The sequence below is a fragment of the Prionailurus viverrinus genome, chromosome A2 (assembly GCF_022837055.1).
Source record: "Prionailurus viverrinus isolate Anna chromosome A2, UM_Priviv_1.0, whole genome shotgun sequence".
Lineage (NCBI taxonomy): Eukaryota > Metazoa > Chordata > Mammalia > Carnivora > Felidae > Prionailurus > Prionailurus viverrinus.
In genome coordinates this window covers 122,493,973-122,564,709 of record NC_062562.1, presented here as the reverse complement: position 1 = coordinate 122,564,709, position 70,737 = coordinate 122,493,973, and the positions used below count along the sequence as shown (strand labels likewise).

The following is a 70,737-nucleotide window of genomic DNA, read 5'->3' as shown; positions in this document are numbered from 1 at the left end:
AACCATGCCCCTTACTCTTCTCCTCCTTTAGCAGTACCTTTACGAAGCACCTAATTCATTCAATGAGCATTTCCTCTACAAATGGTCCATAACCATATGAAAATATACTCAGCCTCATGAATAATCAGGGAAATGCAAATTAAAGCAAGAATGAGATTCACCCTCCTGTTTATCAGTTTGGCAAAATCAAGATTGATCATAGCTGCTACAGACAGGAGTGGGGCATATCAGGGGTCTCGGGTGCTGACAAGCAAGCAATCTCCAAGGCAGTTTAGTGGCATATATTAAAATACAAAGTGTCCGAATCTTCCGATTTGGTAATCCCACTTCTGAGTTTGTACCCCAGGGAAATACTTGCACATGTTAGACAAACAAGCATGTGCAAAAGTGTTCTCTGCAGCATGGTCAGTAACCGTGGAATTCTGGAAACGTACCGCACCTCCATTGACAAGAGCAGTGTATCCTTGCTCTGGTACACGAGGCAGCCATTGCCGTAAGTGGTATTCCAGGCCACATTCATGCCATAACATGGATGATACACATAGATGACACACATGTGTGACACATAGCACAGAAGGGCTGGTGCTGAAAGGTCTCTAAGACATATTGTCAAGTAAAAGGGCGTCTTTCCAGTAGGGCATCTGTGTAAACAAGCTCATGAAAAATAGAAATACAAAAACTTAACTGGAAAAGCAAAAGTTTAAGGCATGGAAAGGAACTCTGCAAGCATAAAAAGTATTTGGGGAGACTGATGGTATTGGGAGCATCAGAGGAAATGTTTGTCTTGTTTTTATTTTTTTAACAATGATAACGTATTTGTGCATATTATGTTTTTAAACATAACTTTTTTTAAGTTTATTTATTTTGAGAGAGAGAGAGAGAGAGAAAGAGAGAGAGGGAGAATCCCAAGCAGACTCCTGGCTGTCAGCACAGAGCCAGATGTGGGGTTCAATCTCACAAACTGTGAGATCAGGATCTGAACTAAAATCAAGAGTCAGATGCTTAATAGGCTGAGGCACCCAGATGCCTCTGAACACAATTCTCAAAGTAAGCATTTATGAATACTTATGGGTGATTCTAGGTTATTGGGGGCAGTTGCTGGGATCCAGGCTGAAGAAAGAACTGGAGTATGAGGGAGGAGGAGCCAAGATGGCAGAACAGCATGGAAGTTTTGTGTGTGTCTCGCGCCCATGAAATACAGCCAGACCAACATTAAACCATCCTGCACACCTAGAAAACTGATCTCAGGATTTACACAACAATCTGCACAACCTGAAACACAGAATTCGGCAGGTACGCGGTGCATAGAGGTGAACTGGGGGAGAGAGAAGCCGCGGAGGACAGGGAGCTGATTTTGCTTGCAGAGAGAGGACAGAGATGGGGGGGGGGGATGTTTGGGAAAAGCATCCTCCCCACCCAAAAGCATCTGGAGAGAAAGTGGAAAAGTGGAAACAGCCGCCAGGACCGAACTAAAAAGGGAGAAAGGAGAAAGGAGAGGGTTTAACTTCCATTAAGACTGTAAACAGGGGAGGGCAGAGTCTGAAACGCCGCAGCTCCTTACCTGGCGGTGCTCTGGTGGGAAGGGCGAATCCCCAGGAGCAGAGTGGGGTCCGGGCGGTCCTCGGGCCACATGGGACAGGCGGTTCCCTTGCTGGGAGGACATCTGGCAGAGACTGTGGCCGCCGGGTCCCAGCAGACCCCAGAGAACAACCACATTCGCTGGTACTGGAACAGGGTCGTTGTGGGTGAAGCCTGGTGCCAGACGTGTGTTGTGATTTTCCATAATCCCCAAAATACTGCTGCTACACTGTTTCGCGAACTTTTTCTGGGGCGGGCTGGCACCCAGCCGCAGTCTCTGGACATCAGCAGCAGCACAGACCCGCAAACATTCCTGGGTGCGGCCAGGGCATAACAGGTCAAAGCCACAGTCCCTCGAAGTAAGAGGTCGGGAAAAACAGCCACATCGGAGACAAAACTCAGGAGGGAGGTGCTGCCTGGGGCTTGGTCACGGACTGTGTAAAAGTGGGGAGTGGATGAAGCCAGAGACAAAGGACGGGTGCGCAATTGCTGATCCGGGAGAACACAGTTCCGACACTAGAGACTGGGTAGCTGGGTGACGCCATTTTCACCGCTCCCACACATGCGCATATGCACCAACAAGCGCCACAATGATCTACCCCAGTAGGCTAGCAGCGCCATCTAGTGGAGAACAGAGCCATTACGCTGAGCCATTACACAAACAGAGCCTTACCCAGCTGGGCTAACCTCACTCTTCAGAAACACAAGTCTCTCCGCCTGCTTAGTTTATGGACTATAAAGTGCTTCATAGTTTGACTTATAGGGGAAAACGAAGTAATTTCAGTCATTTATCAGTCTATTTGCCAGTCCATCTATTCAATTTTATTTCTTTTTTTTCTTTTTTCTTTTTCATGTCTTTTCTTTTTCTTGAATATAAAAAGAAAAAATTCATTGTTATTTTCAAATTTTATTAAAAATATTTTTCTTTAATTTTTTTCTACTATATTTTTTACTTTTGTGTAAATTTTTTCAAGTTCTATTTTACTTCCATCATTTCATTTTAGTCTATTTCAGTGTATTCATTTTTTTCAAATTTTCAAACGATTTCTTTTTTTTATCTTTTTTCTTTCCCCTTTTTTCTCTAATCCATCAAGCCCCTTTCAACACCCAGACCAAAGCACACCTAGAACCTAACATCATTTATTCAATTTGTGTGTATGTGTTTTTAATTTTTTAATTTTAATATTTTTAAATTTTAATGTTTTTAATTTTAATATTTTTTAATTTTAATTTTTCTACCTCATTAATTCCTTTTCTCCCTTCAAAATGACAAAGCGAAGGAATTCACCCCAAAACAAAGAGCGTGAAGAAATGACAGTCAGGGATTTAACCAACACAGATACAAGCAAGATGTCTGAACCAGAATTTAGAATCACAATAATAAGAATACTAGCTGGAGTCGAAAATAGATTAGAATCCCTTTCTGCAGAGATAAAAGAAGTAAAAGCTAGTCAACGTGAAATAAAAAATGTTATAACTGAGCTGCAATCTCAAATAGATGCCACGGGAGTAAGGATGGATGAGGCAGAGCAGCAACTCGACGATATAGAGGACAAACTTATGGAGAATAATGAAGCAGGAAAAAAGAGGGAGATTAAGGCAAAAGAGCATGATGTAAGAATTAGAGAAATCAGTGACTCATTAAAAAGGAACAACACCAGAATCATAGGGGTCCCAGAAGAGGAACAGAGAGAAATAGGGGTAGAAGGGTTATGTGAGCAAATCTTAGCAGAAAATATTCCTAATCTGGGGAAAGACACAGATATCAAAATCCAGGAAGCACAGAGGACTCCCATTAGATTCAACAAAAACCAACCATCAACAGGCATATCATAGTCAAATTCACAAAATACTCAGACAAAGAGAGAATCATGAAAGCAGCAAGAGAAAAAAAGTCCTTAACCTACAAGGGAAGACAGATCAGGTTTGCAGCAGACCTATCCACAGAAATTTGGCAGGCCAGAAAGGAGTGGCAGGATATATTCAATGTACTGAATGAGAAAAATATGCAGCTAAGAAGTCTTTATCCAGCAAGACTGTCATTCAAAATAGGAGAGATAAAAAGTTTTCCAGACAAAAATTAAAGGAGTTTCTGACCACTAAACCAGCCCTGCAAGAAATTTTAAGGGGGACTCTCTGATGGGAGAAAAGATGAAAAGTAAATAAATAAATAAACACCAAAAGCAACAAAGACTAGAAAAGACTGAGAACACCTACAGAAACTCCAACTCTACAAGCAACATATGGCAAAAAATAGAGTGAGTATCTTTCAGTACTCACTCTAAACGTCAATGGACTAAGTGCTCCAGTCAAAAGACATAGGGTAAAAGAATGGATAATAAAACAAGATCCATCTATATGCTGTTTACAAGAGACCCACTTTAGACCTAAGGACACCTTCAGATTGAAAGGGTCTGGAGACCCTGGAGATTGAAAGGGATGGAGAACCATCATGCTAATGGTCAACAAAAGAAAGACAGAGTAGCCATAGTTATATCAGACAATCTACACTTTAAAATAAAGACTGTATCAAAAGATGAAGAAGGACATTATATCATAATTAAGGGGTCTATCCACCAAGAAGACCTAACAATAGTAAACATTTATGCGCCAAATGTGGGAGTGCCCAAATATATAAATCAATTAATCACAAACATAAAGAAACTCATTGATAGTAATACCATAATAATAGGGGACTTCAACACCCCACTCACAGCAATGGACAGATCATCTAATCAAAAAATCAACAAGGTAAAACAAAAAATCAACAAGCACACAATGGCTTTGAATGACACACTGGATCAGATGGACTTACCAGATATATTCAGATTTAACATATATTATATGGACTTAACATATAATATAACATATATGGACTTAACATATATTTCATCCTAAAGCAGTGGAATATACATTCTTCTCCAGTGCACATGGAACATTCTCCAGAATAGACCACATGCTGGGACACAAATCAGCCCTCAGCAAGTACAAAAAGATCGAGATCATATCGTGCATATTTTCAGACCACAACACTATGAAACTCGAAATCAACCACAAGAAAAAATTTGGAAAGGTAACAAATACTCAGAGACTAAAGAACATCCTACTAGGGGCGCCTGGGTGGCGCAGTCGGTTAAACGTCCGACTTCAGCCAGGTCACGATCTCGCAGTCCGTGAGTTTGAGCCCCGCGTCAGGCTCTGAGCCATCAGCCTGTTTCCGATTCTGTGTCTCCCTCTCTCTCTGCCCCTCCCCCGTTCATGCTCTGTCTCTCTCTGTCCCAAAAATAAATAAACGTTGAAAAAAAAATTTTTTTAAAAAAAGAACATCCTACTAAAGAATGAATGGGAGAACCAAGAAGTTAAAGAGGAAATTAAAAAGCTCGTGGAAGCCAATGAAAATGATAACACCACAACCCAAACCTCTGGGACACAGGAAAGGCAGTCATACGAGGAAAGTATATAGCAATCCAAGCCTTCCTAAAGAAGGAAGAAAGATCTCAGATACACAACTTAACCTTACTCCTTAAAGAGCTGGGAAAAGAACAGCAAATAAAACCCCAAAGCAGCAGAAGACAGGTAATAATAAAGATTAGAGCAGAAATTAGTGCTATTGAAACCAAAAAAACAGTAGAACAGATCAATGAAACCAGAAGCTCATTTGAAAGAATTAACAAAATTGATAAACCACTAACCAGGTTGATAAAAAAAAAAAAAAAAAGGAAAGGACCTAAGTAAATAAAATCAAGAATGAAAGGGAGAGATCACAACCAACACAGCAGAAATACAAACAATAATAAGAGAATATTATGATCAATTATATGCCAATAAAATGGGCAATCTGAAAGAAATGGACAAATTCCTAGAAACATATACACTACCAAAACTGGAACAGGAAGAAATAGAAACAGACCCATAACCAGTAAATAAATCGAATTAGTAATCAAAAGTCTCCCGAAAAACAAGAGTCCAGGGCCAGATGGCTTTCCAGGGGAATTCTACCAAACATTTAAAAAAGAGTTAACACCTATTCTCTTGCAGCTGTTCCAAAAAATAGAAATGGAAGGAAAACCTCCAAACTCTTTCTCTGAAGCCAGCATTACCTTGATTCCAAAACCAGACAGAGACCCCACTAAAAAGAACTATAGACCAATTTCCCTGATGAACATGGATGCAAAAATCCTCAACAAGATATTAGCCAACCAGATCCAACAATACATTAAAAAAATTATTCACCACGACCAAGTGGGATTTATAATTGGGACGCGGGGCTGGTTCAATATCCACAAAGCAATCAGTGTGATTCATCACATCAATAAAAGAAAGGACAAGAACCATATGATCCTCTCAACAGATGAAGAGAAAGCATTTGACAAAATAGAGCAACCTTTCTCGATAAAAACCCTCAAGAAAGTAGGGATAAAAGGAGCATACCTCAAGATCATAAAAGCCATATATGAACGACCCAACGCTAATATCATCCTCAATGGGGGAAAACTGAGAGCTTTCCCCCTAAGGTCGGGAACAAGATAGGGATGTCCACTATCACTACTGTTATTCAACATAGTATTGGAAGTCTTAACCTCTGCAGTCACACAACACAAAGAAATAAAAGGCATCCAAATCGGCCAGGAGGAAGTCAAATTTTCACTCTTCACAGATGACATGATACTCTGTACGGAAAACCCAAAAGATGCCACCAAAAAACTGCTAGAACTGATTCATGAATTCAGCAAAGTTGCAGGATATAAAATCAATGCACAGAAATCAGTTGCATTCCTATACACCAACAATGAAGCAACAGAAAGAGAAATCAAGGAATCGATCCCATTTACAGTTGCACCAAAAACCATAAAATACCTAGGAATAAATCTAACCAAAGAGGTGAAAAATCTATACAATGAAAACTATAGAAAGCTTATGAAAGAAATGGAAGAAGACACAAAAAAAAAAAATGGAAAAAGATTCCATGCTCCTGATAGGAAGAACAATATTGTTAAAATGTTGATACTACCCAAAGCAATCTACATATTCAATACAATCCCTATCAAACTAACATCAGCATTCTTCACAGAGCTAGAACAAATAATCCTACAATTTGTATGGAACCAGAAAAGACCCCGAATAGCCAAAGCAATCTTGAAAAAGAAAACCAAAGCAGGAGGCATCACAATCCTGGACTTCAAGCTGTACCACAAAGCTGTAATCCTCAAGACAGTATGGTCCTGGCACAAAAACAGGCACTCAGACCAGTGGAATAGAATAGAGAACCCAGAAATGGACCCACAAACATATGGCCAACTAATCTCTGACAGTGCAGGAAAGAATATCCAATGGAATAAAGACGGTCTCTTCAGCAAGTGGTGCTGGGAAAACTGGACAGCGACATGCAGAAGAATGAACCTGGGCCACTTTCTTACACCATACACAAAAATAAACTGAAAATGGATGAAAGACCTAAGTGTAAGACAGGAAGCCATCAAAATCTCGAGGAGAAAGCAGGCAAAAACCCCTTTGACCTTGGCCGCAACAACTTACTCAACACATCTCTGGAGGCAAGGGAAACAAAAGCAAAAATGAACTATTGGGACGTCATCAGAATAAAAAACTTCTGCACAGCAAAGGAAACAATCAGCAAAACTAAGGACAACCGACAGAATGGGAGAAGATATTTGCAAACAACATGTCAGATAAAGGGTTCGTATCTAAAATCTATAAAGAACTTATCAAACTCAACACCCAAAAAACAAATAATCCAGTGAATAAATGGGCAAAAGACATGAATAGACATTTCTCCAAAGAAGACATCCAGATGGCCAACTGACACATGAAAAAATGCTCCACGCCACTCATCATCAGGGAAATACAAATCAAAACCACAATGAGATACCACCTTATACCTGTCAGAATGGCTAACATGAACAACTCAGGCAACTACAGATGTTGGCAAGGATGTGGAGAAAGAGGATCTCTTTTGCATTGCTGGTGGGACTGCAAGCTGGTGCAGCCACTCTGGAAAACAGTATGGAGGTGCCTCAAAAAAGTAAAGATAGGACTACCCTACGACCCAGCAAATGCACTACTAGGTATTTATCCAAGGGATACAGGTGTGCTGTTTCAAAAGAACACATGCACCCCAATGTTTATAGCAGCACTATCAACAATAGCCAAAGTATGGAAAGAGCCCAAATGTGCACCGATGCATGAATGGATAAAGGAGAAGTGGTATATATATATATATATATATATATATATATACACACATATGTATACATATATATATGTATACATATACATATATATGTATATATATATACATATATATATATATACACAATGGAGTATTTCTCACCAATCAAAAAGAATGAAATCTTGCCATTTGCAACTACGTGGATGGAACTGGAGGGTATTATGCTAAGCGAAATTAGTCATTCAGAGAAAGACAAATATCATATGACTTCACTCGTATGAGGACTTTAAGACACAGAACAGATGAACACAAAGGAAGGGAAGCAAAAATAATATAAAAACAGGGAGGGCAACAAAACAGAAGAGACTCTTAAATATGGAGAACAAACAGAGGGTTCCTGGAGGGGTTGTGGGAGGGGTGTATGGGCTAAATGGGTAAGGGACACTAAGGAATCTACTGAAATCATTGTTGCACTATATGCTAACTACTTTGGATGTAAATTTAAAAAATAAAACAAATAAACAAATAAATAAATAAAATTTAAAAATAAAATATAAAAATTTTAAAAGATAAAAAATAAATAGAGGGGCGCCTGGGTGGCTCAGTCGGTTAAGCGGCCGACTTCGGCCCAGGTCACGATCTCGCGGTCCATGAGTTCGAGCCCCGCGTCGGGCTCTGTGCTGACAGCTCAGAGCCTGGAGCCTGTTTCAGATTCTGTGTCTCCCTCTCTCTGGCCCTCCCCCGTTCATGCTTTGTCTCTCAGTCTCAAAAATAAATAAACGCTAAAAAAAAAAAATTTTTTTAAAAAATAAATAAATAGAAAATATAAATAAATAAACAAACAAATAAATAAAATGGAGTATGAGGCTCAGACTTGGGACTGGGGGAGCACAGGAGTGGGAGGTCACTGTGGGCTGGAACGGTCAAGGAAAGCAGCCTGGAGGAGGGATCCCCCAAAGGCTGGTGAGATCTGAGTGGCTGAGGAGGACGAGTTGCCCCAGCAGAAGCTGGGTGCCCAGCCCCTGCGAAGCTGCATAGGGAGCTTCCAGCCCAGACAGGAAATAGGGCTAGGAAACCTCATAGAGTTGATCCTGGCCCAGCCTCTCCTGTGCTCTGATTTCTCGGGCTGCTGGGAAGTCCTGGTCACTCTGCCCATGATGCTGGGGACCAGGGTGCAGGACAGCAGAGATGCAGGGCTTGACATGTCCCCATTGCTTAAGCCACAGGACCACTCACACGCACGCACACACACGCCACCTCTCCTGCCCCTTCACATTCATCCACGTGTCTCTTTGTTGGCTCATCTGTTCATTTGCATATTCTTTATTAAATCATACATTCATTTCCCACCTGTGCGCCTATGGACCCAGTACTCTGTGTCAGCCATCTGCCATCCTTTAGCGGCCAAAGTCACTAGAGCTGGAAGGGCCCTCAGAGTTCATCTAGTCCGAACTTCACCCATTTTATAGATATCAGCAGGAGCATGACTTGCCCGGGGTGCACAGAGAGGCGGGCCAGAACCAGGATGAGGAAGGTGCCCTGCCCCATCCACCCCACCCCACCCCACCCCACCCCACCCCACCTGCCAATCTCTCATTCATCTGCATCTTCCCTGCAACTCTCCCAGCCCCCACGTTGCACTTACGTATAGAAAGAGATCAAAACCCTTGGTTCAACAAATGATGGAATAAATGAATAGATGAGTAATGATTAAGTAAAAAATAGGCAATGCTGGCTTTCTCATCAGAGAAAAAGGAGAAGAGAGAGACAGAGGCTTTCTTCTCTACAGGTGTAAAGAGAAGATTTCTGATCTCCTCGTGTGCCTGCAGGAGTGGGGCTGGGGAGGGGAAAGGCTCCAGGCCTTGGAGGGTATGTTTGGGCTTCAGGTCTAGCTGTTCACCAGATGAGTACACGTGTGCCTGTGCCTACGGGGCTAGGCTCTGAGCAATGTTGGGAGATGACCAGACCTTGACCTTAAGGAACTCAGTCAAAGGCAGTAGTCGACTACATCAGAACAGCCTGGAGGATTGTTGCGCCCCATCCAGAGAATTGCTGATCCAGTAGGTGTGGGGTGAAGCAGAGACTCTGCATTTCTAACAAGTGCCCAGGTAATGCTGATGCTGCTGATCCGGAACAGCAGTGGTTCGAAGTCCTACTCCCGGTCAGAATTCCCTGGGGGGAGGCTTTGAAACCACCCGGTGCCTGGATTGCTTCCTTGACCAATTACATCAGAATCTCTGGAGAAGAGACTCAGGCAGCAGAGCCTATCAGACTTCATCTAAGGTGAAGGACCGCTACTTGTCCATTCTTGTCAATCAGTTGTAGAGCAGCACTTTCGAGAAATGCACACACACACAAGAGACACCTAGAAAAAATGAAATAAACCATAAAGTTGCACAAACGTACGGTCACATTTTAATTCTTAGATTCGGCAAGCATAAAACTGCTCTGTCAATTGCCATTAAAGTTTCCATATGCTTCTCCTCAATTTCTGTACTTACTGCAGACTCGTAGCCAAAAGTTTACAAACTGACAGCATCTGTGGACACCTGCTTTGAGCAGCGCTAGGCTAGACCTCTTACTCTCAGGGTCGGTCAAAGCCAGACAAAGATGACCAAAGCCTAACTTGCTCCTGGAGTCATGTCTACCATTCTCAAATCTGGATGAGCATCCGATCCTCTTTCCCATATCCATAGGGTCCATCCTTATAAGGGCCAGAATTGGGGTATTTTCTGAAATACCTCTCAAAAACATCACTCCTAGGAAAATCAGTAAGAGGAGATTTGCGGCAAGAACTGTTTTCTTGCAGTTAGATTCCTGGTTGTGAAGTCAGCAATTCTGGGTTCTGGTTTTAAGTCTATCACTCACTAGCTAAGAGGCAAATAATATTTCCCTGGGTGTCATTTTTCCTTCCCTATGAACTGGGCAGAAAGGTGTCTCTGGATCCTGCAATGTCATTACCGTGGTTCCGGTGATCTGGAAAATGCCTATCACCCCATAGATTCAGTCATCAATGGTGGGATGGAAATCATGGTGAGATCCTCTCAGAAAGAATTCCCTGGCTAACTAGTCACAGATCTAAGAGGTCTGATTATTTTTTAATCTATCTATCTATCTATCTATTTATTTATTTATTTTGAGAGAGAGAGCATGCACACAAGTTGGGGAGTGGCAGAAAGACAGGCAGAGAGAGAAGAGAGAATCCCAAGCAGGCTCTGCACTTTCAGCATGAGCCTGACACAGGGCTCGATCTCATGAACCACAAGATCATGACCTGAGCTGAAATCAAAACTCAGTCACTTAACCGACTGAGCCTAAGAGGTCTGATGATTAAACTGATGGCTGCTGTCCCTCCGTAGGTAGATCCTGGCACCACCTCAGTGCCAACTTGCTACCATGAGTTGTGTTTGCCTTTTCCTAAAGGCGAGTTCTTGATTCTTTGACATTCAGACCTATGATCAGATCAAAGTCATGGATAGAGAAACAAATCTGGAAAGCAATGCACCCTAGAGGGACTTAAGTCCCAACTCTAGAACTTCCCTTCTCTGGGCCTCTATTTCCACATCTACAATGAGGGTAATTAAGTTAGATGCTCTCTAAAGTCACTTGAAAACTCTATATTAATTTGCCAATTATTGCTAGACTTCCATCACAACAGAAACATCCGTAAAAGATCAATATCACTTCTGGCCTAGACCATCGGGAACAGGGTAGCCAGGGTGATCTCCTCCATCTTGGCCACATTCTCCACTCACTTTCCCATATAAAACCTGTCACAGCAGCAGCTAGACCGGTTGAGAGTGTGTGATGGGCCTATCATTGAACTAACCCCTCTGCTATGATTACCCCATTATCCTCAGAGGAGGTAGGGATTATAAAAGGTACCCTGCTGAGCTCCACTTTACATGGGGAATTATGACCCAAAAAACTGAAGGAACTCCCCCAACGTCATGCCACTAGAATGCAACAGACGCAATTCTAACCAGGCAGTCTGGCTTCAATCAATTGCTGTTGAGCCCCTACTATGTGCATATGATCTAAGCCCCTGCACAGAATCAATATTCAGGGACATCTCTGATGCTATTTTTGCTTTGTTAAACACCAATTGCCCCTTCTTCCCGAGCAGCCAGGGGAAATGCAGGACAATTGGGATTTCTCCTGTCAATATTCTATCTACATGCCAAAGAGAACATTAGCAGATTGTGCAGGGAGATGCAGTTCTCCACACAAATACATCTTTACTGTCACTGAATCAATGGCTTCAGTGCTACGTTGGAGAGCACTATCTTTCTTAGGGGAAGAAAAAGTTTTTGAGTGAAATTCCAATTCTTCCTTCACAAACAGCCTCCTGGTAAGACTGGCTAGGGGGGCAGCTAGGGGAGCAGATGGGTGATGACCCCCTTGGCTCTGAACTTTGTCACAAGAACTGGGTGGGAGATTTCATAGCAAACTCTGAGAAAACAAGAGTGGCTTTTCTAAGGATCTGCAGACCCTAGGGAACCCTTCCTGCAGAAAGATACCCTAGCATAGTGGTTAAGAGCATGGCCTCCTAACCCAAACTGCCTGGGTTCAACTCCTGGGCCTACCACTTATTGGATCTGTGACCTTGGGCCCATTATCTAATCTCTCTTGTGTTTCAGTTTCTTCATCCCCAAAATGGACTCCAGTAAGGTTTCTGAATATAGAATTCCATTCAGTATATGCATCAGTGTTATTATTTCAGTTCCGGGTAACTCACAAAGTCCACTATTTGCAAGTGCGAGAGTTTAAGTGTGGGATTCCACTCTCTCGTTAAATATGCTTCCTTCTAAGAACAGTGTGACGGCCTTCCCTGAATGCAAAGCAACAAGAATGTCCATCTTTCCCTTCTTCCTTCCACTGTCCAACTGTACCCATCCTTGGGTTCCCACGGCCTCTCCTTGGCTGCCTTGTACACCCCAGCCTGGGTTCTTCTCCAGTGGTGGGGGAGTCAGGCTGAGAAGGGGGCCTGGGTTTTCCCTCTGCTTCTCTTCCCCTGCTTCTTGTCCTCTGGATCAGCCTGGGCCACCTCTTCTCATCCTCCCTGAGGAGAGCTGAGACAGGGCTAGGCCCACAGAAAGGATCAGGAGAAGGGCTAATCATACCAACTGACCACAGGCAACAAGGTTGCTCTGAAGACATTCTAGGGTGACTCTGGCCACAACTAATCCGCAAAGCCATCTACAGAGTGTGGCTTCCACCAGCCTAAAAGGGCTGGCCTACTCTCTGATGCCTTCTAGGATTTTCAAAAGCCTGGCCGGGGTTTAATTTTTGCACTTTGCCCCAGTCTGACCCAGAAACAGATCCCCCACCACACCCTGCAGGCTTGTATGTGAGGGATCCCCAGATCCCCAGGCTCCAGGCCCTGGATTAACCCAAATGGCCTCACTCTCGCTGCACCCTCTAGCCTCCAAGTCTCCAACTGGAACTGGGAACCGTGAGGCTGTGCAGTGAGGTGGGGGCAGCTCAGGCCCAGGGGTCAGGAGGTCTGTGGTCTACTCCATGGTACCCTTGCTCGAATGCCCCGACTAACCCACCCAAGTAGAGGGCTGAAGGAAACCCTTTCCATCCCACAGAGTAAGCCATAACCTATCTCCCCTGCTGAAGGCCAATCCCTTCCATTTAAATACTTTTTTCTTACTATTAAAAGTAATATATATCCTTGCAAATGTTTGGAAAATACTAAAAAGCACACACACACACACACACACACACACACACACAAAATAAATCATTGATATTCCCATGATCTGGAATTATCTGTCTGACAACATGGTTCTATCCTCTCATAATAGATGATATTAGATGCACAAGCTTCAGCAATATCCAAGGAAAGGAGTTAGGCCTCTACACTCGACTGGCAGCATTGGATGTTGACAGGTGGTCTACGGGGCTCCCAGGAAAAATCAAAGCCGAGCTCACCACGTTCAGGATTCACCCACACAGGACTATAACATAAACAGGTGTAGGGCTGTGCCATGGTTAATGTTATGTGCCAACTTGGCTAGCTACAGCACCCAGTTACTTGGTTAAACTCCTGTCCAGGTGTTGCCAGGGAGGTATTTTTCAGATGTGACTAACAGTTAAGCCAGCAGATCTTTTTTTTTTTTTTTAATGCTTATTTATTTTTGAGAGAGAGAGACAATGCGAGCAGAAGAGGGGTAGAGAGAGGGAGACACAGAATCCGAAGCAGGCTCCAGGCCCTGAGCTGTCCGCATAGAGCCTGATGCGGGGCTGGAACCCACAAACTGTGAGATCATGACCCGAGCCGAAGTCGGACGCTCAACCGACTGAGCCACCCAGGCGCCCCTAAGCCAGCAGATCTTAAGTAAAGCAGATTACCCTCTGTAATGTGGATGGGCTTCAGCCAATCAGCGGAAGTTCTTAAGAACAAGGAGTAAGGTTTTCCCAAAGATGAAGGAACTGAGCCTCAGGTCTGCCCCGTTGGTGTCGTCAACGGGAATGGCGCTGTCCAGGGACAAGGGTCGGTGCCCTTGTGAGGAGCACAGCATGATGTTCAGACTTGCCAAATCACCATGTCGTACACCTGAAACCAATGTACATCATTGGTCAACTATACTTCAGTTAAAAAACAAACAACGGCCACATGAAAGCCCTGCCTGAGTTTCCAGACTGCCTGGCCTGACCTACAGATTTCAGACCCCAGACTGCGACATCAACTCTCACCTCAATTGCCAACCTGCCGGCTTACCTCTGGATTTCAGACTTGCCAGCCCCTACAACCGTATGAGGCAGTTCCTTAAAATAAATCTCACTACAGGGGCTCCTGGGTGGCTCAGTTGGTTAAGCGTCTGACTCTTGATTTCGGCTCAGGTCATGATCTTACGGTGTGTGAGCTCGAGCCCCCACCTCCCCCGTCAGGCTTTGCAGGGACAGCATGGAGCCTGCTTGGGATTCTCTCTCTCCCCCTCACTCTCTGCTCCTCCCCCACTCGCATGCACGCATGCTCTCTCTTTCTCCCTCTTTCTCTCTCTCTCTCTCAAAATAAATAAAATAAACTTACCAAAAAAATCTCTCTGGGGTCGCCTGGGTGGCTGAGTCGGCTGAACATCTGATTTCGGCTCAGGTCATGATTTCACAGTCCGTGAGTTTGAGCCCCGCGTCGGGCTCTGTGCTGACGGCTCAGAGCCTGGAGCCTGCTTCGGATTCTGTGTCTCCCTCTCTCTCTGCCCCTCCCCTGCTTGCGCTTTGTCTCTCTCTGTCTCTCAAAAATGAATAAACGTTAAAAAAAAATTTTTTTTAATCTCTCTGTATACATATCCTACTGGTTTTGTTCTTCTGGAGAACCCTAACATAAGCAAAGGTGAAATGGCAGAGCTGCTCTGAGACCCTCAAGGGGGAGACACGGCAGGCCAGAGGCCAGAGAAAAAGAACGGCCTCAGTGTGTCCCAGTGACTGTCATTTGAACCATCCCCACCACAGCAGCCTGCTGTGGGATCCCAAACAGAGAAACACCAGAGGAGGAGACTATTCTCCCTCCCTATCTCCCAGCAGGCTGCAGGGACGTCAGGGGCCCACACGGTCAGCCATGTGCTGTCCCCAGGCAAGAGCGAGTGGGGCCAACGCGTGGCAGACGCCAGGTTAGAGGCAGCAGATCCCAGCGCAGCTGGTCTGGAGCGGCAGGGTCTCCGGCCCCTCGAGGTGGAAGCCAGTCTTGCAGCAGCATTTCCGTGTGGCAGGAGTGGCTGCACCCTGCTCCACGGTCAGGGGCTCAGGGGACATCCACGCATGAGTCTGTGCAAGCCAGAGAGAAGAGACGAGAGCTAGATCAAGAAACCAGCGGAAAGCGGGACTCTGCCCAGAGGCAACCATGAGAACTTGAGCTCCCTGGAATACATAACCGCCCAGGGAGGTCACGGAGCCTCCCCTGGGATGCAGGATAGCGTGCTTGCACCGACTTGAGTTAAATCTCAAAGGACAGCTGTCATCACATGGAAAGAGATATGGATGGGCACAGCTGAGGAGACAGCAGCTCTCACAGAGTTTGGGACTCGGCTTCTCTCTTCTCCACGGGCCAAAGCATGCTGGCAGGAAGGCAGGGCATAGAAGGGGTCCAGTGTCCTGCTTCAGGCCTTCCTTGGATTTTGATTAGTTAAATGCCTCCTTGTTTCTGGTTTATTTCTAGCCTTCAGCCCTGTTGGTGACTTTTGTGTATCTTGGGAAGGTGGGAGGGGGGTGAATCAGGAGGGCCTACTTTCAGCTGTCCTTCTCAGGGCCTAATCTGTCCTTTTCAGGGCCTCGTCTTGTTGCAGGAACAGCTGAGGACCACGGAGAAGAGATCGGGGTGGAAGGAAGTGGATTTTATCCCACGTTCCTGATGGGCTGGCTGAGACTGAGGGAGCAAAGCGGACTTTCCACCCACCACTAGACCAGGAAGGCTATCACAGCATCTGCCCGAGAGGCCAGCATGGAGAGTGGCCAAACAGAGAACAGGGGCCCCAACAGGGAGCCCACAGCCCCGGGAATCTGAACTTCTCTGGCTTCTTCCATGACCTGAGGGTAATGTAAGGCAGCCCAGCCACACAGATGATCCTTATCCCCACTCAACAGATGAGAAGCCTGAGGCCCCGAGGGGGACGTTTTCTTCCAAGGGTGGACAGCTGGTAAGTGATACAGCAGGACCAGAACCCTCACTCCCAGTCCGGGTGTGGGGCCAAGTGAGCAAGGCAGAGGACAAGACTTCCAGGCCACTGGCCTTGCTACCACACTCTCCCAGCCTGTCCCACTGGCCACCGGGAGAACAGTCTGGAGTAGATGGGGTGTCGAACTCTGGTTTCCTCTGGCTTGCTCCTTTGTCCTCCTGTGGCCCCAGGGAGCTCCATTAGCAAAGGCCACCTCCTCGCCTTGCCAGTCTGGTACCACCAGCCTTGGCCTTCGCCACACATTTGGTCATATTCCGAGGTTCAATCAGATGCCCCCCCAAGCCACCCAGGTACTAGCCCTGACCTCTGACCAGCAAAAGGCTGAATCCAGGCCCCATGAGCCTCACAGACCACTCACCTGTTTTTATCTTATGTCTTAGGCTTCTGCCCACAAGTCACCCCAAAACAGAGGCAACCTGATCCAGAAGAAGAGCAAGGGACATGTGTCCTTGTCTCATCTCACTCTGCAGACAGAGTGGGACAGGGGGGTGAGCCAGCACAGCAGCCGAGGAGAAGCCTTCCGGGATATGGCCTTCCTGCAGGTGCAAGGCCATCAGGCTTCACTGGGCCTCAGTTTCTTATCTATGAAATAGGAATGTGAACTGTGTGACTGTTAAGGTCCCTTCTGGCTCCAAGGTTCTCTGGGGACCTGAATCAGAACCAGAACTCAGGCCCCCACTACTTCTTACCTGCAGAGCCTCCTGATCGGCCTCCTGCCTCTCTCCTATCTCAGCCAAGCCATTCTCCACCCAGTTTTTTCTATAATGCCCATGTGACCATGTCGCCTCCATGATTGATTCCTCCAGTGGCGGCCCTGCCCAGCCCTGACACCCCCTGGCCGGGGCTCTGTCCACTGCTCAGGGTCACCAAGGTAGTCCCCACTACCATCTGCGATGGACTCCACCCCCACAAACCTCCACACGTCCCTGAGCCTGTCTCATCCTCTGGGAGTCCCTCCTTCCACCTTGACCACGACTTCCACTGGCCTCCACACCTTCACCCTCACCCAGTTGAGCTCTGCTCATCCTCCACGATCCTGGTGGCTGGATTGATGACCCCATACTCGCTGGCCCTCATAGCCCTTGCCTATTTACTGGTCTGTGTCCCCCCCCCCTCATGCTGTGACAGCCACTATGTCTTCTCTCCCTGCACCCTGCACTTAGCAGGTGCTCAACAAATGTATGTGGCCCTCATACTGAGGACAGTCTTCTGTCTTCCAGCCCGGTGCTCTTGTAGGAGTCCAGGAAACAGACCTGGGTGGAAACAGCCAGATTCTGCCCACTGTGTCAGGGCTTCTCAAATCCCTCTGTCCCTGACATTCCAAACCTCTTGCCCTGCAACCCCCATGGTCATCCTCATTCATTTGTTCACTTGACAAACATTCGTTCAGAATCTATTCCGTTTTAGGCATCTATAGTAATGCCTTGCACAGGATCTTGTGCCTAGTGGGTCCTCAATGTCTGCTGACTTTTTTTTTTTAATTTTTAAAAAATGTTTTATTTATTTTTTAGAGAGAGACAGAGTGTGAGCAAGGGAGGGGCAGAGAGCAGGAGACACAGAATCCCAAAGCAGGCTCCGGGCTCCGAGCTGTCAGCACAGAGCCCGACACAGGGCTCAAACCTGCAAACCACGAGATCATGACCTGAGCCGAAGTCGGATGCTGAACCGACTGGGCCACCCGGGCGCCCCTCAGTGTCTGGAAGAAACAGTGACAGTAATGGTATGTCCTCACATTCCTAGGGAGTGGTTTTCCCACCCAGTCCTCAAAATGGTATGGCCCTCCGTGGCAGGTGTTATTATTTCATTTTGCAGGGGAGGAATTCAGGAGAAAAGGTGAAGGGAGCAAGATGTACATCACAGGGGTCACAGCAAATGCTGGAGCGGGGGCAGAGGTGGGACCCATAGACTATTCCCAGGGGACAGCATCAGCCTGTTCCTCACTGCCCTTGGGATCCCCTCCATGGGTTGCTGCCCAGCCCAGCCCAGCCCATGGCGCCTGCTCCTGGGAGGAGCCTGCACAGGAGACAGAGGACCCTGAAACCACAGACATGACAAGCAGGAGCCACGCCCCGAGTGCCACTCGACACTGGAACCCAAACTATTCCAGAAAACACTAGCCCCACAGCTGTTCTCCAGGCACAAAGTTCAAGGCTCCTTCATGGGCAGGTAGAAACTCTGCCAGAACAGATTTAATCCCTACTAATCAACACGATAACTTGTTTTTCTTTAGAGTCGAGTGACAACAATAGCAGATCAGAACTCACGCTTGGACCTGGCCTTCCTGAAGCAGGATTAAGGAGGAAAAAAAGAGAGAGAGAGAGAGAGAGAGAGAGAGAGAGAGAGAGAGAGAAATCAAAGTAAAATCCCACAGAACCCACAGAAAAAAATAAAAATAAAAACATGAGCAAAATCAATGCCTGTTCTTCTACCAAGGTTATAAAATTGTATCCTGAAATTGCATTGCAAAAGCAGACTCTTCAGTCTGAGGCTAAATCGGTGTGACCACAGCTAAAATAAAAGGCGTCATGAGCCTGGGGGACAAGATGGGGGAGAGCACCCCCTCATCTGCTATGGTGCCTGGTCTGGCAAGGCTCAGCCCCAGACAAGAGAGAGGGTCAGCGTGGGGCCCCAAAAGGTAGGACAGGGAGTCTGGCTGATGGCCTCTGCGTGGTGCAGGCCCTGCCTCTTCCCCCACAGACCCCGCTCTGGACTGAGATACCATCGTATGTCTTGCCTGGACGGCTGTACCCATTGCCCTGCTCTCTCCTTAGCTCCAGGCTTGCTGTCTCCAACCCAAGACCACCCTGCTGCTCAAGCAAGCCTCCTAGAACGCAGACCCAATCCCGTCCCTCCCCTGCTCAACTCAAGTCCCTCTAAAACTCCAGTCTTCCAAAGTCACCCTTTCCTTGCATCGCCACACACGATGACTCGCCTGCCCCCAGCCCATCAGATTTACAGAAAACTCTGGACCCCCTCCACCTCTTGTCGTTCCCACACATTTTCCTGGTCACCTTTCACTCCGAATGCTACTCCTGTTCATTTTCTGATCCCTTCTGTGTTGGTCAGAATGCCTAGAGTAGTAAGCGGCAGAGACCCCTCAAAGTAGCTCAAGCATCAGGGAAGAATTGTTGGAGAGCTCCCTTACTGGGGGCAGCGGCAAAGCGGGCTTCCCACTGAACTGGAACCAGAGGCTGGAAGGCCACCAGGACCTCCTCGCCCCCTCTCTTCCCTGCTCCCTGTGTGTGGATGCTCATCCTCTTAGTTTGGTCTTCTAACAGCAGCCCACAGCCACGTAGCTGCTGCATGTGGCCGCTCTCACTGTTTCCAAGAGGAATAGTCCCTCTTTGATGCAAAGTTGTTTTTTTTTTTTGTTTTTGTTTTTGTTTTTTTAATTTTTTTTTTCAACGTTTATTTATTTTTGGGACAGAGAGAGACAGAGCATGAACGGGGGAGGGGCAGAGAGAGAGGGAGACACAGAATCGGAAACAGGCTCCAGGCTCTGAGCCATCAGCCCAGAGCCCGACGCGGGGCTCGAACTCACGGACCGCGAGATCGTGACCTGGCTGAAGTCGGACGCTTAACCGACTGCGCCACCCAGGCGCCCCGATGCAAAGTTTTTTAAATCCCGGGGAAAGACTGTGATCGAGTCCGTTCAGATCAGCTGTCCATTCCTGTACCAACCAGCTGTGGTCAGTGCAGGAAGGCCTCCCATGTACCCTGCCTGCTCGAGTGCACTGGGCCAGTCCACAGTGGCCGCTGCCAATCATATCACATGGTGTGCGGGGCCCCTGGGTGGCTCAGTCGGTTAAGCGTCCGACTTCGGCTCGGGTCATGATCTAGCAGTTCGTCAGTTCGAGTCCCATGTCAGGCTCTGTGCTGACAGCCGAGAGCCTGGAACCTGTTTCAGATTCTGTCTCCGTCTCTCTGCCCCTCCCCTGCTTGCGCTCTGTCTCTCTCAAATATAAAATAAAAATAAAAATAAATTAAATCATGTGTGGGATTAGAGCATGCACTCTCAAAGTGGGCAACAGTGCCCCCCCCCCCCCCACAAAAGGCAAAGGCAGTTCTCAGAGGGCAGAACGATCTTGGGTGTGACAAGGTTGGTGGCCCTCCAGAGAACCACAGTACATAACCAGACACACAGTATGTCCATAGTACTGAAATTTCATAGTGGGGAGGGCAATTAAGGAAAATATCTAAAAAGGCTTCTTTTGGGGGCAGGAGGGGTGGTGATCATGAAAAGAAGCAACATTGAGCAACACCGGAGTTGAGGATGGGGCACGTCTCAGAAGGACAGGAGCCTTCCGGACAAAACAAACAAATGTCCAGTCCCCCTCCCGCTTCCTGCAGCACCTCCCCCTCCCCCCAAGCACCGTGACACACGCTGGTGTGCACTTCTCCTGAAGACGGAGACCAGGGAGGCTCATCACAGCCCCATTACTAACGTTCAGTGACCACTCACACCACGGGGAAGGCCTGCCCGCCCATTCCCCCTTGCGCCTGGTCAGCCCCACCAGTCCTGGTGCCCGCTTTTCCCTCTGAGTCCCTGGAAGAATCCCCCGCCCTGATCCTAGGCCTGCTCCCCTTCATCATCTTGGATGCCAAGCTCACTGTAAGAATTTCCACTGTTTGATTTTTACAAAGCAAACCACCCACCTTCCTTCCAGACCACCCTGAGTTGTCTTTCATAGTCAAAAAGAGCCTTGAAGGCATTTCAAAAATAAAAAGGCTTCTCCGCCCTGGAGTCTGCCCTCAGGAACAGAAAGCTCGGGAATGACAATGTTGTATTCATGACAATTTTGTATTCGCTCGCTCAGATCACAGTTGTAAGCTGGGTTTCTTCCACCAGCACAGCCTCTGAAAGTCAAGAAGCGCTATTCAGAGGACACCCCAGAGGCTCAGCTGTTTTTTGTTCGGTGTCTTATTGTTGTTGTAGTTTGTTTTTAACCCATTACATTTAGAGAGGTCCAGTTCAGACTTCCATGACCTTCTAGGCTCCCCTAGGTCCCTAGGGGTGAGATAAGAATTCACAAGCAGTGATGAGGGAAGTGCTCCCAGGTGAGATTGGAAGAGAAGGGGCAAAGCAGGACAGAGAAAGCAAAGAAGTCCCACAGCAGTGAGATGCCATGCCGAGTGCCAGCCTCCCCTGACCCCACAGGAGCCCCACGTGGTAGTTACACCTGGCGTTCACCCACCTCTGGCCAAAGGAGCACCAGGCAGTCAATGGTTACGCATGCCTTTGAGCATGGGGGGATGTAAACTCTGGATGCCTGGGGATCCCCACCTCATACAAAATACAGTTCTAGTTTTCCAACAAAGAATGCCCTGCTAGGGAGGACTGCGGCTGAGCACCTATGTGCCTGCTCTACAGATCCCCCGAGAACCAGAGTGGATCTAGCTTCCTTCCAGCCTGCCCCCCATTCCCTGGCCCTACCCTGTCCCCACCCAGCCAGGCCCCCGGCCCAGCCAGCCTGCACTTGCCCAGCTCCCTGCTTCTGCCCACCCTGACTCCTACATCTGGAGTAAAGATGTGCCCTTCTCCATCTGTTTAAACCAGTCAAGGTGCTTCTGCAGCACCTCCCTCTGACGTCCTGTCTGTCACTCCCTGAGCTGCCCCACACCTTGTACCATCTCTCAGCTCCCATCTCCGTTATTTATGCCCACACCTCATGGGCTCCACATCCCTTCCCTCTTCTGGCATACTCCTCACACTCCCCAGGCTAGGAGATCAGCCTTGAGGTCAGAGCTTCTGCTGTCTGTTGAACAGGGTCATGGTGAGACCAGCCATGGAGATGCTCAGTGACAGGTGCTGAAGAGCACTGGTGCACCTCACGCCGACCCATCAGCTCTCTTTCCGAGTCTGCCCACCCTTCTGAGTCCTGCCAAGCGATCATCTCCTGCCAGGAGCCTGGAAGCCCATCTGACTAAGTCCAGCAAGCCATATCCTGTCCCAAGACTTGGAAGGGGGTTTCTACCCGGTCACCTTCAAATGAATGGAGAGATCTGGTCAACTTTTCCTCAGCGTTTCCATAAAGAGTCCCCCCGCCCCACCCATCACCACTGGGGCTAGGCTCTGTGCAACAGAGGAAGGAGGGGAGAAGAAATAAACAGAGGAGGGGAGACCGGGGGTCTGCCCTCAGGAAGTGATTCCTGCCTCCTCCCCCAAGGTGGCTGGAGGCCAGCCTCAACCACCCCAGGGACAGAGAACAGTCCACATTGAGGAAGAGCCAGGGGCTGACTCTGGCCTGTGAGATTTCAGGGGACGGTCACACTCCACAGCTGGTGCAGTCCAGTAAGGCTGCCTGGAGGAAGCAGGTGGAGGGGAGGAGGAGCGGAGGGACAGAAGAGTGTCCCAGGCAGAGAGACCAGAGTAAACACAGAGTGTCTAAGTTTCTTGAATTCAGGCTGAGTTCTCCAGGGCCTGTCCCCACCTTGACTGCAACCTCCAGGAAAAGCTAAATGCCTCACTAATCACATTCCTCAAATGCTTTTGCCTCACATTTTAAGACGCTGGAACTTCTGTTTAAGCTGTTAAAGTCCCTACACCAGGCCCACCTTTAGAACAATTGCAAGGGCGGCTTCAGTGGCTCCCAGAGAGCAGGCCTCACCTGCTGAACCCTGACCCAGGCCCGTCACCACCCAAGGCCAATACTGCTCAGCCTTGCCTTGACATTAGGATCCTTGAGCAATTCTGAAACATACCAGTGCCTGAGTCCCTGACCATCACCACCTATAATCAAAATCCCCGAGGGTGGGGGGTCTGGCATTGATGCATTTGTTGTCATTGTTATTTGGTTTTTTTGTTGTCATTTTTGTTTTTTTAATGTTTATTTCTCTTTGAGAGAGAGAGAGAGAGAGAGAGAGAGAGAGCTTGAGCAGGGGAGGGGCAGAGAGAGAGGGAGACAGAATCACAAGCAGGCTCCAAGCTATCAGCACACAGCCCCACGTGGGCCTTGAACTCACAAACCTCAAGATCATGACCTGAGCCAAAATCAAGAGTCCAATGCTTACCAGACTGAACCACCCAGGAGCCCCTGGGTTTGTGTGTTTGTTTTTTTAATTTAGGAATATATTTCATATTTACAGAAAAGTTGGAAGAATGATCACATCTATACCATATACCCATTGCCCACATTTACCAATTATCAACATTTTGCTTTGTTGTTCTGTGTGCATGTGTGTGTATATTTCCCAACCATCTGAAAGTAACTTAGAAACATGGTGCCCCTTTATCCCTAAATGGGTACTTTTTAAAGGCAAGAACATTCTCTTACCCACAGTGTCGTTATCAAAACCAGGAAGTTGAACATTGATACAGTACTATTATTTAATTTCGCTGCCACATTCAAATTCAATTATCCCAATAGGCACTGGAGCCTGGTAAAGCTCCCCAGATAATCAGAAGATGCCCTCAGGAAGCCTGGTGGGGATGCGACCCGCCTAAGCCACTCTGTGCTGTGGCGGCCACCACAGCCCAAGGCCCCCTCCTTCCTTTCTCAGTTCCTCTCTCCCCAAGTTGGGAAGCTACAGCCCTAGCAAAAGGGGCGGGCTGATAAAAGGCATTAACCCTTTGTGTGCAGGCTGGACGCAGAGCTTGGCCCCTGGCTGCCGAGGCAGAAGCCGCTGCCCGGCACCGGCTATAAATAACCCGGAGGGGCAGGCTGTGGGGAGGTGTCACGCCGCCTTGGGGTGGGGGTGGGGGTGGGGAGAATGGTCCCTGGGCCCAGGGCCTTACCTGGGCCAACGCATGCGGGTAAGGAGGGAGGTGGCCAACTGGGCTCCGGCTGGGGGAGAGGGGGGAGAGGGGAGGGGCAAGCTGGGCGGGACCGTCGCGCAGGGGAGGTGCGCTCCTTTCCCGAGCCACCGAGAGCATGGGGGGTCCCAAGGGGCCCCCACGCCTAGTCCACGCCGGACACCCCCTCCTCTGCCTGCTCTGCCTCCTCCCGCCGCTGCTCAAAGTAAGTGCAGGGAGATGGGGATCCGGCTCGGGGTGGGAGGCGGGCCTCATTGCTCAGTTAGTTACTGGTCCGGGTTTCACTCAGCCCAGTTAGGAGCTGGGTTGGGGAGATCTCAGGACTTGGTGGCCGGGTTGAGGCTGGGGATGCCTGTATGGGATGAGGGGGTGGAGATAGATCTCCTGCGGGGATGGGGGGGGCAGGTGGAGGGGAGATGAAACTAACATCAACTAGGATGGGACATGGAAACCCTTATGGATGGACAGAGTGTTCCAGGTGACACTCATTTCTAGGACAAAAATTCGTCCTCAGGTCCAGGCATTCCCTATCCCCTGTCCATTTTGTACCCTCCCCCGCGGGTCCCTCTCCATCTTTCCATCACACCCTTCCTCACCCCGCCTCAGTTCTGGCCCTTCCCACCAGAGCTGTGCCCCCCCATCTCCTGCCACCCTTTGCCTACCCTCCTCTCAGTGCCTTAAAGCAGCAACCCCCATTCCCCGTTGAGCAATGAGGCGGAGGCGGCACCGGGAGGACCAATCTAGCCAAGGGTTTCTGAAAACTGTGGGCACACCCCCCACCCCTGCCTGTGGCCAGAGTCAGGGTGTACAGGTGGGTACAGGGGTGGAGGGGGGATGGGACTATACAGAAGGAGCTGAAGAAGTGGAGGTGAGGCTGGGACGGAATGGTTCCCAGAAACAGATGCAGGAGGAGTCCACCTCTAACCCTCTTCCCATTTTACAGATGGGGAAACCAAAGCTCAGAGAAGGAGGGACATCTGTCCTAAGTCACACTTCTCATGAAGAGCCAAGACATTAAAGGGGTTCAGAGAGGCAAGAGGGGCCCCGGGGCCACACAGTGCAGGGGAGAAGAACCAGGCTAGAAGTCAGAAAACCTGGTCTTGTCCCTACTGTACCACGTGCCAGCCTCTGGGACTGCCTGGGTCGCCATGTCCCGTATATACACAGAGGACTCATTTGTTCAACGCTCATTCAACAGAGAGAGAGTGGGCATCCACTGTGGCAAAGTGGCTTTGCCAACACACCTGATTCAAATCCCTGCTTTGCCGCTTAGTGTGTAACCTCGGACAGGTTACTCTAATTTTCCAAGCCTCAGTTTCCTCATGGGTATAATGAAGGTGATATCAGTGCCTACTGGATAGAGTTGTCATGAGGAATAGTTGAGATAATATTAGGTTATATTAGATAATAGAGTAAAGCTCTTAGCACCGTGCCTGGCACAGAGTAAGCCCTCAGTAAATTCAGCTATGGTTTTGTGCCAGGCACTATAGATAAGGCATGATGCCACTAAGGGCCCTGCCCTCCCGGTGGGTCCAGTCAGGTGCAGGAGAGGGGCGGTCAGTGCCCCCCATGGGCAGATGGTCCTGAAATCTGCCAGGTTCTTTTAACGACATAGAAGTCTATACTTGGGATGAGTAGAGGCTGTGGGATGTGTTCACTATCACCTGCTTCCCCCACCCCACATCCCCTGAGTTTTAAGCTCTTTTTTGCCTCCTGCCACGTGTTCTCAAGATACATGCCTTCCAAGAGAGCCGGATGTTAGGCCCAGGGCTGCCCCTTGACCCTCCCCTCTGGGGGCCATGATGCCAATTGCATAAGCTGGTGAGCCAAGGAGAGCTTTCTGGTCCCTGCCCCAGAGCCAGGCCAATGCGGAGGGAGTCTGTGGGAGGGTCCCCTGGGTTCTGGGGGTGTCAGAACTGAGAAGCTCAGAGGCAACAGTCTGTAGCCCCTTAGAGTCAACCAGACCCTCCCAGGGAGACCTCAGCCTGAGGCTGAAGATTAGTCATTTGGCCAAAGTTGCTCAGCACATAACCTCCTGGAGAGGAACTAAACTGTGATCTCTCTGGCCCTAAAGTGCAGGCTTTCTTGTGGTAACAGAATTTATTTCTGGGTCCTCATCCAACTATTCTGAGATTTCTGCTCACTGTGAAAAGAGAACATGGGACCCAGAGCAGGCGGTAGGGAAGGAAGGTGATGCAGGAGGAGCCAGGTCTCCAACCCTCTCGTTTACTGAACTGGCATTTAAGGAGGATGATGCGTGGTAGGGACAAGGAGGTGAAAACACCCGCCCAGGGCTCCTGCCCTCTGGAGTTGATGGCCCAGCCAGAGGCACCGGCAGGAAGAAAATAATGGCTAGGAATAAGTGTGCCTTTATAAACTCTGGTCTTTGGAACTAAGAAAAGTGTGTGGGGGTTATGATAAAGTCTGGTGGAGGTGGATGGGACAGCAGGGGTAGGGATGGGGCAGCCGTGGAAGATGGCCAAGGGGAAAGCAAGTAATGGGTGAGGGCCCCGGACAAGCCCCAACCCTGAGAAGAGATGGCACCAGGCTTTTGGGGTCTGCTGGGCCCTGGTGGGATCAGATTTCTGTCCTAAAAGTTGGGGAGCTCTGGAAGCTTCCTGAATAGGGGAGGGGGGCTGCCCTGATTTGCCATTGTGGAAGTTCCAACTGGCAGTTTAGTGGGGCAGACCCCTGGACCCAGCCCACACTGCAAGAGCCCAGAGGAGCCGAGCCTTGACCTTGGTGTTCCTGGTTGCCCTGCGAGGCCTTTGGGAAGCGGCTCCAGGTGGCAGCATGGAATCATGAAGCCTATCTCGTGCACCAGGCTGGGCTAAGGGCGGAAGGTGGAAACCGAGGTTGAGTGAGGCTAAGTACTATGGCCGCTGGATTCTGAAACTCTTGATTCTAACCTCTTGAGGTAGTTGACGTACCCTCTGTGAAGATCCCAGGAGTCTATCAGTTCCTCTTGGCTGGGTTCAGCCTCTTGGACCTTTGGGTAGCACCCCCAAGGTCTCAGAACAGCGCTTCTGTGGCCTCTTACTCCAGGTCCTGCCTTCTGGTGGGGGGCCCTGGCCCGAGGAGGCTCAGCAACAAGAAAAGTCCCTGGCTCCAGAAGCCTGGACCCTCCCTGAGCTGCACAGCCCTCCCCAAGACTAAGGCCGGGGCCCTGCACACCTCTCCTACACACCCAGGGTCTGCAAGGTGTGGGCAGGGGGCTCAAGGGCCATTTGCCAGGAGCTAAATCGTAATAACCTTTCCCTAAAATTCAACTACTCTCGGAGTAGTTGACTAAGCCAATCATCTAATTTAATCTTTCTGGGTGTTTTTTTTTTTTTTCTTGCCACTTTGTTGATGTTTATGTACTTTTTAAAAAACCAATTTGTCTGAGAGCACTGCTTACTGAATTTTGTATTCCTGGTAAGTCTTAAATTTGCAGCACTTTACGAATTACAGGACTACTCTGTATCCTCTTAGCTGCCATTTTCTACTTTTATCTGATTTTAGCCATTATTAGGAATCCTCAGCCAGTTTGTCTAAAGTCGCTTTCTTCAAAATTCTAATTTTTTTAAAATGTCATTTCAAACCCACCAGAGGGAAGGATAGATTATCCAATAAGCTTATTTTGTTTATTCTATTTAGCATCTACACTGGGCTCAGCACATGCTCAGCACTGTCCTAAGTCCTGGTACCCATTGCCTGTTTTAAGCTTTGTAAAATCCCTAGAGGAGAAGACCATCAATACTCCCATTTTATGGATGAGGGAGCTGAGGTGACGTCACGTGCCCAAGGTCACTCTTCTGGTAGTGGCAGGGTCAGGATTCAAACCGAGCAGCCTGACTCCAGATTATCTTCCCTCTCCAAGAATTTAATTAGGACACTCAGAAACTAAAACAAATCAGAATGGAGTGACTTTTAGGTCAACTGGACATTAGATGAGTTGATAAGTAAGGAGATCATTTGAGGCCTAGTGACCTGTTCTAGGGCCTCCTGCTGGCCAGCTGCCTCCCCCTTTAGTGGGCCTCCCCATCCTACACGTCCCCCCATCCTCAGACATCTGCGTGAGGGCCCAGAGTTTGGCATAGGAAGGGGAGAGGCATGGAGAAGAGAGAGTCACAGGCTGTCAGAGAGCACATGGTAAAAAAAGGCCTAGAAGTTTCTCCAGGGGAGTTGTTGGCTGTTAGAACTGGATGGGAGAGTGGGCATCTTAAGAAGAGTCACCTGCTGGACCCCTCAGGGATGGGAGGACCCACAGGAAGCTGCTGGGTCTTTTGAGGTCCTCACTTGAAGTGTAGCACCTGGTAAGTTAGAACTGAGTATCTAGTCTCCCCTCCCAGGAAGCCTGCCCAGATACTCCAGAAAATAATGGCCTACTTCCTTCTTATGACCTCCGGTCCCTTCCCCTCTGCCTCAACCAGCCTCAGCTCCAGTACTGCCTCCTGTGGGTCTGCTCAGCGCCCAGGGTCTCCCTCCTTCTCACCTTCCTGCCATCCCCCCAGCACCTCCTTTTCCCCTTCCTCCCCCCTTCCCCTATCCCACCTTCTCCCCATCTCCAGCATCCTCCTCTCCTCTTTCTCTCAGGGCTGAGTTTCTTCCTCCTCTAGCCCTAACTCAGGCTCAGTGAAACCAGTGAATGAGAGAAAACAGTGGGGAGGGATCCTCTCCCTCCCAGAGGAGTCCTCCCTGACCTTGGGCAGAGAGGGAGGAGGCAGGAAGGGAGCTCACCCCATTCCTCTCTGGCGACTGGCAGCCTGGCCACAGGACCTGTGGTCCGTAAATCTCCCAGGCTTAGACTAGGGGCTAAATTTAGACGGAGCTTTGTAGCCAGAACAGGAGGCAGCACCAGGCTGGGCCGACACCGTGGCTCCAGGGAGGTGACACCTTTGAGGCCTGCCTGGTCCCTGGAGCATAGGTTCTGCCTGGACAGGGCCCAAGGTGGAAGAAGAGCAGCTGGCATCTTGGCTCTGACCTGCTGCCTCCTCCTGCCGGGGCCTCTCCCCTGCCCTTTGTAACATGAAGGCTTCCAATTCCAGACACGCAGAGGCTGGAACCAGGAACTGGCTGGCCTCAAAGTGAAAAGTGAGAGAGAAGGAATCCGACAAGCAGGAAGAGAGCCCAGAACCTGAGCTTCCCAGAACTGGGGGTAGGAGTGCAGCTCCACCTGGCTGATGGGACTGTGGTCGCATTCGTCCGTCCGTCCAAGCAAACAGTTGTTGAGCACCTGCCATGTGCCAGGCTCTCGACTGAGAACTGGGGACACAGATGCGAACCAGACAGATGTGGGCCACCTATGGTCTCGCTGGGTAGAGGTGAGGGGTGGAGGGTGGCTCTCTGCCCCTAGGACACCCAAGAGCTGGGTACAGAAGCCTCAAGTGTTCTCTGCAGAAGAGAAAATAATGGGTCTTCAGGGAGCTCAGAATAAGTTATAGAGCCCAAACCTCTTCATGTGCAAGGTCCTGCCCAGCTGGCTGGGTCCGCCCACACTCCTCCTGTGACCCAGCTTTCTGCCTATAGGCCCCACCGCACAGGTGACAACAGCTCTTACTTGAGTGGCCTCCTAAGCCCCACAGCCACCCTGTTTGGGACTGTGTGATACTCTCGGCATCTGTGGACCACAGGCCTTCCTTTAATTCCCCACCCAGGACCAACGCCTCTCTGTGTATCTGACCAGGCCACAGCCTACCAGACTGTCCAGTCCTGCCTCCGCCCTTACCTGCTTGCTGCACGGCCTTGGGAGATGACTTTACCTCTCTGGGCCTCAGTTGCCTCATCTGTACAATGGGGTTATCTATAGCTACCTCAGAGGCTGTTGTGAGGCTCAAATGAGCTGTCGTGAAGCCCTGAGAGCTGTGTGAGGCACACTGTGAGTGCTGACTTCAGGTTAAAGAAGGCTCTGCTTTCCCGGGGCCACTGTGTGCTTCCAGAGAGCGGCGGCCTCTTCTCCCTCCTCGCTGCCCACCCACCACCGCCGCCAGCAGCAGGGGATGTCATGGGTTTGAACTGAGTCAGATCCACCCAGCCAGCCCCCTTGAAGAGAAAGAACATCTTTAGCTGTGCCAGCTTATTGCACCGGTGGAGAAGTTACAGAAGATGGAACCCAGATCTGGGAGTCATTCCAAAACCTCTTTTGATCTGCTCGCCCATGCTGCCCACGCCTGAAGGGCACACGTCAATACTGAGCACGGTCACCTGCGCCCCAGTGCTCTGCGTAGCAAGGGGACCCAGCCGCAGCCTGAGACCATAGCGTCTGATGCAGGGACAGCCCCGCATTGCCCGAGTGAGGATGCCCTGACCCCGGCCCTCCGTCTGTGGGCTCAGAGCCAGGGATTCAGACTGCCCGCCCAAAGGTGAACATGAGACAGCTGAGGGATGCGGTCAAAACGTGGCAGTTGGGGGGCTCTGAGAGAAGGAGCTTGCATCTAAGACACAAAATCTGATCAGCCTGGAGGTCCACTAGCAACACCACGCACCTCTGGGTGGAGCACTGCCTCTGCCATGACCTCCAGATGAGGCTGACTCCCTGGAACTTCTGTCCCCCCCGCCCCGGGGAGGGCATTACTAGCTGCTTCTCAAACAAGAAGGGGGCTGGGAAGTGTATGATGGGTCAGGCCTAGAGCCCACAATCTCCCCAGATCCAGCTGAGTGTGGGGCCTCAGAATTCTTCTGGAGATCCCAAGACAAAGAGTGTCCCCTCTCCTTCCTAGCCCACCTCACCGCTGGCAGGGACTCACTGGGCAGCGAGACCTTCCTGATGCCCAAGAAGCTGATGCTGAAAGCTCCCAGTAGCCTCCGGGATATGTGAACAGCAAGGCCGTGGCCCCCAGTGTCTGTCCTGCAAGCCGAGAGACCAGAGCTCCCAGCTCATGGCCCAGAGAGCCCCTTAAACACACACACACACACACACACACACACACACACAATGCACCCTACACATATACTACTCACACAACCACAGGTGCTACACAGACATAATACACACCCACACACATACACCTTACACACACATGTCTCTGCTCCCCAGCACCTCCTTCTGTACCCAGCCTCCTCGGAGAGAGGTGGCTGGTCCCAGGTGCAGTGACTCCCTATGAATGGCGTCCCTGCTGCCCTCGGCTCTCCGAGAAGCAGCAGGCAGTGTAAACCCATCTGGCCAGGTGGGGTCATTTATTAGGAGCTCCAGGCCAGCCTGCTGAGGCTAAACGTGCAGCCTCCAGCCCCGGCACAGGAAATGGATCAAGCCAGATGTGGGGAACGTGATGTTTGAGGGCCGTTGGGCTCTAGCTCTGGGGACATCCCGGGGCAAACATTGACCCAGCTGTCATGGAGAGAACATGTGACTGGCCAGGGAAAGGGGAGGGGCTGCCCACTGGTGGGCAGTGCCTTCTACAATCTTGGAATCAGGAATGTCAGGGTTGGGAGAGGCACAGAAGTCATTTTGCGTATACATGCACATACGTACGGGGACACAAGTGCACGTACACACACACACACACACATACACACACACAGGCCACAGAGTTGGAAAAGTGGTGCCCTTGGGAGAAATAGCGGGCAAGAGTTAGAATTCTAGAGTCCATTACTCTCGTTCAGTCTCACGCCATTTCCCAGCCTCTCTGCCTTTGCACATGCTGTGCTCTCTACCTAGGATGCTCTTCCCGGCACCATCCTTATCAGCTGGGCAAACTCCTACTCAGCCTTCAAAGCCCACATCAGCATGACCTTCTCCGAGATGCTACCCCATTCCACCTCAGCAAGTTATCGATGCTGTAGCAACCTGGTCACCCATCCCTCTTTCCCACCAGAAGATGGGCTCCTCAGGGGCAGAGATAACCACCTTTACTTTATTCCTCCATGCCCAGCACCGATTCTCATGGTGTTTTCAGAAGATGGGATCGTGGATGGTTTTTATCTTTTGGATGGAATTGCCATGGTAGCAACAACCATGTCTATTCCCTGGTGAGTGTTCACATTGGCACAGTGGTCCCTTCCTTTTCCCCTACTCATTCTTCTGCTTGCCCCCAAAGTGCTACCTCTTCCAGGAAGCCTTCCCTGCTTTCCCAAATCCAGGGAAATCTCTTCCATGGGGAAACACTTTTGTTGTAACTGCCTGTTTCCCTGTGTGAGAGGGAAACAAAGTTACACTGTCTACTCTCCTCCCCTCCCGTCTGTACCTTCTAAGTTTAGGGGATCCCTGCCTGGCCTGGGACTACCCCAAGGACAGCCGTTGGGCCTTCCAACTAGGGCCAGACACATAGCAGGCATTCTACAAATATTTGTTAGGTAAAGAAACAGCTGGTGGACTCCCCACCTGGCTTTGCTGACCGAAGGACACAGGGCACATCCCGTCCTGAGGAGGAGAGCTTTGGACGCCAAGGGCTAGAAAGCACAGATCCCTGCCTCCGAGGTCAAGCTGCACTGGAACACTTCTGAGACCTTTCTGGGGTTCCTGGCCTGGCCAGGCTGCCATTCCGCTGCATGCATGAGTGACAGAACCGGGTAAGGGGAGCAGACGGGTGCTACAGGGGCTAGCCAGGGCCTGACCTCTGACCCTCATCCGTCCTATCCCCTAGGCTGCCGGGCCAAGCCAAGCGCCCATAGACCAGCCCCTGTGGGCAATGCTGGAACAATACTGCCGGGCAGTGATGACTCTCACCAACCTCTCAGGTAAGCCCACCGCCGCCACCCTGGGGCAGACCCCAAGAGAGAACCGTGAGCCTCAGGGCCAGGAAGGAGGAGGCCGCTCTCCTGGACCAGCCCAAGCCATGTGGGGTGGCGGATGCCGGCTTCTGTCCTTGAGCAGGCCCCTTCCCCGTTTGGGGCTCCGGCCCTTCACTGATGATGAAGGACTTGGCTGGACATCCTCCTCCAGCCCTCAGCTCCCAGCTCCCGCACATAACGGAAGCTAGCCGGGCTGGCATTCGAGAGCCCAAGGAGGGGGTAACCCTCTGTTTATAAACTTGAGCAAGACCAGCAGAAGATGTCAACCACATTCTCTGGTTGCCGTGGCTACAGGTGTCACCTCCTGGTAAGGACTTGCAAGACAGCAGCTGGGCCTCTGAATTCTGACTCCTCAGAGACCCCCCCCCCACCACCACCACCGACTTGGAGTCAGGGTCAGCCACCTGCGGAGCTCAGAAAAGCCTTGGGCTCTCACGGGCTCTGGAGAGCAGTCCCCAAGCCCTGCCCGGTGTCATGGCGGTCTCAGGTCTGCACCCACGGTAGCAGCAGGGAAGGAGGAGGCCTGGGGAGGGCCCCAGGATCTGAAGTTGCTGGCAAGGCAACAAGGAGGTAAGGGTGCTGCCCAGCAATGGGGCCCAGCCCCGCACGCAGCCTGGGTCAGGTGTCCAGGAGAACGGCCCTGTTACCAGCCTGCCTTTCAGTGCAGGGGTCAGACAGACCCAAGTCTGGGTCCCACCTTCTCCACCTAGAAGCAATGGCTGAGTCACCTAAGCCATCTGTATTAGTTTGCGAGGGCTGATGTAACATACCACAGACCGGGTGGCTTAAACAGGGGAAATGTATTTTCTCACGATTCTGGAGGCTAGAAGTCCAAGATCAAGGTATCAGCAGAGGTGGTTTCCTCTGAGGCCTCTGTCCTTGGCTTGCAGTGGCCGTCTCCTCCCTTTTGTCCTCACGTGCTCTATCTTTTGTGCACATCTGGGTCCTTGGTTCTTCTTCTTGTTTGTTTTTAAAATTTTGTTTATTTTACTCATTTTTAATTTTGTTAAGTTTATTTATTTATTGGGAGAGAGAGAGAGCACAAGCAGGGTAGGGGCAGAGAGAGAGAGAGAGAGAGAGAGAGGAGAAAACGAATCCCAAGCAGGCTCTGCACTCTGCAACGTGAGGCTCAAACTCACGAACTGTGAGATCATGACCTGAGCTGAAACCAAGTCGACGTTTAAGCCACTGAGCCACCCAGGCACCTCTCGATTCCTTTTCTTGCAAGGACCCCAGTCACATTTGGATGAGGTCCGACACTGACGACCTCGTCTTAATTTCATTACCTGTCTCCAAATAAGGTCACATTCTGAGTTATTGGGGGTTAGGACTTTAACATATAGATTTGGGGGGGGACATAATTCAGCCATTCAGCCCATAAGACCGTCTGAGCCTCAGTTTCCTTGTCTGTTAGGAACAGATCTAAGTCAGGCTCAGAGGCTTACTCTGGAGTTTGAACGAGAGGTCACGGAGACACCCAGCATGCTCCATGAGCCAGGCAATGAAAGACCCCTATTTCAGGGGGTCCCCGACCAGAGCTCTCTGCTGTCAGGAAGGAAACACTGGTTTATCAGCAAACCCCCTGCCTTCTCCAGTACATGGCCCAGATCCTCACCTTCCCCTGACCCCTGGTGGATGCGGGTCTGAGTCTAGTGGGGAGGGGCTCAACTTTTCCAAATAGGCCTCCCCTACGTGACTGATAATATCATTCATCCATTTGTAAATGGGGTACATTACATTAATATAAATTGGGGGGGGATGTTTTTACAAATCAAAGAACACCATGAGGACTCATTATCCCACCATCTGGGAAATTTTATTATTATATCCCCCAGGAGTCTATCGGTCTAGAGAGCCTCATGTTTTTTCACCAAACTGGGATGATCCTGTGTCCACAATTCTGTAACCTGCTTTTTTGGTCTTATAACTCAGGGTGAGCGCTTTCCCATGTCATGAAATATGCCTCCACCATATCACTGATGATGCTTCCTAGCAGCAGTGGTGGGACTCACCTTCCTTCACTCACCATGCCCTTAGGTTGGGACTCAGACAGCTAAGATGCCCTTCAACCTGAGGCTCCCACAGGAAAATGATCTCCTTTCATGATTTCAGTGATCTCCACCGATTGAGAAAATGGACCATGACTAACATAAAGTGCGGACACAAGTAAAACCAATCTGTTCTTTAGACATACGTACATATGATAAAACCGAAAAACTAAGAGCAAGGGAATGATCAATGAAATGTCCAAGAGAATGTTCCCTCCGGGGAAGGAGTATTTAGATAAATATGGAAGTGACTGGCAACGATCTAGTTTTGGATTCAGTGATAGATTCCGTGTATTTACCACCGTACCCAAACTTCCATAAAAGAAAAAATTAAAATAAAATAAATTTGGGCCATGTGTGGGCTAACGAAGACAGGTGGTCATAAATCAAAGGCTATGACCAGTTAAATTGTATGCCTCTGAGGTGCAAATAAAGGAAAACCACACATAACCACAAGAGACTTCAGACAGGCTTTAAATGGATTATTTGTTTTGTTCATCACAGAGGCACCTATTAGGGCATAGACTGTATGGCATATTATTTATTCGGTCTTTAGGCAACATAAGGATCCCAATGGATTCATGGATCCCCTGAAATAAAGCAACTCCCCTATCCAACATGCGTGCACACACACACACACACACGCACACACATCAAGGCTGGTCAAATGGGAAAAGAGTCTTGGTCAGGGAGACAAAGCTGCTGCCAAGGCCTAGAGCATTCTGATGGGTGCTGGGGACCAGTCAGTGAACATGGCCAGCCCTGCCCTCAGGGAGCCATGAGTTGATAGAGGAGACAGTAAAAAACTAACAAACTTGGCGTGATATAGATCAGCCCCAAGAGATGGAGGCAATGAGGAGGGCCACCCAACCCAGACAAGACCAAGAAGGGGAGAGCCAAGCTGAACGTTTGAAGGGCAAGCGGGAGTCAGCTAGGCTAACTGGAGTGTAAAGCGGTAAGGGCATGCCGGAAGAGGGAACAGCACATGCAAAGGTGTGGGGGTACACAATGGTTCCAGGGAATGACAAGTTGTTCCAAAAAGCATCTCAAGGTTGGCAGGAGGGAGAGCAGGAAGGATAGACAATCTTGAAGAGTGTTCTTTGCACTGCCAAAGAAGCTGGGCTCCATCCTGAGGGCAATGGGGAGCCACTCTTAGGAGGAATGCCATGACCTTAATTGTAGAAAGATCACTTCATCTGCCCAGTGGAAGAAACAGGGAGCCCAGTCTGGCTGCTGCAGAGTTGAAGATGGCCCAGGAGAGGTCGGAGGGAGAAATTCCCTTTGTCCATCTATAAATGAGAATGTGGGACTGGAAAGTGTCTGAGGGCCCTTCCTGATCCCACAGCCTGGCCCATGGTTGGACTTGAAGATATCATCTCCCCTTGGCCACCCTCCTGTGCCAGGATGGCGTAGGGTGTGTAGGGGAGAAGCGTCTGCCCTGGGGCCACGATCTTCAGTGCCACCAGACAAGCGTAAGGCACCTTCTGGCCTCTCCCAAGACTCCATGCCCTGAGCAGACCCATGAAAACACCCAGAAAACCCCACAGCGTTGACCCGGACCTGCCCACTCCTTGTGTATTCGGTCTGACCAGGCATCGCCCCTCAGAGAGGCAGAGACAGACTATCTCCTCAAACCCTGTTTTCCAGCTGACATGTGATGGATGGTGGGATGAATGGGAGGAAGTGGGTGATTCTGTGGAGGCAATGACCATGAGATGCTGTGCGTGTTTCCAGTGCGCTCTGCCTGCCTATTAGGCTGTGCCCTCTGGAGGACCAGGATGTCTGAAACTGTCCCCTGCCACTGCAGCTGACGTCAGAGGTGAGCCAGGAGCTCCTACCTCACCCCATACTGCTCCTGACACGCAGGTGTCACACTTTCCTGAACTTACCTGCAACCTGTCTCACCAGCCTGGGGGCACACAACCATCCCAGTACCTCTCCCCCAGTGCCCAGCCTGAGAGCCCCTCTCCATCCCAAGGGCCTCCCCTCTGCCTCTGCTTCCTTAGTTAACAAAAAGGCCCAGACTTTATTTGCAGTTGGATGTAACCTAATTGAGGAAATTTTTAGCTCTGTACAATTTCTTCCTCATTCACCTATTTTCAAACACTCAAGTGAGCTATAAAAGCAACTCGTTCCAAAGCTGTTTCCTCTCTGTCACATCTAGGGTAACAAAGAATTGTGCTTGTAAAAAGGTCCACGAAGAGATGCCCCTCATCCTGGAAGCCAGGGTACCTTGGGTCCATGGGTCTGTGCTCGGGCCCTGACTGTCCATCAGGATGCAGAACATCTTTTGGCTCTACTGCTAAAATAGTCACTTCCCAGAGGAATCTCTATTACATGTGCTCTCCCAGTGAAGAGCAATCCAAGTGTCCCAGGCCATTCTGCTCTGCAGAAAGTTGCACGTGGGGCAAGAAGTCTTGGCCTCTTGTCGCTGGGCACTCCCCACACCCCAAGATAGCTAATTCCCCTGCGTGGTGGCTCTGGTGACAAGCACATTCATAAGCTTGATGTCTCCCTTTCCCCCTGTACTGCGATCCACGTGTGGAGCGCCCTCCTTTGTGCATGAATGAGACTATTTCCCAGTGAAGACGTGGGCTGACCCTGCCTGCCACATTCTGGCCTATGTGGGACCCTGTGGGGTAGGGCTTAGCCCGGGACTGGGGACAGTGCTCTGCCTAGGGTTGGGTTTGAGACTCAGATCTTAGGCTGGGGTTGGGACCCAACCTATCCTCCCCTGCTCCTGGCAATGGTTGTTATGAACACCAAGGGATCTTTGCCTCTGCAGATGCCCAGAGCTGAGCCAAGGGCTCTAACTGTCCATTCAAGAGGCAGAGGACAGGCTGGCTGGCTGATCTGCACCTTATACTTGCCAATCAGCAAGCCCTGGAGAGAGTCCAGTGCTCATCCCTGGTCTCAGTGCTCTCTGGCTCTGCCGGGGCAGTGACGGAAGCATTAATACGGAGGCTGCTGAAACCGGAGCACATAAAGGCAGCCCAGCCTGCTTCTTCCCCCTCTCTCTGCTTAGGGCATAGTGCTGGTTCAGGGTGCTATTGACCTTCTCTGGCAGCTTTGTCCCCAGAGGAGACCGGCAAGGGGGAGGACAAGACTAGTTCCTCTGAGACCTCCAGCCCAGCTGGGACTGGGTCCCAGCTCTCCCTGCCGTCTAAAGATAGAAACACTCAACACACACTCACACACACACATGCACATCTCCCTCTGCCTTTGCATCTCAAAACTCAGAACCAGAGACTCTCAGGGATGGGAGGGGCCTCAGAGAATCTTTCCCTTATGGAGAAACAGCCCCAAAAGGGAGGGCAGGAACTGGGGTAACACGCAGGGAGAATAGAGAGAGGCAAAACCAGAATCCAGCCTGAGCTGACGCGTACCACACCCAGGCCCTGCCTCCTGAGCCAGGATCCCCCCCGGTCAGCAGGCGTGAGCAGCCGGCCCACCTTGCGCACTCTGACAGTGAAATCAGAACACTTTACGGGCAAATTCCATATAAAGGTGTTTAGGTACTACACGCACATGCGTGGGCGCGCACGCGCGCGCGCGCACACACACACATATGGAAAGTAGTTTCAGGTGGCCCTGCCCAAAGCCAAGAACAGAGAGAGGTTCTCACTTCTCACTTTATTCTCTCTGGAGCCCGGGACAGTAAGACCAGGGTGTTTGAAGTCCTCCGGATAATTTCAGCCAATTTCTCCCCTGGACTTGCCCATCTCATTAAATGGCAACACTGTCCCCTCTCCAGTCACCCAAGGGGAAGACGTGGTGCTATCCCTGCCTTCCTGGCTCCTGCTGGAACCCGCTCACCCACCCTTCTCTCCAAGCAAGCCGTACTCTGAAATACCGCTCCATCCCAGCCTCACCGCCTGGGGCAAGTGTTCACCCGTTCAGCCCACTAGATCTCGCTAGACCGTTCCGTGGCCTCCCTGCTGCCCTCAAAGCCCCTCCAGTCCACTTCCTTCCCATCGGCCACCGGGGCTCTTCTAGAGCACAGACTTGCACGTGGACTCTCCGCTCCCCCCCCCTCCCCCCACCTCCCGTCTCCAGTGCCCTGGCTCTAGGAGAGGAAACTCAAGCGTCAAGCCGCCCAGTCCTGGCTCTCGGTGAGGGATGCCGCGGGGGGCTCCCCGGCGCGGGGGCGAGCGCGCTTTGCTGCCCCGTGCAGCCCCGGGGCCTGCGGTCCTCGGACGGGCCATTCCACCACCCCAGGCCCACCTGGTGCATCCCCGCCGCCCTCGTCTGGACGGCGCCCGCGCCTGAGAAGGCGGACTCGGGGCAGGGCCGGGGACCGGGGGGGGGGGGACTGGTGGCCGGGGGGCTGGAGGCTGGGCCCGGCCGACTGGAGCCATGCGGCCCCGCCCCCTGGCGCCGCCATTGGCCGCGACCGAGCGGGTGGACCCGCGCCTCCGCGCGCTCCGCGGCTCCTCTCCGCGAGGGTCCCGACTTGGCAGCGACGGGCGGCGGGGCGCAGCGCTCCGAGGCTGCCCGGCAGGTCGGGGCTGGGCGGGCGGGGGCCGGGACCCGGCGCTCTCGGGACCGCTCACTCTGGCACCCAGTCCCTCGCAGCCACGCCGGGCGCGCACTCACACTCCCTGTCGGCGCGCGGCTCCCGGGCGCGATGGACGCGGCGCTGCTCTACAGCCTGCTGGAGGCCAACTGCAGCCTGGCGCTGGCCGAAGAGCTGCTCTTGGACGGCTGGGGGCTGCCCCTGGACCCCGAGGGTAGGCGGAGGCGAGCGGAGCGGGCGGCGCGGGGCTCCTTCCCCGGCGTGCTGAGTGCGCCCCAGGCCCCGCGCTCTGAGCGCCCTGCGCCGCCGGCCACCTACCCGAGCCCCTCTCCTCTCTCTCCCGTCTCCAGGTCCCGACTCCTACTGCAACACCACCTTGGACCAGATCGGGACGTGCTGGCCCCGGAGCGCCGCCGGAGCCCTGGTGGAGAGGCCGTGCCCTGAGTACTTCAACGGCGTCAAGTACAACACGACCCGTGAGTTGCCCTTCCCCGCCCCCCACGCCCGATCCTCCGCCGCGGGCTCTGCGCCCGCCGCCCAGAAGAGCGGTTTAGGGAGTAGGGACGGCTCCGGACCTAGCGTCGGAGACCTGCTGAGGCGGTGGCAGCGTCGTAACGCTGAGCCCCTTGTAATGTCGGGGGCTCTCTCCCTGGCCCTACCCCACGGTAGCTTCAGACCTCAGTAAGACAGTGATTTGCCCAGAGCCCAGGAAGGGAAGGAGGAAATTCTTCCTCTCTTTTGAGGGCAGGCCTGCCTCTCACAATATATACTCTGAGTGCCTGAAGTTCCCCTTCTTTGTTTAGTCAATGCTATCCACTCCAGGGAGGAGGGGTCGCATATGCTAGGTTTCCAGACCCCAGGGTGAGTGGGGTGGTCAGACTCTTTCCTGCCAGAGAGGAAGGAGGGCCATGAGGCAGGAAAGACGGAGTGTGCGCTTGTGTTGGGTGGGGACAGAGCACAGGCACTTCTGGGCCAGAGTGTGTGGGTGTGACCTCATCCCTACCTGGATGTCGGAGAGTGGCCCTCTGGGCAGTGAGTCAGGGCTCCTGGGCAGCGTTACTCCTACTGCCCAGGTAATGTGTGGTGTCTGAATCAGGACCACCCCCCATCTCCCAGGGAGAACAGCCTGTGCCCTCCTTCCTCCTGGCAAGTCACTGGCTGGCTTGACACTCTGGGGAAGACGGCAGCGGAAGCTGCTGGAGTCACAGAGCACCCAGGTGGGGTGATGCAGCATGGGCACTGGGAGTGAGGGGACCAGAATCTGTGCCCTGGGGAAGGCCTCACGGGTGCCAAGTGGGAGTGTCTTGTGAGGCTGTGGGACACAGCTTCACTGGCCACCCAGACCGGCCACTCACATCTCCAGCCCCAGCCCACCAGCAGAGAGAGGTCCTTCTCAGACCTTCAGGGAAGCTGGGTTGTTTATCTGAAGCCCCTGAACCTGGAAACATTGTAGCAACCTCTCTCTGTATGTCTGTGCCTGAACAGTAGCATAGCACCCCCTGTTACCTCACACTTGGCACATGTGTATGCCCCCCCCCCCCCGCCCCCACCGCCCCGGCTCACACACACCTGTCCAGACTCTTAGGGTCTGAGGAGATGGCTAGAGAGCAAGACAGCCTCGCCTGCCTCTGATGCTAAGCAGCACTCCCTGTCTGCCCCAACAGAGGGCTCTGGTGGGCCCAGGGAGGGGCTGTGCTCTGAGGAGCCCATCGGGAGAGGTGTTCCCAAGGAAGCCCGTGGTAGAGGTAGTCGAGCCGCTGAGGAAGATTTCTGCATTATCTAAGGACATGCTTCCCGGCCGTGATAAAAAAACGACCTCTCTGGGAGGAAGTGAGTTCCCTGACCCAGGAAGTATGCAAGCGGAAGGAGTGACTTTTATGCTCCTTTCCAGTCCTGAGATTATAAAACTGTACTTTCAGATCACAGGATCATAGGGTCTCTAGTTCAGACTGGGCCTGAGGCAAAGGGCCAAGTGAGGTGATGAGGCATCTCAACCTCATGGTCTGTGGCCTTAAGGGAGCTCCACTCTGGTTCCTACCTCAGCCTGGGCTGTCCCCTGCTCTCCCCAGCCAGCCTGGAGCTCCTTGAGGGCAGGGCCTGGGTCTCTTCTTCAGAGCTGAGCATGCTCCTGAGTCAATCCTTTTACTAATCAGCTACTATATGCGAGCCACTGCACTATCATTGACACCCTCTCTCACAATTGCAACAGACAAAGGAATACAGTGATAAATGCCCTGATGGAGCAGAGCAAGGGGACTGTAGGATGGGGGGAAGGGGACAGACAAGGCAGGGAAGACTTCCCAAAGGAGATGCTGGAGCACATACCAGACCACTCATGTCACATCAAGTGAGAGGCTGAAAAACGGTCAGAGCGCCACCGAGGTTGACAAATGGAGTGCCAATTAGCTCCTGGTACCTAATGAGCAATTTTCCTCGTTTGGACCAAAGTGCTGCCCACACTACAGCTGCTGGGGAACAGGAGCATGGGGTGCTGGGAGCATTGCCATTAACCAGAGCGGCCGGCTGAGGTGGGAAGAGCGAGGAAGCTAATGGCAATGGAAATGTGATTGATTTCTCCCCTGCCCTGCCTCCTGGACGCTGTTTTCCCTTCTCAATGGGATCTTTCCTTTACAAAGGATGCAGGGAGGAAATGAACTCCTATGAGAAGCCTTGAGGAAAAGGAGCAAGGACCTGATTCCTCTTCCTGCCCAGTTCTGCTAGGCTATAGTCAACCCCCCACTGAAGCCCCATTCTTTAGAGGGCCAGCACTCCCAGGGTAAGACAGCAGCTTAGCCTTTAGTCCCCATGAACTTTCTTCCACTCAGCTGAGCACAGAGAGTCTGCCACAAAGTACCAAGAGTGGATCATTTTCCAGGCACCACCTACCACTGAGAGAGCTTTGCACACGTGATCCCACCGATGCCCACCTCCCGAAGGCCCCCTGAGATATGTACTGCTTTTACGCCCATGTTGCAGACAGGAAAACTGAGGCTTAGAGACACGAAGTGACTTTTCAAAGTTATATAATCCCCTCCTATGCACCAGTGCAGGCAGAGGAATCCGCAGCCCTCGCTCTCTTTGGGGCAGTACTGCCTCCAAAAAAGTTCTTGAGGAGGCAGAAAAAGGACTGCTGCTTCTACCCTGGAAGATCTGGGCGGGCTTAGCCCCCTGGGCTGGACTTCTAAGGACCAGTGGGATTTGAGCAGGTGAAAGTGTAACAGGTATACAGGAGGAGATGGGACCATGCTTTGTGCCTCGGGACTGGCGAGTGTTGTGTGGAGCACAGGTAGGAGGAGACAGAAACACACAAGAGCAGATGGGTGGATGTTGGTCAGATGATGCAGGGCATTGCAGAGGACTTCACTGTCAGGTGCAGGAGGGAACCTGGGGCAGAGGAGCTCAGCTTTGGGGCACGGAGCCTCTAGAGACAAGAGGAGGGGTTACGAGGCTACTGCAGCTGGCCCAAGTCTAATGGAGGCTGCGGGAGCAGAGGAGGGGATGGGTGCAGGAGACTTTGGGCGCTTGTCATGTACAGGACTGGGGTGGGACGGGAATGCGGGAGGAGTCAGGGATGACACCAGGAAAATGTTGAGCATAGTTGGAGACACGTAGTCCCTCAGGTGCTGGAGAGACATCTGAGTGCAGGTGTCCATCCAGAATGCAGTCGGCCGGAAGAGGAAAGCCCAGGAGAGCACTTCCTGCTAGAAGCAAGGCATTGAGAGTTCTTGGATGTGTGGTTAGCTAACTGCTGCAGGGGACAAGTTTGGGAGGCCCATGCAGAGCCTTAATGATTTTCACCCAGAGACTATTTCCAGCTGCAGCAGGACCAAAGGAAGGGATGGGACTTGTCCATGGTCACAAATGCTGTCCCTGCAGAGCCAAGTTAAGGGTCTGTGTGTCTGAGTTCCCTCCAGGGTTCTGCCCACCACCCACACTTCCGTGGCCCAGGGTCCACGTGTCTGTGTTGTCATTTGACCTTTGTTAACTCGTTAATCTTTACATTGACCCTTTGATGAGGTGTAATATTATCCTCATATTACACATGGGGAAACGGAGACACAGAGAAGTTAATTGACTTGATGATAGTCACACAGCTTATAAAAGAGTAAGGATTCCAACTCGGGCTCTGCTGCCTCTCAGAAAGCAACTGTGCCGGTTTAAACAGAGAAGGGATTGCATAAAAGAATATCAAGGAGCTTGTGGAATCACTGGGTGGGCTGAGGCCCCCAGTCAAGAGCTCAGGGCAGAGCTGGCCCAGTGAGGGAACTTTACTCTCTCTGAGTAAGACCGGCCACCAGATAGGCCACACTCCTGCTACCACCCCCGCCTATGATGCTTAAGCTTTCTGCAGTGGCCGCAGGGAGGCCTTCTCCGTTTCTGTTTTGTGGACCCCCAGCTCCATAATTCCCTTGGAGCAGGTGCATCTGGTGGGGTGGGGGAATATGGGAGGCTCTAGGTCCCACACTCCAGCTCTGACTACCGGGAAGCCTGGAAGGTGAGAACCTGGCATTTCAGCTCTGTGGCAGGAAGTGGCCTCTGGCCCCCCACAGGTTTCCCGGAGCCCATAGAGCATGCAGGTTCAAGTCCTGGGCCACCCAAATTCCATAATGTCTGTACGTAGTATAAGCCGGTGCAATTCTAAAACCCTTCCGGGGCCTCAGTCTCCCTGTCTGCAAGGAGAAAGGAAATTGATTAGCCCCAGTGGGTTGGCCAGAAGCAGGCAATATACTCCCTTCCCTCCCACCTCCCACCATCCTGTGCAGACTCTGAGCCCATGTCTGTGTGTGCACGTCTGTATGTCTCCCTGTCTCTGTTTCTGTTCCTGCCTGTGTGTGGCTCTGTCTTTGTCTGTGGGTATATTTTCTATTTCTTTCTATGTGTATGTCTCTGTCTTTCCCGGTTTCTCTCGTTTTCTATCCCTGCTTCCTTCTCTTTCCCTCCTTCCCACCCTCCACTCTCCCTTTCCAGCTCCCTTACTCCCTCTTTCCCTCCCTCCCCCTCTCCACCCCCTGCTCAATCCTCTGCCTCTCCCTCCTCCCATCCCTCATTTTATCTGCCGTGGTCCCATACCTCCGCCTGCCTGTTTCTGTGGCCCTTGTAGCTGCAAAGGAGGGTCCTGCTGCCCCCTGGATGGGGTTCATTTTCATTTTCCTCCTGCAGACTTGCTAAACCCAGCACAGCTCAGCCTCAGTCTCCTTGACCTCAGACTCCCTCCATAACCTATTAGGAACTTTTGGGCCCATGTGTACTGAGGCATCTGCCAGGACAAGGGGAAAACAGACACGCCACCTAACCTAACCCCACGGAGAGGACTGTGCGTCCCTACTTCCCAGAACCCCACTCTAGAGACATGCTGAAACACTGCTTGCGTTGGAAACAGAAACTGTTGGGACCGCTTGCTTCTGTAGAAATCCCCTCTTCAGCCCTTAGGGCATGCGGTGATCAGTGCTGAGCCCGGCCCTCAGAGAACCCCAGGCTGCCTCAAGGCCAGACTCACACAAGCCAGCAGTCAGGGATTGGAAAGGGGGGCTCGAGCGGTGGGCACTGGAGCATTCCTGGAAAGCTTCCTTGAGGAGGTGGGAGTGCTTCTTGATGGTGGAGATGTCGCACCTATTGGCCCATGAGGCAAGGGTATGAGCCTCAGGGAGGGCTCTAAACAGTCTCCCCTCTGGGTTGAGGAAGTAGAATCCAGAAACTCAGGTCTGCATTCTTAGTCCCCAGCGAGATCTGTTCACACCTTGACCCCTGAGGCCAGGAGCCTGTTCCGTCCCCGGCCTCTCCTCCCCTGCTACTTAAGGGTGGGAAATGACTGGCCCAGAGAGGAAAAGACACTTGCCCAGGGTCTCGCAGAAAGCCAGGGCCCTGAACAGCATCTGCTGGCTGTGAGAGCTCTTGGCATCTGCTCTGGCATTTTTCCACCTCTGCATGCATGGGGCCCGGGTGGCCAAGAAGTGTGCTGGGGGAATCTCAGGTGTTCCCTGCCTGAGGACCCTTCATCTCAGAGAGGACCAAAGGCACAGCCACTCCCGATCTCCTCTCCCTCCCTCCCCAGGACCTCTCCAGCTGCTTACAGGCCCTTTTCCTGCCCAGGCTCACCTCTCATTGGCTTCGTGGGAGTATTGGCCTCTTCTCACTGTAAACAAGGTTTTCAAACGTGCATAAGACCTGAGCCTGCCTTCCAGGGATTCCCAAGAGAGACTCTTGAAGAGAACTTTTTGATATTTACTGTTAAGTGAAGTCAAGATTGTAGGAGCACATGGGAGGAGGTCGATTCCAAAAGGAAGGGAAAGCAAGCTGGGAAGACTTCACAGAGGAAGTGTTGTCGGATGGGGCCTTGAAAAATCGGGCCAGTGTTGTGCCAGCTGGAAGGGAGAGTGGGAATAGATGGAGAGGAGACGTGGGTGAAGGGAACAGGGTCATGGAGGCTTTGAATGCCAAACCAGGGTGTGGGCCTCGATTCTGCTAGTGGTAGTGCTTCCAGATGCTTGTTCATAGCCCCATGGTGCAGGAACAGAATATTCTGGTGGGACACTGCTTGATTTTCAGGATGTACCTTTGAAATCTAAATCCAGGCTGGTTGAGAACTTTGAGAACCCTCCTCTACGCGCTAAGCAACCACCTGCTGAGTCTGGAACCCCACAGCAAAGCCCCACCCCCACTGACTCCCAGGGACCATCCTCCCAAAGGCCCCAAGTGCAGTCCCCCCACCCGAAATCAGGCGCTCCAGAGTCTGGTGGGAAGTTCCTTTCCTAGCACCTGCAGGGGTGGAGGCTGGGGTGAAGGAGACCAGGAGGAACCCAGGCCCAGATTCAGGAGGGCAGATCTAAATCCTGGCTATGCCCTGATTCACTGAGTGACAGGGAGGTCCCCCTCATCCAAGTCTCAGTGTCGTCATCTGTGTGACAGGGACAGAAAACATGCTGACCTTGTGAGGCCCTGTCAAAACTGGGGAGATCATGCTGTTTGGGGTTCCTGAGGACAGCTGGAGTGTTGTCAGCAGGAGGAGTAGAGGGGGCGTATGGGGCCCAGACCAAGGGGCAGTTGTATCCTTGGGATCATGTCCTTGAGGGTCCTGTTCATGCCAAGGATGGTTGTCCTCGTTCTGGGGGATGTGGCCTCGGTCATCTCTGAGAGCCACCACAAGTCTGTGGCCCCTGGATGGTGTTGTGGGAGGGAGCAGTCCACCTACACTCGGAGGCCTGATCCCCAAAGGCCTCTGGAGAGAGGCAGGTCCTTGGGCCTCCAGAGAAATGCCATTGTTGGTAAAGGGAGGACATAGGATTCTGCCAGACAAAGATGTCTTGACTCCACATTACCTCACAGAAACTCAAGTTGAAATCCTGTTCTTTTTAATTTTTTTATTAAAAAAATTTTTTTAATGTTTATTTATTTTTGAGAGAGACAGAGGGTGAGCAGGGGAGGGGCAGAGAGGGAGACACAGAATCTGAAGCAGGCTCCAGGCTCTGAACTGTCAGCACAGAGCCCGGCGCAGGGCCCGAACTCACAAACCGCGAGATCGTGACCTGAGCTGAAGTCGGACGCTTAACCGACTGAGTCCCCCAGGCGCCCCTGAAGGCCTGTTCTGATTCCGGCCAGGCCACGGCCTGCTTGTCTCCCCTTTGGGCTATACTTTATCCTCAAAGAGGCTTTGTGTCTCTGTATTAGGCGGGGGGGGGGGTGAGCTTGACAAGCTCTCATGGTCCCCAAACCCTGATGTTCCTCTGTGCCACACAGCAGCCTCTGCCTCAGGGGTCCCCTGCTCGCCTTCTCTTCCCTATTTCCCCCTGCAGGCCACAGACTGGCGTCATGGCGACAAGCCCATTGAGTGTTGCTAGGGAAGTCTACAAGGAGGAAGCCTTGCACAGTAGAGGTGAGAGCAGGGGGTAGGCACCTCCTCCCACTTGCACCCACCCTGGGGAGGGCAGTGACCTCACACAGTGAGCTGCCTTCCCGTCATACCTCTTCCCTGTTTCATGGGCCCAGTGTGGTCTCCATTAAACTGCTCTGTGCCTCCCTGACTCAGTTTCCACCCACCCCCCGCCGTCTGCTCTAAGTTTAGACACTTAACCGTGCCATGCGTACTCAAGGAGGGAAAGACATCATTAGTGAAAAGGCCTTTGGAAATAAGGAGCTGAGGGTTTTTCGGAGGTCCAGACGGACAGCTGGGGCCCCAGGTGCAGTGTCCACACGACACTGAAGAGATGGAATAGCAGTTCCCTGTCTCTCGTCCCACATATCCTGAGCAGATGGCCCTGGGGAGGCCCTTCCCAACCTGATGACCGTGTGGACGATGGCAGATTCCCAGTGTCGCAACCCAGGTCACGCTGGTTGAGCTTAGAGGAGCGTCACCACTGCAGCCCCCGCCACCAGCGGGCTGCGATCAGACCAACACAGGACACGCTGAAGCCAGGCCCCAGAGCAGGCCGGCCCTGGTCAGCCGCAGCAGCATTTCAGCGATGCAAGAGTGTTAACTCAGGGAGAAGCCTGTGTTTGGGAAGTTCGGGGGAACTCACCGCTGGTGCCATGACCTTGCCTCGCTTCCCGAAAGGGTGTCTTAACTGGAGGCAAGAAAACTGTTCGTCATGCCCCACAGCATCACTGCCTCGTTCAGGCAGTAGAGATTAAGAGATAAGAAAGGTGACCAAGGTGAAGGGCCACGGTTTCCCAGCAGGGCCCCAAGCCAGACGGGAAGGATATGGCCACGTCTGGAGTAGCCCAACTCCCAGGGAAGGTCAGTAAGGGGACTGAGGATGGGACGTCGGGCATGTCCTGCAGGCATCTCCCGCACTGGGGATCTGGACATGAAGTAGCTAAGACACCGCCGTAGAGGCACAAGTTGCCGCATCTTCTGGAACACAGTTGCTCGGCAACCCCCAACATGTCATTGTCCCTCTTCGGGCCCCTCCAGACCAAATGAGGGAGAAACTGGCTCCCCCTCTTAAATTCCCAAGAGGGGGTGCCTGCTGACTCCGTTTCCAGCGTGCTTTCCTGGGAATGGTCGAGGCTTTCTTGCCTAGAATCTGGAGGATGCCTGACAGCAGCTTTGCGATTTTGGACTGCCATTCCTACCCCTCGTGGGGTTGTCCTGACGGTGTCCACAGCGCTGGCAGTCGTGCTCGGCCCACCTGTGGCATGTGTATGAGACCCGAGATGCCTGCTGCATGTGTGACTGTCTTGCATTTACAAAGTGTGCAGCTTCCAGAGCCTGGGCCCCCGAGGTGGCCAGCGGTCTTCTTGGCCCACTCCAAAGTGAGTCTCTTGTCTTCATCCAGAGTCACATAGACAACAGCACCATCTCGGTCCATCCCGTGCACTCGATTCTATGTAGCTCTTAAGAGAGGGCCGGAGGGGAGGGCAACCTTGGCCTTGCCCCACTAGCTGGGAAGGAGCAATCCTGACCCAGAGTGGGCTGGGAGAAGTGAGTAGTGCAACCCTCGAGGGGCCGGAGCAGCCTTGGAAGCACCTAGAGGAGCTGGGGCTGAAGCCGGGCCTTGAGACAGGGCCTGAATTAGTGTGATCTTCTTGGGCTGGGCCCGGGGACGCAGGGTGAATGCAGGGTGGGAGGGCTGTGTCCCAGGAGCTTTCCAGTGTCTCACACAGGCCTTGGTGGGGAGCGGAGAGTGGTGTCATTCTGCTGTCCGCAGTGCTGAAAGGTCCTGCCGTGCACAGTGACCCCATTCCTTCAGTAAATATTGCTTCTGGCCCTTCCCACCTCCCTGCCAGCACCTTCTTGCCCTAACTTCCTGTCATTTTCTTTCCAGATATCCAATGACCATGTTGCGACCCTTCCACCAGTCCCATTCACTCCCCATGCCCAGCCTGTCTCTGGCACCCACTCCCCCGTAACTCCCACCCAAAACGGTCCCTGTAGTCCCTGTCCCCCATGCCTTGTCAGCTAGACTATCAGAGATAGAAATGCCAGTCTACCGAGCACTTGAAAGTGACATAGGGGTGTTTGGGGTTGCCATAATGGCTCCACTGGCATTTAGTGGATTGAAAAGTCCCACACAACAGATACCTGACCTACCCGACATGCCAATAAATGACATCCTCTAGATGATGTACATTACTTCTACTGAGAGGAGAAACCGAGGCCAAGAGGGAAGGGACTTAGCTAAGGTCACTTAGCCAACCAGCCAGAGACAAAACCACAGCTAGCATATAAGCCCTCATCTTCTCCCAGCCTGGCTTCTGAACCACGCAGGTGACCGTCTGAACGAGGAACTCTTATCCGAAAGGGGTCGGCATCTGAAAGAGGGAAAGGCTGTTATAATGGGAGCTTTCGGCAGACCAGGGCCACTTTGCGGGAAGAGATCTGGCACGCTGCTAGCAATAGGGACCAGGATTCCCAGGCCACAGAGCCCTGGAAGAGAGGATCTTGCTTGCATCACCCAGACCCTAATGCCCCTGGCAGGCCATGCCGCACACCATCAGCATTGATCTTTGGCAGGGGCGCTTGTGTTACTGTGGGAACAGGCACCCACCTCGCTGCATCCATCCCTGCGATTCTTGTCTGGCCACCTGCCCTCAGACTTTCCGTGCTCATCCTCCCATAATTCCCAGGTGTAGGGGGCAGGGGACTCCTGTTTTAGTCTCTCCTGTCCAAAGCTGTGCTTGAGGGCACAGTGTCCTCATTAGCCGGCTCCCCTGGAGAACTGGGCACATTTGTCTTCCAGTCCTCTGGTACCTGGTGTCTGTAGCCAGAACCTCATCTCCAGGCACAACTGGGCCCCAAGAGGGCAGCCCCTTTCCACCAGCACATCCCACATCTCAGACCCTGCTTTCCAAGGTTTTGGCACATCTGAGTTTGTTTGATGCTGAAAAGGTGTATTTGATGGCTGATTCCTAAGGGGGGTCCAGAGACTCCCATATGGTCTCTGCCTACCTACCCCAGGGAGCTTGACTTCAGCAGCAAAGGGAAAAAAAAAAAAAAAGAATCAGGTCCAAAAAGATGAAATCCGTAGTGAATTATGGCAAATCGTCTAAAATAGCTTTTTGGTTTTCAAACTATGGGTTATAGCACAATAGTGGATTATGAAGTCAATTTAGTGAGTCATGACCAGCATTTGAACATAAAATAAATAGAACTCATTAGAACAGAATAGGAAGAGAAGTATTATAGCTGTGGCCAGGATAAATTTTGCTTTGTGAAACGGGACCCACCAATGCAGGGGGTGTGTGTGAGGCGGGGTGGAGGGGTGAGTACGGGATTTTGACGTAAAAAAGATACACTGCTGTGGTTCAAGCACAGGAGAATGTGAAGGCCTATGTTTCGAGAGATGGCAAGACCTAGAGAAGGCTTTTAGAGGGAAAAGAAGAAGCGACTCCTTAAATGCCTAGGGTGTTGGGGAAGCCTTCAGGAGGAGATGGCATTTGAGCTGGGGTTTCAAAGGTAGGTAGGCGTTTGTCAGTGAGCCATGGGTGAGAGCAGCAAAGAGTGTGTTTCAAGGGGTGGCTCAGCCTAGATCCGGCTGTGTGCCAGACCTGCGAGGGCAAGTGATAAGTGCCATGTGGAGAGGTGGCGGGAAGGGGGGTGGGTTCCAGAGAAAGAAAACCAGGAGACAGAATTCATAAAACCTGGTACCCCGGGGGAACATTGAAGTGAGGGACCAAATCCGAGAATGGTCTCAGATTTGCAGCATCTCTATCCTGACTCCCTCCCACCCTCAAGCCCACCCTGTAGTCAGTGCCATCAAGAGCTATCATACTCGGGAAAGTATTCTTGAGTTCCCGTCTTTGGTTAGCCCCACACTGATCAGCAAGACCAGACTCAGAACCTGAACAACTCAGGCCAGGTAATGAGCCAGGGATGAGGCGTGAGGCTCAGGCTATGAGGACTCTGGGGTGAGGTGGGAGGCGGGTGGCGGGGGGGGGGGGGGGGGGGGTTAGGGGAGAGAAATCTGTGAGATGGGAGCAATCAAAGAGGCCTTCCTGGAAGAAGGGGCTTAGCACTGAACTTCAGGAAAGCTGGATAACATCTATGAACACATCCCCGGAAGATAAATGTTCTGTGCTTTAAACAGGCCTGTTGAGAGGGACTCTAAAGGGATTGTTCATCTTACAAAAGGATCTGTCCTCCCGGGATACCTCTACGTGGGTCCTTTTGACTCACTCCACACTCTGTCCTTTAGTTCAGTAACATCACTAACCCTGTGCATCAAATTCTCTTAACACACAACCTTTCTGTAGCAAAACAACCCTGAGGAATGAGAAAACCCAAGGGTGCCAAGAGTGGATGCGGGTGCCCAGGTGAGGGGCGAGGAGCTGGTGTCCTCACATTGGGGTCAGAACCGCCTTGACTCCCACCAGGGCCAGAGCCCTGCCCAAGGCAGCCTCTAGCTGACAGGCCCAGGAGGCAGGAACAGGCCAGTAACCACCCTGAATTTGAAAACTCCGGGAGCTCTGAGCACCAAATTAAAAAACAATTAAGCTAGTAGAATCTCCCCCATTGTTTCTGCTCCTTAGCAAGTGCTCCCTCAATAATTCCATTGCTTTTAACTGTAAGCTCAACAGAAGTGGGTTTTTTTTAAGTACCTTAATTATTTTAGAACTCACTGCTTCCAAAAACAACCCAAGTTTCCCCCTCCAACTCTGTGACTCTGTGCTCTGTGACCTATTTATTTTAATTAGCTTTATGTCATATATCTAACATCAACCCAAAAGAAAAATCTACAAACAACTGCCCATTAGCCCGAGAGCAGAAAACCCTAGTACACTGTCACTCCCAAACAATGGATCGTTCAGGATTCCTAACGAAGTGGGGGAAGTCAGATACACTCTAATGATGCAAAGCAGAGGCTGGCAAAGGGCTTTGGAGTTCTCAGGTGGGAGGGTTCCTTCTGGCTTGGTAGTTGAGGGTGGGCTCCCTGGAGGAGGTGGCTTAAGAGCTAGGACTGACGGTCAAGCTAGGATTTCAAGGAAAGTAAGTCTAAGCATTCTCTGGCCTTCCTACATTCCCCGCTGACGAAACCTGCACTCGCATATCTCAGACATCGGTGCTCTGAAATGTCTTTTCACGTATCATGTTCCAGTTTTAACAGGGAGGCCGGTTGTCAGACACTGGGAGATCTCACATGGGGGGGTGCTCTCCCAGGCAGTGGCAGCTCAAGTCTGGCAACACAGTCCTGTTTCCCCAGACGTGCCTCATTCCCGTGTACCCCTGCTCAGCAGCCTAGGGGTTAAGAACAGGCAACCCGAAGCTAGACCTTCTGGATTTGAAGCCTGGCTCTACCTCTTCTCATTTTTATATCCTTGACAAGTAGGTTAATCTCTTTGTGCCTCAGTTTCCTCCTCTGTAAAATGGGTTTATATTACTCATGGGGCTGCTGGGAGGACTGAATGGACAAGCGTACCCAAAGCAGTTAAAAGAGGTTCTGGTCTGTGGTAAATGCCTATGTGAATGGTAGCTGTTATTCATTCATTCATTCACTCATTCATTTTAGAGAGAGAAGAGAGCACAGCGGGGGAAAGGAGGAGAGAGAGAGAGAGAGAGAGAGAGAGAAAGACTTCCAAGCAGGCTCCACAGTGTCAGTGCAGAACCCAATGTGGGGCTCGATCTTACGAACCATGAGACCATAATCCTGAGCCAAAATCAAGAGTCAGACACGTGCCAGACTGAGCCACCCAGGCGCCCCAGAGTTACGAAAACAGAAGTGCTGGTACTGGTGGGGAAGGTACAGATCTCATAAGTATAAAACAAGAGAAGAATGGAAATTATGTGGTGTGCTGAAAGCAGCGAATCTTCAGCCACAACCCAGGGCTCACAGTCAGGTTCCGTTTCAAATACAATTGAAGAAAGTATACACAATGCTAGTCACAGATTGTGTCAGAAACGGGTTTTATCATGCCTTTTAGCTGCCATGTGTGGGAAGCCTCTTGCACAACCTTCACATAAATGACTTTCACGTGAACTTTTAGACGGGCGTTGTGTTTCCTGGCTTAGAGAGGCTGAGAAGTATGGCCCTCATCCTGTGGGCCCCAGGGAGCCAGGGAGTGTTCTTGAGGAGAGAAGGGACCTGCCCCTTGGTGGTTGGCATCTTTTGTAGGGAACGCCTACAGAGAGTGCTTGGAGAATGGGACGTGGGCTTCACGGATCAACTACTCACAGTGCGAGCCCATTTTGGATGACAAGGTGAGTGGCTCCCACCAGCCCCAACCCCGGTCCTCGTATAAGCATCAGGACTCAGGTTGAGCATAGAGGATCCCAAGGGTGACAGAATCGGTCCTTGTGCAATCCAACCACACCTTTTTGCACTTGCTTCTCCTGCCCCCATGTCCTGTCCCCTGCTCAGTGACACTATAGTAGAGAAGGGGGACAGGGACCCCCACCTTTGGGAGAGCTCCGGCTAGCAGAAGACACAACCAAGATGGCATGTGACATAAGAAAGGAATGACGGTGTGATCAGTGTCCCAACATCTAATAGGCTGTGTGACTTCCTTCCTCCCTGGGCTTCAGTCTCCCTATCTGTCATTCTTTAAAAAAAAAAAATTTTTTTTAATGTTTATTTATTTTTGAGAAAGAGAGAACAGGGGAGGGGCAGAGAGAGAGGGAAACACAGAATCCTAAGCAGGCTCCAGTCTCTGAGCTGTCAGCGCACAGCCCATGCGGGGCTCGAACTCACGAACCGCGAGATGGTGACCTGAGCCGAGGTCGGATGCTTAGCCAACTGAGCCTCCCAGGCGCCCCAACCCATCTGGCATTCTGATTCTGTGACTCCGCAGGGAGATAAGCACAGCCCCCAGAAGGGTGAGCCCCATGAGAAGCTGGTCCTGCTCAGACCTCACCAGCCCCCTTGCTCAGGAACCAGACCCCCTGCCGCTTACGGTGCCAGCCTCCTCTCCTTTGAAGCTACGCCTCTCTCCTGACCCAAAATGATACGTGCCCCCTTCATCTCCCTCTTCCTTCACCCATTACAGCCCCCAGTGAGGCTGGAACTTGCCCCCCCCCCAAAGAAGTTCAAGTTCTGAGGAAAAACATTTATCTACCCTGAGAAAGTGATTCTACAAAATGCGAGCCAAAGGGGGTCTGCAGTGGAGCCACAGGAATGGCTAGTGGGACAGGTCATAAAGGAAAGAAGGAGGTTCCTGCCAGACCTCTGTCCTCCCCTCCCCACCTCACGGCCCCTCTGAGCAGCGGCAGACCACAGTGGGCACGGGGTGGGGGACAGCCTGCCCTGGCAGGAAGGAGTATTTTATCACTGCTTCTGTTTACAATTGCCGGCACATGGGGATCAGTACAAGGAGACTGGCTTCTGTTTGGTTTTGATATTGTTCTTAACTTCTCTACAGACGTTGCACCCCCTCCCTGCTACATCCGGGGCAGACTGATCCCAAGGCTTCCCCCAGACTTCCCAGGGCTTGCTGCTTCTGGGGCAGGAGGGCATTTTGGCCCACTGTACAGATGTCAAAACCGAGGCCCAGAGATAGAAATCAACTCACAGTCACTCGGCCAGCAAGGGTCTGAGCTGAGGTGAAACACAGGTGTGGCAACTCCGAGTCCAGAGTTAAAAGAGACCATAAAAATCTAGGGAGCCACACCTCGGGCATATCTCAGAATGCCTTGTGTCCAAGCCTGCCCCCAGATTGCATGTCGGGAGGCCTGATTACAGCCGTTTATACCAAAAGCCTCATGGCCAACAGGCGTGAGCCCTGGGAGCCAGGTGTGATGATGACACTTGAAGCCACTTCTGCCTCCAAGGTCAGGACACGCAGGGTGGCCATAGCTAGAGTGCCCAGCCAAACCTTCATGCGCCCCGTGCCTCCGTCTGCCTGTGTACGTGTCTGTCTGTCCAGCAAAGGAAGTACGACATACACTACCACGTCGCCCTCGTTGTCAACTACCTGGGCCACTGCGTCTCTGTGGCAGCCCTGGTGGCCGCTTTCCTGCTTTTCCTGGCTCTGCGGTGAGTCCATCCCTACCCACGGCCGCTTCTCCCTGCCCCTCCCCCCACAGCACCCCCTTCACCCCTCCCAGACATTCTCGCCTCCACTCTGAGGGCCCTGAAGCCAGTGGACAGGAGTGTGGGGGAGGTGCCAGGCCACCAACCTGTGGCAGGCCTGCAGGATGCAAAAGGGGAACTGAGCAACCCAGCCATGGCCGCCACAGGCGGGAATGTGGCTCCTGGCGCAGACCTGCCTTCACCCCCGGTGGAGTCTCTACCTGGCCTTGGGAGGCGCCATTCCCACTGGTCCCTGACCCCAGGCAGAGCCCATCTCCGCCGACTCCCCGTCCCCGGCTGACCCCTGACCTGGGCCTCCCACAGGAGTATCCGCTGTCTGCGGAACGTGATTCACTGGAATCTCATCACCACCTTTATCCTGCGAAATATCATGTGGTTCCTGCTGCAGCTCATCGACCACGAAGTGCATGAGAGCAACGAGGTCACTGGGCTGAGGCTTGGGGCTGGGCGGGGGGGGCGGGGTCCGGGCTCTGGCGGCACCCTCTCAGGCCCAGTCCTCAGGTGTAGGCCTGGCCTGAGCTCACCTCTGCCCCAGTCGTTATCCCTCCAGAGCTGGGGCCAGTCAGGGCTGGGTAGGGGTGGGGGCAGGGAGGCACTGCCAGGCCCGGGTCTTAGAAGCAGCACTAAACTCACGTGAGACTGGCTGATCCTGTCCCACGCCCCATCTTCTGAATTCAGGGCCTCCCAAAGACCCTTTAGAGAAGAAGAGGCTGGAAGTCGGCTCTGTTGAGCTTTATGTCACTTAATTCCAATGAGACGCCTGTAGGATTATTTTCCCCATGACACAGACATGGAAACTGAGGCTCAGGGAGGTTATAGGAGTCTTTTTTTTTTTTTAATGTTTATTTATTTTTGAGACAGAGAGAGACAGAGCATGAACAGGGGAGGGTCAGAGAGAGAGGGAGACACAGAATCCGAAGCAAGCTCCAGGCTCCGAGCTGTCAGCGCAGAGCCCGATGCGGGGCTCGAACTCACGGACCGTGAGATCATGACCTGAGCCGAAGTCGGCCGCTTAACCAACTGAGCCACCCAGGCGCCCCAGGTTATGTGAGTCTTTACTGATGCCTCTACATCTGAGCCAGCAGGATCTTGACCAGGCCACCCCACGTGTTTGCTATGTGCCCCTGGATTTGCGTCAACTGCCACTGTACTATGTATGTCCAGGCCACTCAGACTAATGAGGCCAAGCACAGAGTTCTGTGGCACACCATCAGAGACTTCTCAATACATTTTCTTTGGACAGCGGGCCTGCGCCGACATGAGGCCTGGCTTGACCCTTAACTTGGCCCCACATTAAGCCCTGCCTCAGTGCTAACTGAGTTAAACCCCATTTTGGGTATGCTGCAGCCCGATGTTTGAGCTCATAAACTGTCGCTTAACTTGGAGAAAAAGCAAGGCTGGGAGGAGGGGATCTTTAGCTTCCCCCCTCGGCAGGACTTTTTGAGAAGAGGAGACAGACAACCACATGGGGCCCAAGATCAGGGCTGGGACCATGGGAGAAAGCTGCAGAGGCAGAGGCCAGAGCAGCACAGGCCCGTCTGACAGCTGTCAGAGCCAGCCAGAGAGGGGATGCGCTGTCCACGGGGCGGGGCAGAAAACTTGAGCTCCTCTGACCACCATTCCCTTATCTCAGCCTCGGCTCTGAGTATGCCTGGGGGACGAAGCCTGGGGAAAGATGGCCAGGGAGGGTCTGCTGAGTAGAGCTCTGGCCTGGAGGCCTGAGGCCTGGCCGTGGCTTGCTGTGGCCCCGGACAGGCTTTCTGTCTGTCTGCATGCCCACCTTCAGTCTGCAGGGTATCAGGAAAGTAGCCCTGCTCAAAGGGACAAGGACCAATCCCCTTCCCTCTGCCGGGAAGGCAGATGGCAACGTAACCTTCATTTCTTGGTGCCTGCCTTAGCCACTCTCATCTTCTTCAACTGCCCTGTAAGATGGCATTCTTACTTTCTCCATGTCCCACTGAGGCTCAGAGGGATGTGTCGACTCGCCCGGCGTTGGTGAGTCTCCCTCCGTAGCCAGCAGTGATCATACTAAGCCCAGAATCTTCCCAAACGGGAGATTCTACAGAACCCCTCCAGAGCTACAGCTCCCCTTCATGAACCCCGTTCTGTCATTTACATAACAACTTTCTTTTCATTGACCCCCTCCTTTTTTCCTACATGCAATTTCATATTGAGTGGACACCAGTCTGACTTGCTGTGGATTGAAGGTGACTCTCAGAAAAATGACTACGAAAACACCATAGTGTTGTTCAGTTCTAGCCCCTGCCTGCAGAAAGCTCAGAGCCAGGCTCCCTCTTTCTCTGTTAAAAAGGGAGATTAGAAAGTGCTGGGGAGACGCCGAAGTAGGAACCAGGGCAGACCGGCGCCTTAACTGGTTCCAAAACCATGAAAGAGAAATGGCGGCGGCTGAAGCTTCCCAGAGCGAGATTCGAGGGTATTTAACACCGTGTCCACTAGACGACTCAGACGGGCGCCCGTGGCACACTTGGGCCCCGGCCCCAGGCGGCCCCTGACCGCCGCCTGCCCCGTGCAGGTCTGGTGCCGCTGCATCACCACCATCTTCAACTACTTCGTGGTGACCAACTTCTTCTGGATGTTCGTGGAGGGCTGCTACCTGCACACGGCCATTGTCATGACCTACTCCACCGAGCGCCTGCGCAAGTGGCTCTTCCTCTTCATCGGATGGTGTGAGGTTCCCGGGGAGGCCGCAGGGCCTGGTGGGGAGGGGGCACTGCTGACAAGGTCACCTCCCTTCATCTTGGGTCCAAGTACAGGTCCACAGCCCTGCCTGCTGTCCCCAGGACAGTCTGAGGATGCACACTCCCTTCCATTGCTGGTGAGGAAGGAGCAAATTGTCCCTCCAAAAGAACATTTTACAAGTAGCCCTCGTCTCTCTGCCTGGAAAGGCCAATCCAAGGACCTTTGTCTCTCGCCGGGAAGGAGAAGCCAGCCAGCATCACTTCTCTATCCAACAATCTCAGAAAACCGTGCCATCCCCTCATCTGTCTGACCTGTTTAGCAGGGGGATGCTGAGAGGGGGAAGGGTGGGGTCAGGGTCTAGGGCAGGCCCCTCCTAGGACCATGGATGGCCATGCGCTTGGCGATTGGTTCCAGGCCCCTTGTGGTCCCCTCACCCTGTGTTCTACAGGAGGGTCCTTGTCCGTCTGTCTGTCCGCTGTAGCCTGTGTGTGTCCTTCTTTCAGGCATCCCCTGCCCCATCATCATCGCCTGGGCCATTGGCAAACTCTACTATGAAAATGAACAGTAAGTAGGACTGACCTGTCACAGGGGTCCGCAGGGTGTCAGAAAAGGTCAGCCAAGGGCTCCAGCCAAGCCATGGGGCAGGAAATGAAGTCCTTCCAGGACAGATTTATTTTCCCATTGTCTTAAAAATTGAAGAAAAAAAAAATCCCTGGCACCCAGGGGTACTCATGTGGTAGATGTCAAGTCAACTTTGTTGATCTGAGTTAGGAGCCATGGCTCCTTTAAGTGCCCTAACGCTTGACCCCCCTTTGGTAAGGCCTTTGGCCTTTGGTAAGGCCTCCCCCTCGGAGTGGCAGGTCTGGCCAAGGGTATATACAGGAGGCTTTCAGCCTAGAGCACATCCAAGGCTGTGTCACTGAGCCTTTTTCACAGACCCCTGGACCAGGGCAGTGGATGCTTGTTTTATTCAGGCCTCCCAGTCTCTGCCGAGGGTACATTGTCCTATCTTGGGACCCTCCCTGCACCAGAGATGCTGATATAGAAGCCACACCCAGATGATGGCAGTTCTGGCCACGTGTCAGCCAAGAAGTGGCTGGGAAGTTGGGTACCTCCAGCTGAAAATAGAGGGGACAGGGGAATGTCAGTCTCTGGATAAAAATCTCCAAGGGGTCTCCGAGGCGAGAGAAAGCATGGGATTTGGGAGCAAGGGGCAGAGTTGGGTGGGCTCCAAGAGCTCAACATCGGAAAGAGCTCCTGATGATAAAAACTACCCAAGAGTAAGAAGGCCGCCTTGTAAAGTAGTGAGGTTCCCGTCCAAGGGGGTGTTGAAGCAAAGATCAGAAACCTCGGTGCTGGCAGGTACCAGGGACAGATCCCTGTCTAAGGCCGTGTGCACTGGGTGACCTCTAAGGTTTCCGAGGACACAGCCAGAATTGCCCAAAGTCCACATGGACCTTCCTGAGGTGCAGCAGGAGTTGTTGACAGAGCCAGACTGTGTCCCGGGCCCACCCTTCCCCTGGACTCGAGCTTCTCCACCCGCCAGCATCCCCAGAGAATAACCAAGCCCCTGGGAGCAGTGGGCTCCTCTCACTGGGTGAATGAGGCTCAGCTCAGAGAAAGGCCAGAGTTCAGGCCCAGAGACCGCTCCCACCTCTACATCTGTTGCTTTGTGCAGCCGAGTACCTGGCACGTGGGGCGGCAGGTTCCAGGCGATGCAGAAACAGGTGGTACAGGGTGGTTGGGCCCTGGGCCAGCGAGGCGGGGACTGGCTGTCCCATCACTCACGAGCCTCCTGCATGGCCTGCCCTGGGCCCAGCAGTCTGGAATGAGGAGGGGAGGGAGGAGGAGGAGGAGACCCAGGTCTCCAGCTGGGGAGACCAGGCCCTCCATGGAAGGTAAAAGGCAGCCCGGGGGTGAGCCAAGAAGGCCCCACGGTTTTGGGGAAGGCACAGCCCTAGAGACTGGGTCTCAGGAAGGGTCAAGCCGGAGAACCCTGGGCCCAGGTCTACTGTGGTGCCCAGACTACCGCTCAGCAGGCCACTCACAGCCACCCCGTCTTTGCAGGTGCTGGTTTGGCAAGGAGCCTGGTGACCTGGTGGACTATATCTACCAAGGCCCCATCATCCTCGTGCTCCTGGTAGGTCCTCAGTGGGGACTGGGATGGGGAGGGCACCAGGAGGACAGCAGAGGACCTGCCCAGCAGGGATGCTGGGGAAGACATGGCCTGGAATGGCCCCTGCACACACTCCGTACTCGCCAGCCCACTTCCCGGCAACCCCCTCCTGCTATCCCTTCTCCAGCTTCATGCCCTGGCGCAGCCCCGTCACCTCTGGCCCTTGGGTTCTCTCTCTGGGCAGAGAATGGTTCTGACCGGCAGAATTCTAGCGCTTCCCATATCTGACGTCCCCTTGCCAGGTCCTGAGACAGCCAGGTGAGGGGGCAGCTGGTGGCAAGAGAAGGGGGTGTGGACTTCTGTTCAGCTCAGACCAACATCCTCCTCAGCCCCCAGCGCCCCCCTCCGGGGCCCAGCCCACCGCCCCCAGCCTGGTACAGTGGTACCAGAATGAAGCGTAATGAGCAATTGTTCCTTGTCCAGCTCCCCGCCCTTTGCCAAATGTATTCACATCTAAGGTATAATTGCGCCACGTCTTTAATCCATAACGAGCTTTAATTAAGGTAGAGTTTAAGTAGAGGCCGCGTTCTGCAAAAGCGAACCCACTATATATCACACATTTTAAAAAAGAGACATGCAAAAAAGCCCCATAAGAAATTGGCATTTACGTAAGACTTATTTCAGGCTTGGTAATTTCGGGCTCCTGTATGCACCAACTTCCTTAAAGGGCCACCCGCTCCTTGTGGGATACAATCGCCATCCTCCTCTTGTACACAGCAGGTGCCTAACGGGGGTTCTTTGGTCTACCTTGGAGACAATGAGTGTTTATCTCTTTCATTTCCTGACTCTCCTCCTTTTTGTGACTTCTTCTGGGATTCATATGACCCCCATCTTTGGAGTGTCCTTGATGTATATGCACTAGAGATGACTAGGGAGGTTTCTACCCACTGCCTGAAATTCCACCATCAGAAATTCCACCTCATTTCAAAGGCAGAAGTAGTGAGTGTCCTTGGAGTCCCAGCTGCAATGAGTCACTCATCCCTACCCCCAGTGTGAACGGAAACCCCTTGAGACCCGTCCCCTCCCAGCCAGCTGCTGAGAGCCCATCGTGGAGGGACAGGGCTTTCTGTGAATCTGGGATCCTGCCAAGGAAGGCTGGCCTGGGGGGCGGGGGGGGGGGGGTGGTCAGCAAGAGTGGGGAGGGACTCCCGGCTGCAAGGATGTTGGGCAGCAGTAAGGAAATGGAGAAGGGGAGAAAGGCACGGGGGGCTCCGTGCCAGCCCCCACTCCTCACCTGTTGTTCCACGCCTCTTTCTCTGCTTCTGCCCTCACCTCTCGGTCCAAGAGCCCTTTGCTTCTCCCTTTGGGCCTAGCACACGGCCAGCCATCACACGTAAAAGGCTTCCAGGTTCCAGACTGAGCCTGTCCAGAAGCCCCGTCCTCATTACCTCCAAATCTCATATCGTCACTGCCTGGAAACGGGAATTATGATGCCCATTTTACAGATGAAGGAACTGAGATGAAACTGCCTGCTGAGCTGAGACTCGGGGCCGGTCCCCCACCACCTGCCTGTCTTCTGCATTGGATACGTGCTCAGTGCTCTGCCCTCCCCCAATGGTTCACAGCTGCATTTCTGCTGCTGAAAGACATGAACGAGCTTATTTCTGGGTTCCGGGAAGTGAATTGGCTGGTTCAGTTTGTAGGAGGCTGTTGTCATGGGAAAGGCACGTGGCACTTCTTGGGTTCCGCTCTGGACCAGGCCCGAGGCTCAGTGCTCTCCATGAGTATTTTAACCTGTGCCGACCTTCTCAGACAGGCTCTGTGGTATCCCTTTTGGACCGGTGAGGAAGCAGAAGCTAGGGAGGTTAATTAAGCAACTTGCCCAGGGCCACACGAATGCCAGTTGAACAGCCAGAATTAGCGCCATGTGACAAGATCGTGTGCCAGGCGTTCAAGTGAGAGGTGGTCCAAGGAAGTACAGCGAGGGAGGGGGGAGTGGAGGACAAGGAAGGAAGAAACCAACAAAGGGTGAGGTGACGAGCTGGCTTCCATGGAGGCAACCACGCAGAAGAGTCTCAGAACTGCTCCCCGTGGAAGGTTTGGAAGCTAGGTTACGTATCTACACATTTCATGCCCCATCAGTGGAGGTTGCTCTGTGGACAGGAGACCCCCATATTTCCAGGTCCCCTGCTTTGAGGCTGAACTAGCTCCCCACCCCCCACCCCCAGAGGAAGCCTGAGGCCGAGAAACGTCCCCTGCAGCTGCTGGTGAACGCAGGTCCCCGGAACCCCGGAACCCCGCATGCCTACAGGGTGTGCCACATCGGGTCTGACTAAAGTCTCCTCGCTCGGTGCTCCCCCCAGCAATGTCCTAGCAGCCCCTGTTCCAAATAGAAATTCCAGGCCCCTCACCCACCACTGGGAATGTCTGGGGCAGGGGGCCAGATCTGCATTTGGACCAACGGCCCCAAGTACCTTTGATGCGTACACTCTAGTTGGAGAACCACAGTGTCCGGGGCCCTGCCAAGCAGGGATGTGTGTTGTCCGGTTCTCTACGGCCCAGCCAGGACCCCGCGCATCATAGGATTCAGGACGTAGGCCTTTAAGGCTTCACCTGCCTAGAAAATGCCAACAGGAGGAGAAAACAGAGGCATCCAGTGAGGACCAGGCCCCCAGGGGCCGTGAAACACACTGGTCTCCAGGTTTTGAGGGCACCCCCAATTCCATCTTGACAAGTTACCAGGCTCCACGGATGCACGGGGCTCAGGCAGGCTGGCCGTGTTTAACTGCCCGGGTGCATGTGCAGTACAGGAGGCTGAGAACTGTGGAGCGGTGAGAGGAGGAACCTCGCAGCACCCCAGTAAACCCACTGGATACCCGAACTGGAGGGAGCAGAGGACATCCCCAAGGCTGGGAACCGTGTCTGAAGGCAGGAGGCAGAAATGTCATCCCCTTTCCTTCTCCCTCCCTCCCTGCCTGCCACTGCAGGTGTGACAGTGAAGTTGGAGGAGGGTCTCCCATGAGCACCAGGAGTCAGCAAGCACCCTCCCCCTCGCAGGGGTGGAGAGGGCCCATGGGACTCATGCGCTGGAGGTTAAGAGCCAGTGAGCTGCGTCTGTTCATCGTCCCTGCCTTGGTGGGAGGCGATATGCTCTGTGGCATCCTGAACAAGCACTGGCGGCAGCCGCCTGGGATTTGCGGGGTGACCCCGAGGGAGCTCTTTGCTCGGAGCCTCAGTTTCTTACCTGTAACACGAGGATGCCAGTCCCTGCTTCAAGGGGTCACCGTGAGGACCAGCGGCCCGGGACACAGGGGCACTGCCCAGCCCCTGGAGCCACAGGTTCGGATCCTGTGCTGACGGGCCATGCGGTGCTATCCTGAGCTCTGATCACCCCTCCCCGGCCATGTGCTGAGGGCCTTCACTCTAGTTCCTTCCGTCTGGCCCAGATTTCATTAACCCCTGCAGGAGCAGCAGCATGATGTGGGAGTGAGGAGAAGGATGCCGAGGCCAGCTGCCTCAGTTCGAATCCTGACACCAATGCCTTCTACGTCTGTGGCAGGGGCAAGTGATGTAGCCTATCTGAGCCTCAGTTTGTCCATCTGTAAAATAGGAATAATGATCACAGCTGCTGCTTGAGGAGTAGCTGTGTAGTTCCTAAAACAAAACCTGGAATGGTGTGAGTCCTGGGCCACGTTAGGGAACACCGAACCTCCCGTGTCGGTCCTGGTAGCAACCGTGATGTCCAGACCCCCAGCTTGGGCCTGACACCCACCACCTGCCAGAGCTCTGACCAGCCTGGGGCATTCTTCCTGTAGTGCCTCACGAGGACCTAACGTGCCAGTGGGAACCCAAGCTGCCGGCATCAGAGCTTCCGGACACACGGGGCAGGAGGATGCGAGGCTGGACTTCTCTGGGGGAGTTTTTCCACAGGGTCTGGCCTTGCCCTCTCATCCTGCACCCTCTCCCCTCAACATTCCCAGAGCTCATGCCACGCAGGCTGCCCTGGGAACATCCCAGGCCGGGAGGGCCCTGCAGCTGCTGTTGTAGAAGGAGGTAGATAGATTCCACTGTCTGGACTCGCTGCAGTGGCCCCAGCCGGCCTATTTCTCCCACCCCAAGGCTTTCTCCCCTGGCCCTTTCTCTGCTTGGGACACAATCCCCCACCTTCCTTCAGTGCCATTCCTCTAGGCCTTTCTGACCCCTTAGGAAAGATGCATGTCCCCCCTCCCTCCAGACCACAAGACTTCTGGGAGCAGGAGCCTGACACATAGCAAGTCAGTTAGATGAATGAATGAATGAATGAATGAATGAAGAGACTAGGCTGGTCAAGGCTATGGGACAGTAAGCAGTGCTCACTGAAGAGCTGGGATTTGGGGCAGGGTTGGGAGGCCAGGAAGGGAAAGCTCCGTATGGGCTGGATGGTGAGAGGCTCCCTGGAGGAAGGGGAAGGTGCCTGTGAGAGGGTGAGGTGGAGAAGGTGTGGTGGAGGGGGAGGCTGGGAACCACGCTCACAAGGGAAGAGTGACTTCCGGGCTGCACAGACCCAGGCTGTGATGCGGCAGGGGCAGCATCACTAACTGCCTGCCTCACGGAGTAGAGAGGATAAGGCCTTATCTCCCAGATCCTCCACACTAGACCCTGTTCCTGCTTTTGCCTCAGCACATGGGACAGGACCCTGCAGCCTGCAGGTGCTCTGCAGCTCACTGACAGAATGGATGGGTGTGTGAGTGGATGGACAGGTGAGTAGATAAACTGATGAATGGATTGTTGAGTAGATACTTGGATGGATGATGGATGGATAATTGAATGAATTGGTAGCGGGTTGATAGATGATGGGTAAATGGATATAATGCAGGGAATGTGGCAGAAATGAGAATATATTGCCTCTACTCTCAGAGAAGTGAGAAAGAATCAGAAAAGGTCAAGTATTTTGTATCACTTGTACGAGAAAATTAGGATTGCCCTATGTGTTATGGTGCTCTTGCGATCCAAGGAAATATACCAGAAACGCAGGGGCTAGAAATGAGACGAGCCTGAAGAAGAAGCAGAGCGCAGCGGGCCACTGGCTGAAGGCATCCCTCCCACCCCATACCCTGGCCATGCCGCCACGGGCACGAGAGCAGCCGGCTGTGGTTGATCATGTCTGCCGTATAGCCCAACTCCCAGCCTGATATATACCCAGCACTTAGGAGGGCTTAAGAAGTGACGGATTCTCAGGACAGAGACACGGGAGGAATTTGTGTGTATGCGTGTGCACACATATGTACTCGTGTGTGTGCATCTGCATGAGCCAGCAGACACCCTCTGACTCATGTGCACTTTCTCGGGAGAGATTCCCAAGAAAGGGAGTCTCACTTTCCTGTCTGCTCACACTCGGAGATGGATAGAGAGAAACACTGGCATTGCCCACACCCCCAGATACACGCTCACACACGAACACACACTCTCTGAGGCAAACACACACAGGCACGGAGAACAGACCCACCGGAAGGTTCGACCCGCCCCAGACCAGTCGCACAGACGAGCTGACGCAGATGGACGGGACGCTTGCGGCCCACGGTGACCGTACACAGCGTGAGGATGACTCAGGAGGCCCCACGGGCAGGTCCCAGGAAGAGGCTGCGTGCGCGGGCTCTGATGCTGAGGAAGAGGCTCAGGATGAAGATAAATGAGGTCCTTCCAGGAGCCTGGGAGTCAGCCCAGCAGATCGTTCATCTTCGTGGCCTCAGATGTGTCTGTGACGGTTCTAGAGTTTTCCTGGATGCAGGGGATGGATGGGGAGAGATTAGTCACTCCTGGCCAGGTCTGCTCCAACGGTCGAAGGGCCTCAGGGGAACCCTCGATCAACAAGGCAGGGGCAGGGGCTTGGGGACTCTCTGAGGAGCTGCGGCTCAGGAGAAGCGGCCTTTGTGCCCTTGTTCACTGCTTTCTAAGGCTGCTTTTCCTCTTGGCTCTGGAGGTGGAGAAGCAGGCTCTGGAGCCCTCGGGTGACAAGGAATTGAGCAAAGTGCCTGCCTGTCCTGGTGCGGGAGAAACAGAGGCCTCGGGCCCCCAGGCGGGGGCTGGGGTGACCTGTAGGATGGATGTGTGCATGGGGCATGCGTCTCGGTGGGCTCCAGGCGTCAGTGGCTCCCTGTCGGTTCTTTCCCCACCTCATGGGCTTTCCTTTTTCCCTGCCTCCCCCTCCAGATCAACTTTGTATTTCTCTTCAACATCGTCAGGATCCTAATGACGAAATTGCGAGCATCCACCGCATCGGAAACAATCCAGTACCGGTGAGCGTGGGCGCCTTAGCCCCCCGAGGGGAGCCTGCCTCCGGCCGGGCCCTCTTAGTCCTCCTGGTCCTCAGCCGGGGAGCTTGCTGAGGGGTCCCAGAAGAAACGGCACCTGAGTGGGGCCCTGCCTGCAGTGTGGTCTCAGACCAGTCCTGTCACCCTCTCACCCCCGCCCCCCAGGAAGGCAGTGAAGGCCACTCTGGTTCTCCTGCCCCTCCTGGGCATCACCTACATGCTCTTCTTCGTCAACCCTGGGGAGGACGACCTGTCGCAGATCGTGTTCGTCTACTTCAACTCCTTCCTGCAGTCATTCCAGGTGGGGCGTGTGACCTGATGGGGACTCCTTCCTGCCCTAGAACGCTCGGGCACCAGTGTCCTCACAGAGACTTCCCCCGGGACTGGTGTATATATGTGCACACTGCAATACGAATGCATGCACCCACTAATCCCGAGCCCCGGCCCCTGGCACCCCCACCCCAGAGTGGGCTCCCCTCTTGACTGGGTCTCAGTCACCCTAGCCTGCACCTACCGAAGGTCCGGCACCTGTTCTGAGGATTCGTGGCAGCCTGTCGCTTGCAGTGGACCCCAGTACACCCGCGCCGTGAGGGGTGGGCTCCCCGCAGCTCTCAGCCTCTGGGGTCCTTGGGGGCAGAGTGTTCCGGGCCAGCCCTGCCGTACGGCTCGCCAAGCAAGTCACTGACGCCTCCCTCCTTCCTTTCCAGGGTTTCTTTGTGTCTGTCTTCTACTGCTTCTTCAATGGAGAGGTAGGAGACCAGGCTCCGGGTTAGTCCTCAGTTCCCACTCCGGTGGAGTGGCCCAGCCTTTTGGAAGTGCCTGGGCCCCTGGCTCTGCCAAGCTCTACCACCCGACTTCGGGAAACGGGAATCCTGCCTGAGGGTCTCAAACCAGTTTAGAAGGCCAGCCGTGCCGGCCAGAAACAACACGCCAGCGCTTCACAAATGCACTCGGAGAGCCGGACGAGCAATGAGCAGAGGAGCCCGGGCTGCAGGGGTCCCATAGGAGAGGGAAGCAGAACACAGGTGTGACAGGGGAAAGCATTCCGGGAGCGAGTCAGGTGTGAGCCGCGCAGCCAGGCCTTTATGGACCCAGGGAGCAGGAAAGACACCAGCACATTCCCCCACGACAGGGAGGACCATACACCCTCAGGCCAGCTCCAGGGAGCGAGGCACCGGGGGCGGCCTGGTTGGTTAGGTCGCAAAGCCCAGAATCTTAGTGTGACCAGCTTGGGAGAGATGCTCACATAGGCCAGTGGTGGCTGAGGACACACGGTGGGCTAAGGGGCAAAGAGTAGACACAGTCCCCAGGTGCTGAGAGCTTCCAAATGGGAGGAGGGCCAGTGCCATCCTGAGGCACGTCACCTGCCGACGCAGGGGATGATGGTGGGGTGTCTCTGCTCGCTTAGGTCTCGGTCGATGAATGCAGACCGCAGACCGCGAAGTCCAACAGTGGAGACTGGCCGGGGCTGGAGGGCAGGGAGAGAAAGAGCTGTGAAAGCAAACAAACAGTGAATGTCTCTGGGGCATTTCTTCTGTCCAGCCGTGCGCTAAGCTAGCATATGGGGAACATGGTCCATTGTGCAGAAAAATTCTTACCATGCAAATGAGAATAATACGGCATCAGCGACAGTCAGGTTTTGAAACGAATAGAACCGTTGGCTCTCCATCTCAGCAGCACATGCTGTGGCCAGTGAGGCAGGGTCTGTCAGCAGGTGGAGGAGGTTGGAGGAAGGACTTTCAGGAGGGAGAGCAATGCTGAGTATGCACGAGGAGCTCACAGTTCGGCAGATGCCCCAGGAGAGCGAGAGGCAGATCTGAGAAGCTGCTGTGGTCCCACCATAGCGATGAGGTGGCAGAGGGATGGGGCAGGGAAGACAGGGTGTCCCAAGGAAGAGTGGGGGCTGGGAGCTTCTCCAGGAGAGGGATGAGGCCAGAGGGCCCTGGTCAGTGCAGAGGAGGGGAGAGGCACCAAGGCTGAGATTCCAAGGCCAACAGGGGCTTCAGGGGGAGGACCTGCCTTTGGAACCAGCCAGTGCCTGGGTGCGAGGGTGGCGGTCAGAAGGGCACCCCACCTCCCTTGAAGGGCCCTGCGAGGGGCAGGGGGCAGGGGAGAAGACTCTGGGTCCCAGGACTGGCCCCCCAGGCCCGGCTGAGCCTCTGCCTCTCCCGCAGGTCCGCTCGGCTGTGAGAAAGAGGTGGCACCGCTGGCAGGACCACCACTCCCTCCGAGTGCCCGTGGCCCGGGCCACGTCCATCCCCACGTCGCCCACACGGATCAGCTTCCACAGCATCAAGCAGACGGCCGCCGTGTGACCCCTCCGCCACCCCGCTCGCCCATCACTCCACCTTAGGGACAGCTTCCCCATCCTTGTCTGGCGCCTGTCTCTGGGTTCACCTTGCTGCGCGGGCCCTGGTGGGGGCGGAAGGGAGGGAAGAGACCAGCCCGGCCAGCCAGAGAGAGGCTGTGCGGCAGGCGGCGTGAGAGGCTCTCAGGAGCCAGGGCCGGCTGGGCCGGAAGTGTCAGTGCAGAGGGAGCAGAGGGGAGTCACAGGGACCAGCCACCCCCCGCCAGAGGAGCAGTTTACAAGTCTTCAGGCATTTGCCCACACCAGCCTCTCACTGTATCCTCACCGTAGCCCCATTCACAGATGAGGAAACTGAGGCCCTGAGCCAGAAGGGGCCTGCCCAAGTCCTACAGCTAGTTCTCAGCAGAGCTGGGGGTCCTCACTGCCCCCTTCAATGCGGTTGGTTCTCCTTGCCTTCTGCCTCCGTGCTCAGTGCTGCCCTCTGCGGTTGAGGGTGGTGGTCACAGCAATAGGAAGTAAAGGATTAATTTGGCTTCATCCCAGGGGCTCTCACCTACCCCCCACCCCAGACCAGGTCATCTCTCTGCCCCTCCCCAGCCATGCTCCTGTCCCTGGGGTCCTAGGAAGGATGCTGCTTCCTGTCTTCGGAGACCTCTTCTCCACAGGCTCGGGACCTTGGGGAGGGACTTGTGGGGAGGAAGACACAGGGCAGCCATACACTGTTAGGCCAACCAGAAGGTGTAGAGCAGGACAAGGGAGGAGGAGGCTGCCCCCCACTCCCCCGCCGGGGCAAGGAGTAGGACTGGAATATCAGAAACCAAAGTGGGTCTTTGATGATTAGAACCAATCTCCGAACCCCCACCTCAGACTGGGCTTCATTTCAGCCTCCCCTTCAGAAACCACGTCTCTGCTCTCTGCGAAATAAACCATGCCTCTGTGGAAACAGCCTCCCCTCAGGTCAAGTCAACCAGGCATGCGAAGGGGTGCTGTGGCCAAGGATGGGGGGCTGGATCCATTCTCGTTTGCAGAGCCCATGGCCCTGGCCTAGGGCTGGTTCTCCATCTCTGACCTGTGTGTCTGCAGGTCTGTCCATTATCATTTCCCGGGACAGTGTCTGCCCCTCCTCCCCAACCAAGGGCAGTTTAATTCAGCACAGAGGACGGGTGCAATTCGCAGACCGCAGCCCGTCCCAAAGGCCAGTGACCTGAAATCCAGAGGCAAGTGTAGACAAGGCCCCAACAGTCTCCGTGAACAACCATGAGGGAGTTTCCAGGAGACGGTGGGAGTGGAAGGGACTGAGGAGCCATCAGGCCAGGATTCAAAAGGGCTTTTGCTCTAGGAATACTCCCAAAACATTTTTTTTTTGTAATCTGGTATCCCATCTTGCATGTTTTTAAGTTGACATCTAATATTTTCTACATACATTTTTTTTTTAATTTTTTTTTTCAACATTTATTTATTTTTGGGACAGAGACAGAGCATGAACAGGGGAGGGGCAGAGAGAGAGGGAGACACAGAATCGGAAACAGGCTCCAGGCTCTGAGCCATCAGCCCAGAGCCTGACGCGGGGCTCGAACTCCCAGACCGCGAGATCGTGACCTGGCTGAAGTCGGACGCTTAACCGACTGCGCCACCCAGGCGCCCCTACATACATTTTTAAATGTGCAAGAGAGTGATATCTGGCATTCGGCAAATATTCACATTTTAACACAAACCTGCCACAACACTTTAAAATACATCGTTCAGAATCCCAACACAACAGTGATTTAATAACCACCCTCATCTGTTTAAAAAAACATGCTAACCAGCTAACTTTCCCTCAACAGCAAAAAATTTTACATTGTTCCTTTTTACTTTGAACTTGTATCTTCATTCCATTTCCCCTATGG

The 70,737-nt window shown here is 52.7% G+C and overlaps 1 protein-coding gene across 1 annotated transcript; it reads left to right on the top strand.

The window, feature by feature from the left end:
- Positions 1-39,471: 39,471 nt before the first annotated feature.
- On the top strand, positions 39,472-70,359 carry CRHR2 (corticotropin releasing hormone receptor 2). Its single transcript, XM_047851027.1, has 12 exons — positions 39,472-39,689; positions 39,826-39,951; positions 53,521-53,606; positions 55,268-55,377; positions 55,738-55,855; positions 57,968-58,121; positions 58,638-58,698; positions 60,202-60,274; positions 66,440-66,525; positions 66,706-66,841; positions 67,248-67,289; positions 68,715-70,359. The coding sequence occupies exons 1-12, from the start codon at positions 39,587-39,589 to the stop codon at positions 68,853-68,855; spliced, it is 1,236 nt and encodes a 411-aa protein (XP_047706983.1). The 5' UTR covers positions 39,472-39,586; the 3' UTR covers positions 68,856-70,359.
- Positions 70,360-70,737: the final 378 nt, after the last annotated feature.

What these genes read in the sequence shown, in the direction of transcription:
- CRHR2 (XM_047851027.1), top strand. Translation starts at nt 39,587, where the DNA reads ATGGACGCGGCGCTGCTCTACAGCCTGCTGGAGGCCAACTGCAGCCTG. An exon ending in AGCCCATTTTGGATGACAAG is followed by an intron (nt 53,607 to 55,267) that starts GTGAGTGGCTCC and finishes CTGTCTGTCCAG; the next exon opens with CAAAGGAAGTACGACATACA. An exon ending in CCTTCCTGCAGTCATTCCAG is followed by an intron (nt 66,842 to 67,247) that starts GTGGGGCGTGTG and finishes CTTCCTTTCCAG; the next exon opens with GGTTTCTTTGTGTCTGTCTT.